At 46.6% G+C, this 70,616-nt stretch overlaps 3 protein-coding genes across 5 annotated transcripts in view; 2 read left to right on the plus strand and 1 right to left on the minus strand.

Moving 5' to 3' along the window:
* Nucleotides 1-8,267: 8,267 nt before the first annotated feature.
* LOC118829311 (40S ribosomal protein S29) lies at nt 8,268-8,623 on the minus strand. Its single transcript, XM_036736326.1, has one exon. The coding sequence runs from the start codon at nt 8,590-8,592 to the stop codon at nt 8,422-8,424; it is 171 nt and encodes a 56-aa protein (XP_036592221.1). The 5' UTR covers nt 8,593-8,623; the 3' UTR covers nt 8,268-8,421.
* A 9,699-nt stretch (nt 8,624-18,322) lies between these two features.
* VPS18 (VPS18 core subunit of CORVET and HOPS complexes) lies at nt 18,323-24,663 on the plus strand. 3 transcript variants are annotated; one of them, XM_036736378.1, is made up of 5 exons: nt 18,323-18,640; nt 20,175-20,316; nt 20,618-20,709; nt 20,948-22,818; nt 23,335-24,663. In XM_036736378.1, exons 1-5 carry the CDS (start codon nt 18,550-18,552, stop codon nt 24,055-24,057), a joined length of 2,919 nt encoding a protein of 972 aa, XP_036592273.1. In that variant the 5' UTR covers nt 18,323-18,549; the 3' UTR covers nt 24,058-24,663. The 3 variants fall into 3 exon arrangements, with proteins under 3 accessions (XP_036592273.1, XP_036592274.1, XP_036592275.1); XM_036736379.1 differs by having other exon boundaries at nt 18,341-19,049; XM_036736380.1 differs by lacking the exon at nt 18,323-18,640 and adding an exon at nt 18,662-18,793.
* Nucleotides 24,664-66,719: 42,056 nt separating this feature from the next.
* The window catches only part of DLL4 (delta like canonical Notch ligand 4), a 9,552-nt gene continuing 5,655 nt past the window's right edge, over nt 66,720-70,616 (plus strand). Inside the window, exons 1-6 of the mRNA XM_036734141.1 lie at nt 66,720-67,073; nt 67,221-67,493; nt 67,879-67,936; nt 68,850-69,113; nt 69,574-69,634; nt 69,740-69,870. Of these exons, the coding sequence (XP_036590036.1) occupies nt 67,008-67,073; nt 67,221-67,493; nt 67,879-67,936; nt 68,850-69,113; nt 69,574-69,634; nt 69,740-69,870 (853 nt within the window). The 5' untranslated portion in view covers nt 66,720-67,007. The remainder of the gene's footprint in view (nt 67,074-67,220; nt 67,494-67,878; nt 67,937-68,849; nt 69,114-69,573; nt 69,635-69,739; nt 69,871-70,616) is intronic.

Genomic DNA, 70,616 nt, shown 5'->3' on the forward strand with positions numbered 1-70,616 from the left:
AGCAAATTCAAATTACCAGATAATTTAGGTTTCCAGGGGTCTCAAGCCACTGTCACTTCTTCATTTGTTGTTCGATCATTTTTCAGTTGTGTCTGACTCTCCATGACCCTATTTGGGATTTTCTTGGCAAAGATACTGGAGTGGTTTGCCATTTCCTTCTCCAATTCATTTTACAGATAAGGAAACTGAGGCAAACAGAGTGAAGTGGCTTGTCCAGGGTCACACAGCTAGTAAGTGTCTGAGGCTAGATTTGAACTCAGAAAGATGAGTCTTCCTGATTCCAGCTTGACATTCTATCTACTGTGCCACCTAGCTGCCATACACACACACACACACACACACACATCCGCATGTGTGTATATATGTATCTATGTGTCTACATGTGTGTATACAGGGATGGGTGTGTGTGTGTGTGTGTGTGTGTGTGTGTATGTAGTATTTTTGCCAAGCAACAACAACCCAGAGAAGTAGGGGCTATTATTGTATACATTTTTTCAATTGAGGAAACCTAGGCAGACAGAGGTTAAGTAATTTGCCCAGTGTCACACAGCTAAGTAAGTGTCTGAGGCCAGATTTGAACTGGCTCCTGACTCCAGGCCCAGTGCTCTATCCACTATGCCACCTAGCTGCCCCTTTTTTCTGATGCATACAATGTTCTCCTGGTTCTGCTCACTTCACTCAGCATCAGTTCATATAAGTCTTTCCAGGTTTTTCTGAAGTTCACCTGCTCATCATTTTGTATAGCACAATAGTATTCCATTATATTCATATACCACGACTTATTCAGCCATTCCCCAAGCATTCCCCAGCATCTCCTCAGTTTCTAATTCTTGACCACCACAAAAAGAGCTGCTATAAATATTTTCATACATGTGGGTCCTTTTACCATTTTTATGATCTCTTTGGGATATAGCCCTAGAAGTGGTATTGCTGGGTCAAAGGTTATGTGCCCAGTTTCATAGCCCTTTGGACATAGCTCCAAATTGCTCTCCAGAATGGTTGGATCAGTTCACATCTCCACCACTTTGTCTACATCTTTGGGGAGGACTTTCAAACAATCTTTCCACCTGGTTTCAACCGGTTTATAGCTGACTACATCACTTCTCAGAGCTCTAAGTCAGAGATGTCTAATGTGATGTCTGCATATGAATACATACTGGGAGCAACCCTTCCCAGCCAGATTAGATGTATTAGAAAATGTTTAACAAAATAAATAAAAAATGCAATAGAACAGAGATTAAGTCAATTTTCAGCTCGCTAAGATCCTTATGGACTGCTTAGTGGATGCCCATATTTATTTGAGTTTAATGCCCCTGTTCTAAGATCTCTAAGACAAACAAATGGCAGAGAACCTGCTTTGGCAAAGGGAATTTTCTCACCTGGGAGTTACCTATACAGGGAAATAACAGGTCCAATCTCTACCTCTATTCTTATGGTGCTATTAAGCTAAGAATCATGGAACGTCAAAATCTCCAAAGAATCAAGATGTCAAATGACTGAACCAGAGAGCAAGGAAGAGATACATGGTGAGCAGAGGTAGGCTGTGACATATTGCCAATGATAACTTCAGTCTAAAAAGTGGCATAAAAGAAATCATACGGGAAATGTGGGATTGGAAAAAGTAGCGAGGCTGGCCAGGTAATGAGAACGAGGGATGACAGATGGGCAGCCTGCAAAGGAAATGGAACCACTCCAGTATCTTTGCCAAGAAAACCCCAAATGGGTCACGAAGAGTTGGACACAACTGAAAAAAGATTGAACGCACACAGCCGGAGCACTACACTAAGACCCATGAAAAGACCAAGAGGAAGGTTTTCCAGCACAATAGTAGATCTTCTATTTCAGGAATTCTTAGCCTTTTTGTGTGTCACGGACCCCTTGGGCAATATGGAGAAGCCTAAGGACCACCTTCTCCAAATCATGTTTGTAAGTGGGTAAAATAAAAGATGTGGGATTACAAAGGAAAGCAATTATATTGAAATAGGGTTATCAAAATATATTTTTAAAAAAACAAGCTCATGGACCCCAGGTTAAGAACCCTTGACTTATGGAGTACAGAGATAGTAAATGCACAAGATGAGAACTGTTAGAAAGAAAAGCCACATCATTAAGATCAATGTCCTTGTGCCAGTCTCCCTCCCGACGTAACAATGGCTAACATTTCTATAGAACTTTAAGGTTTGCACAGTACTTTACAAATATTATCTCATTTGATCCTCACAAGAACCCTGGGAGGTAGGTGTTATTATTATCCACATTTTACAGATGAGGAAACTGAGGCAGGGGTTAAGTGACTTGCCCAGGGTCACACAGCTGGTTTGAAAAGTCAGACTGGATTTGAACTCTGGTCTTCCTGACTCCAGCCCCAGTGCTCTATCCACTTCAACATCTAGTTTTCTCCGGATCAAAAAAAAAAAAAAGATTGGGTCATTTATTGGGTGATCACTTAATTTAACTCACAGCTTCTACCAGAGAGAAATTCACAATCTCAGTTTCTGTCACTCTCTATAATGGTAGCACCAGTTACCTTTAAAAAAAAAAAAAACACAGTCGGCTTCCAGGGTTTCAAACTTAGAACAGGTTTTTCACAATAAAGAACACAGAAAGGATTTGAATATAAGCTCACGAAGAGTAAAATGAAAAAAAACAAACCCCAAAACTTTTCCCTATCTCAAAGTCTCCTCCCTACTCCACCCCCTGTGACTCATAGGGCAAAGAAGGGGGATGGATCAGGTTAAATTTCCAGGTTACTGATCTCCCACCAATACTTCATTTCTTCTTCCGTGCTTCAGTTTCTGGCTGAATTCTTGCTTTTGACTCTTGGGCTGTTGGCACCGCTCCTCTGACTGGATCTCCTTGCAGGGCCAATGACTCCTGCTGGATACCTTTATCCCATGTACTAGCTCTTTTGCTGGCCTTTCTGCAGCTTCCATTCTTGACTTTTTCTTAGGGCTATTGGGCCTTGTCCTCTCCTTAATCCCTGCAGCTTCTCCAAATACTTCCCTCTCCCCCCACTCCCATCCAGCAGAAAAGGAAGCCGGCTATCACCTACATCAGTTTCCATTTATGGAAAAAGCTGGAGTGAATTTTTTGTGGGGGAGGGAGGGCGGCAGGGGATACTCAGTACATTTTCCCAAGGAGCCTTTTGCAGGGCCCTCTCAGGTCCCCAATACTTAGAGTGGGAAGAAGTTTACTCCAACTCCTCCATTTTGCAGCTAAGGAAACTAAAACTTAAATGGTGTAAACGACTCACAAGTCGCAGAGTCAAAGGTAGGATCTGAATCCAAATCTTCCTGGCTCCAAGTCTAGCCCTGATGCTTACATACTATACTACATTAACAGAAATATTTAAGGTGAACTGGAAAGAGAGATGTTACAGTAGGTATATGTAAGAAGTAGGGAGGAATTGTCAAGCACTAGGCATGTTTAAGGAGAATCAGATTGTTTAAAAGCACCTAAAATATTAACAGCTGACATGAATAGGGCACTTTACCGACATTACCCCATTTGGGCTTCCCTACAAAACTGGTATTGTTATCTCTATTTTACAGATGAGAACACTAGTTCTCTGGTTAAGTGACTTGCCCATAGTCATATAGATAATTAAGTATTAGATGTAGGATTTGAACTCAGGTCTTCCGGACTACAAGTCCAAGATTCTATCAACTATAGCCAGCTTCTGGAAAGGGCCCAGTACTGGAAGGGAGGAGAGATTTATGAACAGTAAAGACCAGTAGACAAGTAGTTTAGAGTAGTGGACTAAGTCAGGTTTGACTATGGGCTAGTTAGACTCATCCTCTGAGCCTAGGTCAATTGTTGATCTCCTTTGTGATCTGATATGCAACCTTGGAGCAATTCACTTAATCTGTCTTTAGTTTCTTTGTTTATAAAATGAGGGAGTTAGATTAAAGGACCTCAGTAAAAACCTAGTATAAGGTTGGACTTGAGAAGATTTGGGTTCAAATCTTACATTTTTTAAAATATGTATATTTTATTTTTTCATTAAATATTTCCCAATTACATTTAAAAAATTTAAATATTCATTTTTTTAAATTTTGAGCTCCAAATTCTCTCCTCCCCTCTTATGCCTTCTCACCCCTTGAGAAGAGAAGGAACGTGATATCAATTATACATCTGAAGTAATGCAAAACATATTTCCATATTAACCATGTTAGAAAAGAAAACACACACAAGAAAGCAAGAAAAATAAAGCAAGTAAAATCGTATGCTTTAATCTGCACTCAGAGTTCATTATTTCTCCCTTTGGGAGTAGAGAGCATTTTTTAACATGTCCTTCAGAATCATCTTAAATCATTGTCTTTATCAAAGTAACTAAGTTTTTCACAGTTGATCATCATTACAATATTGCTGTTACTGTGTATAATGTTCTCCTGGTTCTGTTTGCTTCACTTTGCATTAGTTCATATAAGTCTTCCCAGGTTTTTCTGAAACCATTCCCCTTGTCATTTCATTCCATCACAATCATATACCATAACTTGTTCAGTCATTCCCCAATTGATGGGCATCCCCTCAGTTTCCAATTTTTTGCCACCACAAAAAGAGCTGCTATAAATTTTTTTGTACAAATAGGCTCTTTCCCTTTTTCTTTGATGTCCTTGGGACATAGACCTAATAGTGATATCTCTGGGTCAAAGTGTATGCACATTTTATAGCCTTTTGGGCATTTTCCTTTTCTGTCATGTTAGCCAATCTGATAGGTTTGAGATGGTATCTGAGTTGTTTTAATTTGCATTTCTCTAATCAATAGTGATTTGGGGCATTTTTATGTGACTATTGATAACTTTGATTTCTTCTTCTGAAAGCTGCCTGTTCATATCCTTTGACTATCTATCAATTGGGGAATGGTTTATATTTTGATAAATTCAGCTCAGTTCCCTATATGTTTTAGAAATAAAGCCTTTATCAGAGAAACTGGATGTAAAAATTCCCCCTCCCAACATTTCCTGCTTTCTTTCTAATTTTGGCTGCATTAGTTTTGTTTGTGCAAAAGCCTTTTAATTTCATGTAATCAAAATTATCCATTTTATTTCCTGTAGTGTTCTCTATCTCTTGTTTGGTCATAAACTCTTCTTTTATCCATAGATCTGACAGGTACATTTTCCTATGCCGTGTTAATTTGCTTATGATGTCACTCTTTATGTCTAAATCATTTGTCCATTTTGACCTTATCTTGGCATGCAGTGTGAGATGTCCATGCCTAGTTTCTGCCAAACTGCTTTCCAGGTTTCCCAGCAATTTTTGTCAAATGGTGTAAATTTTTGACTCCAAAGCTTGGATCTTTGGTTTTATCAAACTAGATTACTATGGTCATTTACTACTGTAAATTATGCATCTAATCCATTTCACTGATCCACTACTCTATTTTTAGCCAGTACCAGATCATTTTCATGATAACCACTTTGTAACACAGTTTGAAATCTGGTACTGCAAGGCCACCTTGCTTCACATTTTTTGATTGATTTCCTTGATATTCCTAACCTTTTGTTCTCCCAGATGAATTTTGTTGTTTTTTTTCTAGCTCCATAAAATAATTCTTTGATAGTTTGATTGGTATGACACTGAATAAATTAACAGGTAGAATTGTCATATTTTATCATATTGAACAGAACCAGAGAACATATCATACATGTGTACTATATATTATTATATTAGGTGAGTCATTTAACCCTTCTGAGCCTCAGTTTCCTCATTTGTAACATGGAGGAATTAGACCAGTCTCCTTCCCACTCTAAACCTATGCTTTCACGCTATGAGTTCCCAGACCAAGTAAATCATAGGTCTTTGACTTGTTATTTGCCCTTCCTTCTCAACAAGGACCATGACATCAAGGAAGTGATGCCATATCATGCAAGTGAATTGGATTTAAGTGAGGCAGGGCTGCGCAAAGTCACCAGCCTCACTTTCTCCTCTGCAGTCATCTGGGCCAGATATAGATCTGGACAATTGGAGATGGCCCCCAGAAAGGGGAAGAGGATAAAGGAGGGGAGGGGTCTGGTGGAGGAAGGGAAGGGACAGGGTACAGAGACAGGGAGACCCATGGCCCCGGTCCAGACTCTAAGGAATAGAAAATTCTCATCTTTGACTTAAAGAGAACTCAAAGGCCAGTAGAAAGGTTATCCAAAGTTAGATAGAAGGGATAGAAGGACTGTTTATCTTTCCCTGTATACACAGTATTAGAGATGTTAGTCGAAGTCACTTGATTTGGGCTAATAACCTAGTTAAAATGCACATTTCAAAGGAAGTAATTAGGGAGTGATTTAACTTCTCTATGGGCTTTATTCAAAAGTTTCTTACAAATGCTAATGAACATTCCCTTTGGAGATCTAGACCAACTCGATCTGGTTTGTGTCACCTGAAAATTACTCATTCCGAGTTGCTAAATAACTTACTTTGTCTGGATCTACATAAATTCAGCCAGTAACTCCCTTCAGGGCCTCTGAAGCAAGCCACCAGTAGGGTGAAGTAGTTTGTTTAGAAAGGGTTATATATCTTATAGCATCATAGCTTCTCCCAGAGACAACTCCGACCTTTACATGAGAAAAGGAAATAAATCATTTACAGAGTGCCTACTGTGTGCCAGGTACTGTTCCTCACAAATATGATTTCGTTTGATCCTCACAACAACCCTATAAGATAGAACGCTGTGATCATCCCCATTTTATAGTTGAGGAAATTGAGGAAAAGAGAGGTTAAGTGACTTGCCCAGGGTCACACAGCTAATAAGTGTCTGAGTCTGTATTGAATTCAGGGTTTCCTGACTCCAGGCCCAGTGCTCTAAAACCACTTCACCACATAGCTGCTTTTTTGTTTGTTTGGTTGGTTTTTTCGAGGGGAGAAGGGAAGGCAATTTGGGTTGAGTGACAAAGCTAGTAAGTGTGTCAAGTGTCTGAGGCTGGATTTGAACTTGTGTCCTCCTGACTCCAGGGCTGCTGCTCTATACACTGCACCACCTAGCCTCTTTTAAAGAGCTTCCTAGCAGAAAGGCTAGCTGTGGAGCCAGGACCTACTTGGAGCCCCAGCATGAATATCTCCAGTTCTTTGAAATGATACAGATATAGTTTGATCTCCCTTGACAGGAACTTGTCAATATGCTTCCTCTAATGTGGTACTTAGAACTTAACACAATATTGTAGACACAATCAGTTCAGGACAGACTGCACATGGACAGTCACCTGCCTCACTCTGGATTCTCTGCTTCAAATAATGGAATAGAGTTTGGGGGAGGGGCTTCACTCCTTAGTCTCAGATGTGATCTCTGTGGGGATCAGCATTCTCTCCTTGCCTAAAGGGAGGCCTCTGACACCAGAAGTCTACTGCGCTTCTTTTCTTTCTTTCAATTACTGCAATTCCCACTTTATGATAGGGATGTTTACACGCAGATGCCTCCTTCTTTCTCATGAGTGGTTTCTCCTAGCAATGTCTGGCTGAGTAGCAGCACCTGCAGGAAGAATTTGGTATTGTCCCTAAATTCCTGGTTGGATCATTGTAATAGCTTTCTAACTTGTCTCTCTCTTCTCCAGGTCATCCTTTATACCAAAACCAAAATCATCTTCTTAATGTAGAGGTCTCATCCTGTTACTCTCTTACTCAGAAAACTCTAGTGGCTCCCTATTATCTCCTGAATAAAATATATTCTTTTTGCCCTGGCGTATAAGACCCTCTACAGCCTGGCGCCAACCCATCTTTCCTGCACTAGTTCATACTCCTTTCCGAATACCTGTGCCAGTAGAACTTAACTACTTATGTTAAGTTTCATGCTCCCTCTTTCCTCATGTAGATTTCAGAAAAACCTGGAAAGGCTTACATAAACTGATGCCGAGTGTACACAGTAACGGTAACATTGTGTGAGGATCAAATATGATTGACTTAGTTCTCCTCAGCAATGCAATGATCCAAGACAATTCCAAAAGACTCGTGATGGAAAATGCTATGCACATCCAGAAAAAGAAATACGGAGTCTGAATGCAAATCGAAGCATACTGTTTTCACTTTATTTTTTTCATAGTTCATTCCTTTTGTTCTTTCTTCTTATACACCATGACTAATACGGAAATATGTTTTACATGATTGCACATATGTAAATATCAAATTGCTTACTGTCTTAGGGAGAAGGGAGAGAAAAGGGAGAGGGAGAAAAATTCGGAACTCAAAATCTTATATAAACTAACTGGTTTTTCTGCATCCGGCTATCCCATTTTCTTTTTTTTGTTTTTTTTTTTGTTTTTTTTTTTGTTTTTTTTAATAACTGAGGATGACCTTTTTAATCATATATGCAAATGGTAGCATAGAATGTACAACAGAATCATATCTTTAGGAGGGTAGATCAAATAGTCGTCCAGAATCCAGTAAAATGGTATATAGTCACTGATGGTCAGTGTAAGCAAGATCCGTTAATATAACTTAGTCCAACTTGATGAAGCCGATGTCTTTTGCGTACTGCCGGAAGCACTGGCGGCACATGTTCAGGCCATACTTGCGGATCAGGCCATGCCGGTTCGAACAGACGCGGCACGACCGAGACCCCTGGCCGAATTTGCGAGGGTGACTCCAGTAGAGCTGCTGGTGACCCATGGCGCCACTAACAAGGACCGGAGACAAAAGACCGGCTATCCCATTTTCAATTCAACCTCCACAGTTATTCAAAAGCTTCCTATTGCCAGTCTCCTAGAGTATAAAATTCTGCCTCTGACCTTCAGGATTTCCCCAAATCTGGTCCCTACCTACCTATTCAACCTTATCGCATACTATTCACCTTTGTATTTCCTATGTTCTAAACAGATTGGGCTACTCATCATTCCTCCTTCTCAATTTGTCCTCTCAAATCAGTGAACAACAATCATTTACTAAGCTCTTATTATATACAGGTACTGGCAATATAAAAGTGAACGAGTATCTGTCCTCAAGAATTTTACATTTTACCGGCAGGATGAGAGATGTTCACAGACAATTAAATACAAATAATTAGAGACACATGCTTATATTACACACACACATATACAATACAAAGTGTTTAGGGGAGGGAAATTGTCTTTACAGGTAATTGGAAAAAATAAAATACCATTAAAACTAAATCAAATCAAATCAAATCAAATGTAGCTCAGGTTGCTAATGCTCTTTCTCTAAGAACTCTGTGCATATTTGTATTTATTCACTTTATATTAATGCTGTGTATGTTTTTGTATGTACTCATCGTCTCCCACCCTAGAATGGAAGCTCTTTGCAAATAGGGGTTGTTTCCCTCTTTGAAGTTGTATCCCTAGAACCTACCCCAGTCCCTGGCACATAGTAGACGCTTAATAAATACTTATTAATTGGTTGCTGCTGCTCCTCCTCAGTGCCTTATATTCGTACAAGCCAAATCCCAATGCCTGGAGTAGATTCTCTCCACATCTCTGCCTTTTTCTAATTTCTGCAAGCAGAAATGATCCATTTCTCCTTGAATATCTCATGCTTTTGACCTCTCCTATGCATTTAATCATATTTTGCCCTATATTGTATCTATTTATGGACAGATCTCTTCCCTCTACCATATTATAATCTCCTTGAAGGCAGGAAATACATCTTTTTTTTTTTTCATGACAGTATTTCCAGCATCTATCTAACACAGCGAATAATGACCCCAGGACTAACCGATCATACTGGGGAAAGCCGAGAGAGCAACCTTGTTTATGGTGAAACATGACTCCAGCATATCTTTCTGGGACAATTACAAATGACTCAGACACTTGAGGCAAACTGGCCTATTTGTTTTCCCCCCATACATGACATTCTGTCTTCCACCTCTTTGACTTTGCACTTTGAATAACAAGGGGAATCTGTGGTCCCACTCTCTTAGGGCCATATAGGGTTACACAGCTCTGGTATTTTATTTTATTTTATTTTTCCTCTTTATTTATTTATTTAAAATATTTAGTTTTCAGCATTGATTTTCACGAGTTTGAATTATGAATTTTCTCCCCATTTCTACCCTTATCCCCAACTCCAAGATGGTGTATATTCTGGATGCCCTGTTCCCCAGTCAGTCCTCCCTTCTGTCACCCCACTCCCCTCCCATCCCCTTTTCCCTTCCTTTCTTGTAGGGCAAGATAAATTTCTACGCCCCATTGCCTGTGTATCTTATTTTCTAGTTGCATGCAAAAACTTTTTTTTTGGTTTTCAACATCTGTTTTTAAAACTTTGAGTTCCAAATTCTCTCCCCTCTTCCCTTCCCACCCACCCTCCCTAAGAAGTCAAGCAATTCAACATAGGCCACATGTGTATCATTATGTATAACCCTTCCACAATACTCATGTTGTGAAAGACTAACTATATTTTGCTCCTTCCCAACCCGTCCTCCTTTATTGAATTTTCTCCCTTGACCCTGTCCCCTTTTGAAAGTGCTTGTCTTTGATTACCTCCACCCCCATCTGCCCTCCCCTCCATCATCCCCCTGCTTTTTTTTATCTTCTTCCCTCCTCTTTCCTGTGGGGTAAGATACCCAGTTGAGTATGTATGGTATTCCCTCCTCAGGCCAAATCTGATGAGAGCAAGATTCACTCATTCCCCCCTCACCTGCCCTCTCCCCTCCTCCCACAGAACTGCTTCCTCTTGCCACCTTTATGCAAGATAATCCACCCCATTCTATCTCTCCCTGTCTCCCTCTCTCAATATATTCCTCTCTCATCCCTTAATTTAATTTTATTTCTTTTAGATATCTTCCCTTCATCTTCAACTCACCCTGTGCCCGCTCTCTCTCTCTCTATATATATACATACATATATACATACATACGCATTCACTTATATATATATACATAAACATGTATATATATATATATATATGCATATTCCCTTCAGCTACCCTAATACTGAGGTCTCATGAATCACACACATCATCTTTCCATGTAGGGATGTAAACAAAACAGTTCAACTGTAGTAAGTCCCTTGAAATTTCTTTTTCTTTTTCTTTTTCTTGATTACCTTTTCATGCTTCTCTTGATTCTTGTGTTTGAAAGTCAAATTTCTATTCAGCTCTGGTCTTTTCACTGAGAAAGCTTGAAAGTCCTCTATTTTATTGAAAATCTGTATTTTGCCTTGGAGCATGATACTCAGTTTTGCTGGGTAGGTGATTCTTGGTTTTAATCCTAGCTCCATTGACCTCCAGAATATCGCATTCCAAGCCCTTCGATCTCTTAATGTAGAAGCTGCCAGATCTTGGGTTATTCTGATTGGATTTCCACAATACTCAAATTGTTTCTTTCTGGCTGCTTGCAATATTTTCTCCTTGATCTGGGAGCTCTGGAATTTGGCGACAATATTCCTAGATTTCTTTTTGGGATCTATTTGAGGAGGCGATCGATGGATTCTTTCAATTTCTATTTTGCCCTGTGGCTCTAGAATATCAGGGCAGTTCTCCTTGATAATTTCTTGAAAGATGATATCTAGGCTCTTTTTTTGATCATGGCTTTCAGGTAGTCCAATAATTTTTAAATTATCTCTCCTGGATCTATTTTCCAGGTCAGTGGTTTTTCCAATGAGATATTTTACATTGTCTTCCATTTTTTCATTCCTTTGGTTCTGTTTTATAATATCTTGATTTCTCATAAAGTCACTAGCTTCCACCTGCTCCAATCTACTTTTTAAGTTAGTATTTTCTTCAGTGGTCTTTTGGACCTCCTTTTCCATTTGGCTAATTCTGCCTTTCAAGGCATTCTTCTCCTCATTGGCTTTTTGGAGCTCTTTTGCCATTTGAGTTAGTCTATTTTTTAAGGTGTTGTTTTCTTCAGTATATTTTTCAGTATTTTTTGGGGTCTCCTTTAGCAAGTCATTGACTTATTTTTCATGGTTTTCTCGCATCCTTCTCATTTCTCTTCCCAATTTTTCCTCTACTTCTCTAACTTGCTTTTCCAAATCCTTTTTGAGCTCTTCCATGGCCTGGGACCAGTTCATGTTTTTCTTGGAGGCTTTTGTTGTAGGCTCTTTGACTTTGTTAACTTCTTCTGTCTGTATGTTTTGGTCTTCTTTGTCACCAAAGAAAGAATCCAAAGTCTGAGACTGAATCTGGGTGCGTTTTTGCTGCCTGGCCATATTCCCAGCCAACTAACTTGACCCTTGAGTTTTTCAGTGGGGTATGACTGCTTGTAGACTAAAGAGTTCTATGTTCCACGTTTGTGGGGGATGCACCAGCTCTGCCACACCAGCACTGCTCCTTCCCCAACAACCCCCAACCCGGACTGGACTTAGATCTTCAGCAGGCTCTTCACTCCTGCTCTGATTCACCACTTAATTCCTCCCACCAGGTGGGCCTGGGGCCGGAAGCAACTGCAGCTGTACTTCTGTAGCTGCCCCACCTCCGCTGCCCCAGGGGCGGAGGGGCCGAACCTCGAACTCCTTCTACTCCCTCAGCTTTTCCCACTAACCTTCTCCGCTGTCTTTGGTGTTTGTGGGTTGAGAAGTCTGGTAACTGCCGCAGCTCACCGATTCAGGGCACTAGGGCACACTCCGCCTGGCTCCTGGTCTGGTTGGTCCATGCCGTTCACGCTGGGCTCTCCTCCACTCTGTTCCGCTCCCATCTCCCAGCTCCATGCGGGATAGACCTCACCCAGAGACCACCCAGGCTGTCCTGGGCTGGAGCCCTGCTTCCCTCTGCTGTTTTGTGGGTTCTGCAGTTCTAGAATTGGTTCAGAGCCATTTTTGATAGATTTTTGGAGGGACTCGGCAGAGAGCTCACGCTAGTCCCTGCTTTCCAGCTGCCATCTTGGCTCCATTCTGGTATTTTAAAGGTTAAAACAAATCCCGTTCTACCTAGATATGACTTGCTGATGTGGCATAGCTATAATTCTACCTTGCCAGTTGGAATTTTCTAATTGGAAAACCTATAGGGCTTTCCTAGTTAATTTTAGAACCCTCCCTACTGGCCCCACCTTTTACTACTGGTCCATGCTCCTTGACACCACTGCCCCACCATAGATGTGAGTATCAGCTGCCAAGGCAGAACCTTAGAATGAAAACTCTATGTAAACCCTTGCCCTCAAGAGCTCTGGACTTTCAACCTTCAAGAGAATATCCCACTACTCCTAAGTGCTACCACATAGCATATTGTCCCATGTTGGGGGCAAGGGAGGCCATAAGTGACTCTATCCCTGCCAGAACTCTATTCCTGCCTGACCGTACTAATAAACTATTCTCACCTATTCCAGGCTCCTTTCCTTGCCATATACTGGAACTTTATCCTAAACTTGCATGACACCTTTACTGTTCCCCATATCTAGAATGCACTCCCTCTTCACTCCAGGATCTTGAAGGCATGGGGTCCCTTCAAAGATTGACTCAAGTAATACCACCTTCAAGAGGCCTTTTGTAAGTCCCTCAATTATTAGAGTTGCCTTCCCCAAACACTTCGTATCGTGTATGTGTGTGTGTGTGTGTGTAATATAGGAGTGTGTATCTATTTAATTATTTGTGAACATCTCTCATCCTGCCAATAAAATATAAAATTCTTGAGTTCAGATACTGGTTCACTTTTATATTGCCAGTGCCTGGCAATAAGTAAGAGCATAGTAAGTGATTGTTCACTGATTTGAGAGGGCAAATTCAGAAGCAGGAACGATGAGTTGCCCAATTTGTTTAGAACATAGGAAATATGGAGGTGAGTAGGATGAGATAAAGTTGAATAGGTAAGTAGGGACCAGATTTGGGAGAATCCTGAAAGTCAGAGGCAGAATTTTATACTCTAGTAGATTGGCGATAGGAAGCTTTTGAATAAAGGGGTGGAACACAGTAGTACATACATTACTGGGGCAGCAGTGTGGAGGTTGATTTGAAAATGGGATAGCTGGATGCAGAAAAACTAGTTAGAGTTTATGATCACCAGGGTAGTTGGGTTGATAGTGTGGAGGGGAGACTAGATATAGAAATATTGTACTGTAGGGTTAGAAGGGACAGGACTGACTGGATGTGTGAGATGAGATAGAGAGAAGAGGCAAAGTCGACTCCCAGGTAGAAGCCCGGATGACTGGGAGGACTGAAACAGAGAAGGCCTGGGGAGGGCAGGTTTAAGGAGAAAGACGATGAAGTTACTGCCTCAATACTTTTCCATGTAGTTGGTAGAACCATCCACTTTAGCTGTAGAGTTGGCCACCACCACCACAACAACAGACTGTGTGTGCTTAGAAGAGAAGATATCTAGCTTGGCCATCTAACTAGGTAGGTTGGGAATGGAAGTCCCAGCAGTTCACTTCAACACTCATTCAGTAGACAGCTACTGTGTGTAAGGCTTGGTGCTAGGGAGATGCCAGGATACAAAGATCAATAAAAACAGTAATAATCTAGGTCGTCAAGAAGACTTGAGTTCAAATCTGGCCTCAGACACTTATCAGCTGTGTGACCCTGGGCAAGTCACTTAACCTAATCTGCCTCAGTTTCCTCATCTGTAAAATGACCTGGAGAAGGAAATGGCAGACCGCTCCAGTATTTCTGCCAAGAAAATCCCAAATAAGGTCATGAAGAGTCAGACACAACTGAAACTACTGAACAAAGTCTCTCACGGAACTCCCTCTTCCTTCTACAGCTTAGAACGTAAATTCTTTCCAAGGAGGGTTGGTTTTCATTCTTTGCGTTGGTGTTTTCACCATCTGGCATGGTCTCAACACACAGATAGTAGGGGCTTGGTAGACTCTTGTGGACTGGATTGATTTCTTGCTCCTACTAACTCTACTAAAAGAATTTGGAAGACAATGGGGTGGAGTAGATGGACAGAACATTGGACTTGTCATCAATAAGTTCAAATCCCAGCTTCTGCACATTTAGAGTCTAAGTCTCAGTTTTAAATGCGATTAATAATAGTTAGCCTATAAATGGCGCTTTGAGATTTGTAAATCACTTCACATATTACTATCTCACTTAATCCTCAGGTTCCTGTAAGAGATGTGCTCTCATTATCCCTCCTTTTACAGATAAGGAAACAGAGTCTCTAAGACATTAAGTAACTTGCTTAAGGATACACAGCTAGGTCTTGAATCAGGGTCTGTGCCTCCTCACAGGTTTGTTGTGGAGCTCGTGGAATATTATTCGTAAAGCACTCTGCAAACCTTAAACTACTATATAAATATCAGCTATTATTACCTCCCTGAAATCAAAACTTTCCCATCCCCACCCTTGCTTGACTCCAGAGAGACAAGCTCTAGGGCAAGACAGGCTGATAGTTACCGAGATGACCTGAAGCTGACCTGGGTAACCTGTTCTGGGTTTCCTTGGCCCTAGTTTGTGTGGGAGAAGGGACTGCTTGCTAAACTCCTTTTTTAACTGGGCAAAGGAAAGGCACAGTAGGCCCATCCCCTGCCCAGGGGTCAGCCCCAAACCTCTGGCAACTGCAGTCCGGTTTTGGGAAAACAAACCAGCAGTGTTTGAAGCTATAATCCTATGATACTGGGATTAGAAAGGATAAGTGGGAAGTTTTGCCAAGGAAAAAAAGGGCAGGGTGAGGCAGGAATTTTTAGGGGGAGGGGAGAGGCAGAGGAGTAGAAAAAAACGAAGAGGGCTGTTCCAGGGAAGAAGCCAGCAGATGAAAGATACAGGTAAGAGCTGGATCTAGGAGGGGATGGGGGAGTAGAGGGAGCTGCAGAGGTCGAGAGTTCAAAACTGGGCTGGTGCTAGAGACACACAGAAATTGTTTTGGGGGGACTCAGGCCCTATAAGAAAGTGGTTAGATAGTGTGCAGTTGGGGATGAGAAAGACAACATCGCATAGTGATACAAGCAACGGATTGGGGGATTTAGAGGTAGGAAACCTGGAACCCAAATTTACTCTCTGCTACTTCCTACCTGTGTCAGTCAATAAAGATTTATAAAGTACTTCCTCCTATGCTATGTGCCAGGCACTGTGCAAAATGCTGGTGTTACAAAGTGAGGCAAAAGACTCCCACCCCCCGGGGGATCTCACAATCTAATGAGGAAAATAACATGCAAATAATTATGTACAAATTACGTGAATACAAACAGTGCCCTAAGAGCTAAAAATATTAATTGTTGACTTTGTGAAGCCCCTGGTTTATTCTCCAACCTGAAGGTGCCCTAAAGTCTCTTCCCCTTATCTTGAAATACCATAAAACTTCTCCCTTAATCTGGACTATAACATTCCTTGTCTCCCCCCACCCTGGGTCATAAAATTTCCCTTGTCTCCCTTATCTTGTGTCATCCTTCTTCCTCATCCTGTCCCTAAATCTCCAACACCCATTAGAAACCCTAAAAATTATGTCATCATCCTAAGCACTGTAGAGCTTTCTGTCTATGTAAGTCTGGTTCTTTTTCTATATCAGAGCCTTTGTTTAGCTTCTTGCTAAATCTCAGGCTCGCTGCTTTTGCGTCAATAAAGCTCCCAATGGCTACAGAGAAGGTCTAAGTGAATTCTTTCACATCTGAACCAGCTCTCCCAACTGACACCTCAACACAAACAAGGAGCTCTATACAGTAGGACAAACTGGAGATCACCAACAGTGAAGCCACTGGAATTAGGGTGGATTGAGAAAGGCTTCCTTTAGAAGGTAGAACTTTAGCAGATCCTTGAAGGAAGCCAGGGAAAAAACCCTGGGGCAGAGAGGAGGAGAGAGAGAATTGCAGGAATGGAGGCCAGCCAGTGAAAATAGTCAGCAGGAGTGTCTTATTTGAGGAACAGAAGGGAGGTCAGTGTCCCTGGTTCAAAATCGTGTGTGTGTGTGTGTGTGTGTGTGTGTGTGTGTGTGTGTATTCGAGTGTGCGTGTACATAAGATGTAAGAACACTGAAAGGGGAAGGGGAGGTTTTGAAGGGCTTTGAATGCCCAATGGGATTTTATATATGATCCTGAAGGTGAAAGGGGGCCGCTGGACTTTACATAGTTAATACTGATAATAATAATAACTAGCATTTATAAAGCACCTACAACGTACCGGGCAACGTGCTAAGCACTTTACACATATTATTTCTTTGATCCTAACAACAGCGCCGGGAGGTAAAAGCTGTTATTATGCCTCTCTTACAGATGAGAAAACTGAGGCTAATAGCAGTTAAGTAACTTGCCCAAAGTCACACAGCTATGAAGCATCCAAGGCTGGATGTGAACTTGTCTAGGTTGTGAAGTGGATAGAGCACCAGGCTTGGAATCAGGAAGACTCCTCTTCGTAAGTTCAAATCTGGCCTCAGACACTCACAGCTTTGTGATCCTGGGCAATGACCCTGTTTGCCTCGTCTGTAAAATGAGATGGATAAGAAAATGGCAAACTACACCAGTAACTTTGCCAAGAAAATTCCAAATGGGGTCATGGAGAGTCAGACAGGACTGAAACGACTCAACAACAAATCCTCGATTCCAGGACAACCACTGTGTCCCCTGCAGCAGCCAGGGCGACATAAACGACCACTGTGAGGGCTGAGAGGAGGAAGAAGCGGAGTTGGCGGGGAGAGATTTGTGGCTGGAAGACCAATGCCCAAGGTTTTGCAGCTGAGGAGGGTCTGCATGGAGTGGTGGTAGTGTCAGAAAGAAGGTGGCCTATTTCAGAGGTGTTCCAAAGGTAGAATAGAAAAGACTTGGAAACACATTGATTATGGAGTCAAGGCTGTGAGCCTGGGTGACTGGGAGGATGGTGGTATTCTTAACAGAGTAATTATGAAGAAGGGACGCTTTGGGGGGAAAGATAAAGGGTTTAGTTTTGAACCAGTTGTATCACTTAAAAATCTGAATCTTAGCTGTCCTCTAAAAAAATAAAGCTTTGTTTGTTTGTTTTTTTCTTTTAGAAATGAGTTAGGATACACTAATCCTAATAGGACACTAGCTGTGTGATCCTGGATAAATCGCTTGACCTCTCTGTGCTTCAGCTTCATCTGTAAAAGGAGGCATGAGGGAAGGAAGGAGGGGAAGAGGGAAGAAAGGGGAGAGGGAAGAGGAGAGGAGGAAAAAGAGGAGAAGGGAGGGGAGAGAGGGGGGAGGGAAAAAGAGTGAGGGGGAGAGGGAGGAGGGAAGGGAGAAGGGAAGAAAGGGAAGGAGGAAGGTGGGGAGGAGGGAAGGAAAGAAAGGGGAGGGGAGTTGGGGAGAAGGAGGAGAGGAAGAAAGAGGGAGGGGAGGAAGGGAGGAGGGAAGGGAAGGGGGAAGGGGAGAGGAAAGGAAGGAGGAAGTTTCTCAAGGTAGGAGGTAAGGGAGAGGGGGAGGAGGAAGGAGAAGGGAAGTATCCCTCGCCCCACCCCCATCCTCTTGCAGCTATGCACATGCTCGGAAGAACTTTGTCCGGCGCATGCGTAGTGCATACTCCTTGGGCTGAGGAAGTGGCGTCACGGTAGGTGCGCCCTCCCGCCCGCCGCGACATGTCACGTTACGTCACGGGGTCGGAATCAGCTGAGCCGCTTGGGACGGGATCGAGCCGTGGCTGGGCCGCGTGAGGCCGAGAGGCTGGGGAGGGCTTCCCGCCTTTGGGGGAGGGCCCTCGGTTTTTGGGGAGCCGAGGGTTCGGTCCCCCCGGAGGCAAGGAGGGTCTCCGCTTCCGTCGCGGGGCCTCGGCGGGGGAAGCCGAGAGGCCGGCTGCCATGGCGTCCATCCTGGACGAGTACGAAGACTCGCTGTCGCGCTCGGCCGTCCTGCAACCGAGCTGCCCGAGTGTGGGCATCCCCCACTCGGGTAAGCGAGAGCCGTGGCGGCGGGGCTGAGGAGCGGCCGGGGCAGGATCTGCTCTCCGTGCGTTTCTCGGCCTCCGGAGACCCCTCGCGCGTTCCCTGGGAGGAGGCCTGGTGCCTAATTGGAGTCTAAGACGGCTGTAGCAAGAGCTGTCAGGTGACTCGGGCGAGTCCCTTGTTCTCTGGGTCACTTCCCATTTCTCTGGGCTCTCCGCTGGCTTTGTATTCTCAGCTCCCAGCGCGGTACCTTCAATATAGCAACCGCTTCGTAAATGTTTGAACGAATGAGCTGAATCGAGCGTGCCAGTAACTCACGTTTCCATAGCTCTTGAAGTTTGCAGAGCATTTTCCCCCAACAACCCTGTGAAGGGAGGAGGGCAGGCATCGTTAACACCGTTTTACAGACTGGGAAAGTAAGGCTCGTCGAGATTCACTGAGTAGCCACTTGTCACCTAGATACTACACCAAGAGGCTGGATTGTACCAGTGCCATCATTGAGATGCACTGAGGCTGAAGAAGTAGTGGGGTGGGTGGGGGTGGGGGGGAAGAGAAAGCCTTTGTTCAGGGTAAAGATCAGGGTAGGGAATGAAGAATTTCAAAGGAAGGGAGTTGGAGAGTAGTTCTGGATTTTTTGTTGTTTCGGTGGTGTCTGAATTTGTAACCCCATCTTGCCAAAGATCCTGGAGTGGTTTGCCATTTTCCTTCTCCAGATCATTTTACAGATAGGGAGACTGAGGCAAAGAGGTGAAGTAACTTGTCCAGGGCCACACAGCTAATAAGTGTCTGAGGTCGCATTTGAGCTCAGGTCTTCCTGACTCCAGGGTCCGCACTCTCTCTATCCACTTTTGCCACCCAGCTACCGTTATTGTGTAGATCAGGTAAATGAAAAAGAGGGCTCAAGACTTTGAGTTGGAATTTGGAAGTGCCCTGATGTTTAGTGAAAGTTGATGCAGAAAATTGGAGGGAGTGAAAGATTTAAAAGGACTGAAACATTTTGAATGACTGTTGGGGAAGAAGGGATTCTTTTCCCCACCCCACACCCCAGAGGAAACAGTTACAGTTAATTCCAGTATTAGAGCGATTCTTTCAGGACACTCCTCCATTCAGCAAATTTTATCACTACCCTGATAGTTCACTCCAAAACTTGCTGTCTCAGGTGATTAGGAGCTAAGAAAATAGACTCGCTGTAACTGAATTTTGAGTCAGGCATGCTGACCCTTTGAAAATTAAGGGAATCCAAGGTTAATGGCAAAGACATTGATGAGTAAACACAACCCTTCAGGATGGGAGCAGGTGTAACAGGGTCAGAAACAGTCTGGAGGTTCACTGAAAATGTTAAGGATTCCTTTTTCAGATGTATGAGAAGACCCCAAAGGCTGAGTAAGTGCCTATTCAGAGTCCAGCCTAACCAAAGTTTTGGCTGTGAAGTAGAGCAAGAAAATAGAGAGGAGCTAAGCTGTTGTTACATAAGTAGGGAATACCATGCTTCACTTTTTTACTTTGTAGAATTCACTTGCCTTTTTTTTTCTTGGTTACAGGGTTTGTAAATGCCCCACTGGAGAAGGAAGCACCCATCTTTACCAAGCAGCGGATTGACTTTACTCCCTCTGACCGTATCACCAGCCTTGTAGTCTCCTGTAATCAACTCTGCATGAGCCTGGGCAAGGACACCCTACTCCGGTAAGTCAGGGCCCAAATGGCCAGACAGAGGAAGCAGCTTATGGGAGTGGGGAAGAGGTTGGTGGTAATTCTGGAGTTACTTCAAAATACCAAAGCCACTGCTCCATTCTAGAAAGAGGAAGTAATTTAGTTAAAAAAATTTTTTGGAAGACACTTTTAATCCACCTTCATTCTGAGGTATTCCTGACATATTAGTTTGTCAACTACAAGAGAGATTTCAGTGTGGTCACATCTCAGGGTAGGGTACTTCCCGTAGGTTATTATTTCTCTGGGCTGAAGTTGTGGCTCTCCTTCCCCACAGCATTGATCTGGGAAAGGCAAATGAACCCAATCATGTGGAGTTGGGACGCAAAGATGAAGCCAAAGTTCATAAGATGTTTCTGGATCACACTGGTAAGAGGTGGTAATGTACTGAAATACTGAGGGGATCGAGGATGGGGAGGGGGAAAGAAAATTAGTCATAGGGAATCTGGAAGAACTGCTAGGAGTATCATTCTAGAGTTTGTTGCTGCCACCAGAAATGTTAAACATTTTGAGAGTGGTATTTTCAGGAATGGGGTAGAGGGTGGGAGGGGCAGTGCTCTTAGTAGCCAGACTGCATCCTGGCATCTCCTGTCCCCTTTTACTCCAGGCTCACACCTCTTGATTGCCTTGAGCAGTACTGAAGTCCTCTACATAAACCGCAATGGACAGAAGGTTCGGCCACTGGCACGATGGAAGGGGCAGCTGGTGGAGAGTGTGGGCTGGAACAAGGCCCTGGGCACAGAGAGCAGCACTGGACCCATCCTAGTGGGTACAGCCCAGGGCCAGATCTTTGAAGCAGAACTCTCAGCCAGTGAAGGTGGCCTTTTTGGTCCTGCACCTGACCTCTACTTCCGCCCCCTTTATGTACTGATGGAGGAGGGAGGCCCAGCACCCGTGTGCTCCATAGAGACAGAACGTGGCCTTGATGGACGTTGTTTTGTCATTGCCACTACTCGCCAGCGCCTCTTCCAGTTCACGGGCCGTGTGGCAGAGGGGGCTGAGATCCAGGGCTTTTCGGGGCTCTTTGCCACCTATACTGACCACCCACCACCTTTTCGAGAATTCCCCAGCAATCTGGGTTACAGTGAGTTGGCTTTCTATACCCCCAAGCTGCGCTCTGCACCCCGTGCTTTTGCCTGGATGATGGGGGATGGTGTGCTGTATGGAGCATTGGACTGTGGGCGTCCCGATTCTTTGCTGAGTGAAGAAAGAGTGTGGGATTATCCACCTGGTGTAGGCCCTGGAGCCAGCCCTCCCCTGGCTATCGTCTTGACCCAGTTCCACTTCTTGCTGCTCCTAGCAGACCGAGTAGAAGCAGTGTGTACGTTAACAGGGCAGGTGGTGTTACGAGATCACTTTCTAGAAAAATTTGGGCCATTACGACATATGGTGAAAGATTCCTCTACAGGGCACTTATGGGCTCACACTGAACGGGCTGTGTTCCGTTATCATGTGCAGCGTGAGGCCCGAGATGTTTGGCGCACCTATCTGGATATGAACCGTTTTGACCTGGCCAAGGAATATTGCCGTGAGCGGCCTGACTGCCTAGACACAGTTCTGGCCCGTGAGGCTGACTTCTGCTTCCGCCAGCGCCGTTATGTAGAGAGTGCTCGATGCTATGCCCTGACCCAAAGCTACTTTGAAGAGATTGCCCTCAAGTTCTTGGAAGTTCGACAGGAGGAGGCCTTGGCAGAATTCTTGCAGCGGAAATTAGCTGGGCTGAAGCCAACTGAGCGTACCCAGGCCACACTGCTCACTGCGTGGTTGACAGAACTCTACTTGAGCCGGCTAGGAGCACTGCAGGGTGATGCGGATTCTTTGCCACTTTATCGGGAAACACGAGAGAGATTCCGAGACTTCCTCAGTAGCCCACGCAACAAAGAATGGCTCTTTGCCAGCCGAGCCTCAATCCATGAGTTGCTGGCCAGCCATGGGGACACAGAACACATGGTGTATTTTGCTGTGATCATGCAGGACTATGAGCGGGTTGTAGCATATCACTGCCAGCACGAAGCCTATGAGGAGGCTTTGGCTGTGCTCTCCCGGCACCATGATCCCCAGCTCTTTTATAAATTTTCACCCATTCTCATTCGTCATATTCCTCGACAGCTGGTGGATGCTTGGATTGAGCTGGGCAGCCGCCTAGATGCCCGGCAGCTCATCCCAGCCCTGGTGAACTATAGCCAAGGTGGGGAAGCCCAGCAAGTGAGCCAGGCCATCCGCTACATGGAATTCTGTGTGAATGTGCTAGGGGAGACTGAGCAAGCCATTCACAACTACCTGCTTTCATTGTATGCAAGAGGTCAGGCTGCCTCATTGCTGGCCTACCTGGAGCAGGCAGGGACCAGTCCCCACCGTGTGCACTACGACCTCAAATATGCCCTGCGACTCTGCGCGGAGCACGGCCATCACCGGGCCTGCGTTCACGTCTACAAGGTGTTAGAGTTTTATGAAGAGGCCGTTGACTTGGCTCTCCAGGTGAGGAGTGCAGAGCCCTGGTGCTGTGCTGAAAGGGTCTGAGAGAAGATGTCTGGGTGTGTGAGGGTAGTAGATGGATGGGCCAAGATAGATTCTTTGTTATTTGGGGTTGGCTACTGCGAGAGCAGAGAAGAACATATCAGTTTGTGCTTTCTGCATCAGTCCAGGGGAATGGAGTGGGCAGAACAGAGGATTAGTGCTGGGTGAGAAGAGTCCTCACTCTTCCTTTCAGAGCTTTAAGTAAGCCTCTGGGCTTAGACTTTTGGTGTCAGTAGAATATTTGGTGAGCTGGGACAATAAAAGCTAATTGCCTATTGGGACTGTAGTGTGTTTGTTAGAAATAAGGAATAGGGTTTCTTATTCCCATCACTGAAGTTCTTATCCTTCCTGCTGCCTAGAAGAAGTGAGGAGCATGAGCTCTTGGGTTGCTTTGGCTCCATGGTCTGACAGTCTGTGTCCACTCCCTTTCCCAGCCAGGTAGAGTGTGCCATCGGTAACCTTTTTTATTCCTTCCAGGTGGATGTGGATCTGGCTAAACAGTGTGCAGATCTGCCAGAAGAGGATGAGGAACTGCGTAAGAAACTGTGGCTGAAGATCGCCCGGCACGTGGTACAAGAGGAAGAAGACGTGAAGACTGCCATGGCCTGTCTGGCTAGCTGTCCTCTCCTCAAAATAGAGGATGTGCTGCCTTTCTTTCCCGACTTTGTCACCATTGACCACTTCAAGGAGGCCATCTGCAGCTCCCTGCAGGCCTACAACCGGCACATTGATGAGCTCCAGCGGGAGATGGAGGAGGCTACAGCTAGTGCCCAGCGGATTCGGCGAGACCTGCAGGAGCTGCGTGGGCGCTATGGCACCGTGGAGCCTCAGGACAAGTGCTCGGCCTGTGACTTCCCCCTGCTCAATCGTCCTTTCTATGTCTTTCTCTGCGGTCACATGTTCCACGCTGACTGCCTCCTGCAGGCTGTTAGGCCTGGCCTCCCTGCCTATAAGCAAGCCCGTCTGGAGGAGCTGCAGCGAAAGCTAGGGTCTGCTCCACCTCCCACCAAAGGCCCACCCCGCACAAAAGAGGGAGAAGGAGGGACCGCAGGGGCACCCAGCCGGGAACAGCTGAAAGCCGACCTCGATGAACTGGTGGCAGCTGAATGTGTCTACTGTGGGGAGCTGATGATCCGTTCCATTGACCGGCCTTTCATCGACCCCCTGCGATACGAAGAAGAACACCAAAGCTGGCTTTAGGGGGTCACTGCCGCTCACCGCAAGATGGGGAAACACACCATCTGCTAAGTCCCTGTCCCTTCTGTAGACATCTAGTGATTCTCAGTTCCGCTGAGGCGAGGGACAGGCAGGAGTATAAGTGCCCCTGTGGGGCCTATCTCACCTCAGCCCTTTGAGCTGGATCCGCCAGCTTTTCTGCCATCTCTTTGAGATGGTGCCATGTTCTTGGCCCCCCACCCCAGCCGATCTAACCAGGGCTTATTGTCTCAAGAATATTTGTTCTTTAGAAATTTTGCCTTCTCCTTTGCAATATACATGCCTCTGTTTCTTTCCCTGGCTTCCCATTCACTTGCTAGAGTCCTCACTTGATAACCTGTCAGATTCCAGCATACACAACTAAGTCTGCAGAGGGGGACCCTTCTTGTGAGGATCAAGGAGACTGCATACTTTCCTGGACCCTCGTGGGTCCCCTGAGCTGGGGAAAAGACTGCCTGAGGGAGATATTAGCTGGTGGGCTTTGTGTCCCTGTGCCTAGGAAGCCATTAGAAGGTCTTATCTTTGGGAAGGATTGTGAGGAATACCACTCCTCCTGTTTAGAAGACATTAAACTATCTGTGATGCTGTGCCTGGCATTGGTTACTTTGTGACAGTAGAATGCTGCACAGTGAAGCTGAGTGAATCTGGGCTGGAATTCAAGGGGCCTGGGTTCTGAGGTGTGTCTATGAGGGGCATGTTTAGGTTGTTGCAGTGTTTGCATTGGTATCCTCTTTGGGCCTTGCTGCCAGGAAAGTTCTGGCCATCAGTGGACCCCCCCAGGAGATCCCTTCTGTAATCTTGTGCCCATCCCCTACTTCCCTCCCCTGGGGGTGGGAGGGATTGGGAAGGAGGCCAAGGTGAGGGAAGATCTTTGGAACCTTCTCAGCTGGATCCATTGTTGGGTTGGGGAACAAGAGACGTTCATTCTTTCTTTTGTCCAGCAGGTGGAACTGCACCCGGTAGGATGTCTCGTGTTCTTCTTGCTTTTGGCCACCAGGGAACACTGTTTCCTCAGGCAGGCTCTGCGCTGCAGCTTCCCTTCCCCCAACACCAGGTGCCCAAACCACTTGCTGCTGCTAGACTTAACTGTCCATGCATGAGTGATCCTTAAGCGCCCTCTATCTGCCCTTAACTCTTCTGGGGAGAGGAGGTCCTTTAAGTACTCGCTGCTCAATCCTGCCGTAGTTCTCGGCACCTAACCCCGGAGGGTCTGCCCCTGCCCGCTGACTCAGCTAGGCTGGCCCTGGCCCCTTTGCTGCAGCAGGGTGACTCTTTGTTCTCTTGTGCCTGGCTGGGCCCTGCCCATCCATCCCTGGAGTACTCAAAGTGTGCTTCCTTGCCTTTGTTAGGAGGTGAACACCTGGGGAGATGGCCACAGGTGAAGTCCAGCTGCGAGCGGAGAGAGCAGCTTGGGCACAAGCTTGTTGGTGTGGTCCGTCAGGTGGGTCAGAGGAAAACAGAAAGTAAGGAGCAAGTATCCTGAAGCCAGGGTCAGCCAGGCAGTAACTGAAAGGGATTCTCTTCCTCTGCCCCCGCCTCCAGCTGCGGTGAAACAGGATGGGCCATAGTCTGGTGACGGGGTGACTGTGGTGTCCTATTCCATTCTCCTGCCTCACTTGGCCGAAAAGGTGCCTAGTGGCCACACCCAGGGTGTGGTTCCATTCCAGTCCCCCCTTATCTCTCAGTTCTGCGCTCCTTGCCCTGGATGGCCCCTACTTTGCTGAAGTCAGAGACTGAGGCCATGGGCCTTTCTCATAGATCTTTCAAGTTAGATCATTACTGGAACAACACAATCATGAGGCCTGCCAGGCTCTAGACCAGGGGTTACGCCACAGCTCCAAAGACACGTTAGGCACTGACAGATCTCTTTTTAGCCCTTCTCTAAAGCAGTGTGGCATGACATGTACTAGTTCATGGTAGTTAGGCTTCGGTGTGTGTCCACCCTTTGCCATGTATCTACCTCATATCCTTACCAGAGATAGGGGGCCTTAGGACCTTTACATCACCTGTAGAACTTGTAATACCAACTTTACCCTGGGGGTGGGGCAGCGTTGCTGTCTGTTGTTCCCTCCCATCTATAGCCCCCAACCAATACACTCGGCCTCCAAGAACTGCTAAGGTGGGGAAGCCATTGGTGTTATCCACCCCGGGCAGCCAATACCACCTGCGAAGTACATGAGGCTTCTCACTTGCTTCCTGTCCTTAGAAGTTTAGAAGCCTGGCCTTGGTTTGGCCTCAGCGTTGTCTTTCTCACATAAGCAAAGGAGCTCAAATGGATATTTACATTATTTTTACCTATTTTTGCCCATCTCCACATCTCAAAAGGGGCCCAGAGGGCTTGGCTAAGAACTCAGACTTCCCTGGCCCTTCTGTCTTCTGTCTCCCAAGCTGGCCCATCTGGCTCTAGGCAGCTTCCCCCTTCCTGGAAAAAGGCCCCGGGCCTTCCTTGGCAATGATAGAATGGTGTTCCGGTGAGTCAGGGCGACGGGAAACCACAGCTCTTAGATCCCTGGAAACCAGGCAGGGTTGGGAATGGAAGGGAGAAGGCCCTCAGGGCCCTGGCCAAGAGCCTGTTGGGGGGAGGGGAGGATTTGTGCGGGTGTGGGGAGCAGCTGCTCTCGAAAGGGCCAAGATCAATGAACTGCTTCTGGAGCAGTCACTGGAAATAGGAGGGGCTGTGGCCATTGGTGCTGGGATCAGGATGGGGGTGGGAGGCTTGTAAACAAGGAAGCCACCTGGGGGAGGGGGGGGCAGGAGGCTGCCCTGTCATGGGGGAGCAGGTGCTTCCTGAACTGACCCACCCTGGAGCTTCCCTGCCCGAATTGTAGCCACCAGGGGGTGCTCTCCACTGGCTTTTAGAACTAGGCCCTTAGAGAATGAGGCCTCCTCTGTTGGGGGTACCTCTAGATAATGAGAGCACCCTCCTTCCAGGCTGGCTCAGTTGGAACTGCCAGTAGAGGGTGTCTCTGTGCAGCCATACTGCCCCTAGCTGCCCACCCTGTGGACACAAGACCTTGCTTGCTTCACCTCCAGGGAAGGTGAAAACATTTTTTCTTCCATTAATATTCCCCCTCTTCTGAAGGGCAGGCAGAGGGCAGCAATCATTCTTGGGGTAGGGGGACTCAGGGTGGGGGGAAGGTATTGATCCGGAGATTTTGCCGCTGAATACACCAAAGAAAGCACTCCAAGGGGTCAGTGGGTAAGTAGAGCTTCTAGACCCACGACTGACAAGGTCAGTGTGAGGTCATTCCTGAGCCGCATTATTTTTGTTGAAAGGCCTGAGAGCTGGTTCAGACGCTGCCAGTCTCTAGGGCTGCCCTTGGCCTTGCCCCTTGGTGCTGTGGGAACAAAAAGTTAGGGCCCCAAAGGGAATTAGCTCCTGGTGCCACAGGGTCGGAGGAGGTGAGAGATTTGGCCAGTACCAAGAGGCAGTGGAGAAGTTGCTCCTCCTGCCTCCCCTTGTAATTCCCTCCTCCCCATCCCTAGTTTTTGAGATTCTTCGAGACACTTTCACAGGCGGAAATTCCCAGAGGTCAGAGGAGGGAAATGGTTAATTCCTTTTATTCAATGAGTCCCCCCCTAGTTGCCTCCCCCCACTTCCTCCCTCCACTTCCCGCCCCCCCCACTGTGTGAACAGGAAGTGCAGAGGAAAAGGCTCTGACCACAGCAGCTGGGAGCAGGAGGGAGGGAGTGGGCGGCCCTCCAGGCTCTATGCCAACCCCACCCCACACACTCCCTGGCTACAGGGGCAGTGACCCTGCGTGGTGGGGCAGAACCACCTGGGTCAATCTCCCAGTGACTCTAGGGCCTGAGGCCTCTTCTCCTCCCCTGTGGACAAGGAGAGAAACAAGCCTCTTATGAGAAAAAAGCGGGGTCAGAAATGGGAACAAAATTAAGAAGTCTAGGCTCCAAGTTCTGTACATTCTTCCCCTGGGGGAACAGGAAAAGGTCAAAGAGAGATTGGAAGCTTGGTGCTGGAGCATAGGGAAGTATATATGGATTCTGCTCACTGTCTGCCCTGGAGACCACCTCCTCCCCTGCCTTCCCTCTGCAGACCTGGGGCATCACTTAGAGCTGGCTCTGGCCCCTCAGCCCCTTGGCCTTGCCAGCCCTTTGAAGCTCATTCAGGGCTTCCTGTTTGGGTCTGGTGATGCCAGGGCCCCTCCCCCACTATTGTTCTGTGGAGATCATGGGTCCATCTGGTGCCCCATAGTGGGGCCCCCTAGCCAGTGCCACATGGGAACAGCCCCACAAAAGGGCCCTGATGGCAGCTGTCTTTCCATTGGAGGGGAATGGTGGGCATAGCCCAGCAGTGGGTATAGCGTGAGAGATTGTATGAAATAAGATTCAGGCACAATGGAAAAGATGGGCAACGGGATATATGTTTACTCAGTGACTGATAGGTATGATGGCCACAAATAACAATCAGGTGTTTCCTAGGTACTTTTTAAAGATAGTGGTGATGTCAGAAAGCTGCGAAGTTCAGTGCCCTTAGGAGAGGGGTATAGTCTCTCTGCCTGGTTTTCAGGTGGGAAAATTAAGGTGATCGACCCCGGCAACTATAAAAATATGATCTTATGATTCTATAAGCATTAACTGACCTGGGAATAGAACCCAGAAAGCCTAGCACATGAGGTTTGTCTCCTCAGGAAGAGATCAGTACTTGGTCCTGATAAATCTCCAAAACTGGCATGTTTCCCTTTTATCCCCACTGATCTGCTCAAAAGCTACCCTAAGTCTCTTCTTCTTTGGTCTCTTTTTTTTTTTTTTAATTCTAATTAAAAATTTTTTTTGTCATACAAATTACTTTCTCTCCCTCCTACCTCCCTATTGAGAAAGCAAGAAAAAACAAACTTCTGGGCTCTCTTTCCAAAGCTCTAAGAAGTTGGGGGGAGGGGAAGGCAGGGAGAGGGAAAGTCATGGAATCCTGTGAGAGCTGAGTTAGGAATGGGGGAAGGGAACTGGGCAGGGCTGAGGGTGTCCTCAGTACAGTTAGGACTGGCTGCCAGGAGTAGCTGCTGTGTTGTTTTGACTGCCCCTAGAGTTTGTCTCCTGGGAACAAGGCTAGGCTGGCACCACTCAGAATGGGGAGGTGGGTGCCACTCTGAGCTGGGGAGAGGTGGGTGCTGCCTATGGTTCCCAGGCTGCTGTGACCAAAGGTTTGTTTGTGTTTCTCAGGCATGGAGACAGGTGCCATATATCTCTATGGATTCTTCCTCCTACACAGCTCCCACAGTTTTGCCCAGGTGCCTCCATGGCTTCTACTAGCCTTCCCCATCTAGGCATCGAGAAACTCAAACATTCTGTTGAGCTAACCCTACTCTCCTAATCTTTCCTCTCTGCCTTTCTTTGGGACTTGGACTTAGAACCACTCAGGTCATAGACCTCAAACTGTTAGAGCTGGATGAGTTGTTTACTTCTGTGGGTCTCGGTTTCCTTGTTGGACTCCAAACCCCTCATTTGATGAAGAAACTGAGGCCCACAGAGTTGAAGCAGAGTTACCTGAGATCGATAAGGTCCTCTACCTCTAAATCCAAGGCTCTTTACCCTAGCCCTAAGAACCCAGGCATCCAGATTCTCAGTTCAAAGCTCTGTCCACCATGGCATATAATACCTTTTGCTCTTTCCCTTCATGCAAGATGAGTTGGAGATCAGAGAGGCGAAGCAAGGCCGAGTAGCCTGGGAGCTGCCTCTGGTAGGACTATCAAAGACTCTCTTCTGAAGTACCCCAGAAACCTCAATTCCCTATGGATGGAATCCTATTGACATCAGACCATCTCTCTGTCTTTATGTCTCTGCCTCTCCCTCTCTCTTTCCCTCTCTCTTTCCTTCTCCTCTCCAACTATGGGGTACCTGGAGTTGACAGTAGCACAGATTGAAGGAGAATCAATGAAGAAGTTGGGTGAGATTTGCTCTCTAGAAAGAACCAGAGGCTGGTATGATTCACATTATGAATGTGAATCCAAAATGAATGAGAGCAGAATGTTAAGAGTCAGCCTCACCCCACTGGAGTATACATACAGTTTTCTTAATATAGCATATTAGAGTTGGAAGGAACCTTAGAGATCACCTGGATCAGTCTGCTCACTATAGATGAGGATACCAAGCCACAAAGAGGTTAAGTGACTTACATAAGGCCACATAACTAATTAGTGGCAGTCCCACTGCACCCCACAGTGATGCTCAGAAATGCTAAGGGAGCCTGAAAGCAGACTCAAGAATGAGACAGGACTGTGAGCATTATGGAACATGTGTGATCTCCAAGATTAAATAGGAGCCTGACAAAGTAGTATTAGGGATCCCTGTTCTCCTAGTGGGAGGAAGTAAGCAGTTATACAGCTCACTGGGATAGGGGCCACATCAAGATATCCCCTGGACTCTGGAAACCCGAGTCTTGGTTAAGGATGGCTCCTCAGCCAGCTGGCCCCTACCCACCAAGAGCTTGCATAATACCCAGGCTGGCACTCTCTGGGGAGTCAAAGGAAGTCCCCCAGTCTCCCCTCCATCCCTGACCCCTCCAGCAGGCACCAGGCCAGTATTCCAGGAAGTGAAGCGTACTCTCTGCCTCCCCATCTGAGCCCTGAAGCCTCCTTCTCACTTTCTATTTGTTCCTGACTACTTCCCTTTCAGCCCTGGGCCTGGGGCTTCCTAGGTTTCCCACCCCAAAGCCTTCTCCATTCATTTTTTCTTCAGGCTCAGACAGGCTGGAACCCTGCCTAAGGCAGTACTCAGTGTAGGCCCTGGCTTCACAGTCACATGCTAGAAAGAGTACCCCAGGGCCTGGCCCTCTGAGGGATGATGCTACAATGCTTTTTCAGAACAGCCTTCATCTTGGTGCATCTTTGGTTTCTCAGTGTGTGCCCCAGGAGCCAGAGGGCTTCCAGACTTAGCTTCCTGAAGCCCACATCAAGGAACCTCCCCAAACCTAGGCAGTGCCAGGAACAACAGGCCTCTTCACATCCTCCGGCTTTAGTATTGTTTCATATTCATATTTTGCAATCCTAATTTTACATTTCATCCTCAATTATCTTACACTCTGGCACTTGGTTTCACAACCCAATAATTCCCTTTGGTGTACAAATGGAATTTTTGCTTGTGTTTCTTAATGGTTTCTTGGGTTTTTCAGTAATCAATCTAAATTTGTCCTCTGGCATCCCCCATTTCTGCCCTCAGTGGCCTCCTTCTAGTACTCTGATATCTGGCAGCCATATATCCTGCCTAGAAAATCCCCAGCCTCCTATAGTCCCACCCCCACCTATCCCCCTATGTAGCGGGAGAGAACAGCTGTTTTAACTGGGGAAGGGCCCGGGTCCCAGGCTGGGTCTCAGAAGGGAATTTTCTCTGTGGACCTTCCCAACTTGGGCTGTGGAGAGGCCATGTGGTCTAGTGGTTAGAGTTGGGATTCATAGGTTCTGTCCCCAGGCTGACCTTTGACTCACCCTGGGGGCCTGGGCAAGTCCCTTAAGTACCAGGAGGACTCAGTTTCCCCGATTTCTCCATTACTGTTAAGCCGGGGTTGACTACGTTAACCTATTGAAGGTGCCACCCAAGAAAGGGTTTGTTCTGCCACCTGCCTCAGAGTGGTAAGGCAATGGTGAGATGGTTCACTCCCCTTGTAGGGAAGAGAGAAGACCTGTCTTCTACCTGCCTTATCAAATCAGTTTGTTCCTCTCTTGCCCATCCCATACTTCCCTGTCCCAGACCTCTTTCTGTCCACTCTGCTTTGATGGGGCAAGAATAGGCAACAGTGTGGCTGAACAGGACTGAGGGCGGTCCCTGTGCTTAGGTCCCTGTCTCCATGACGACCCCAGCCCCTCCTCTCCTTCCTTCCTCCCTCCCTCCCTTGGAGGGAGCTTTCTGTTTACTGTAAACATCTGCCCCAGATCAACCCTAGCTGTTCTGGTCTGGCCCCTCAACTTTGTGCCCCCTGGACTCTCCTGGTTTTGGCCAGCAAATGTGTGCCTTCGCCCAGCTACAGGTTCCTGGACTTTTACCATGCTTTGTTCTTCGACCTTCAAGCCTGGGAAGGAGAGTAGACGGGGGTATCCTGGCACCAGACTAGGGTCCTAATGACGAGAAAAAAGCTACAAGGTAGCTGGTGATTGGTGAGGCTGGCAGAACACTTGGGTTCTAGTCCTGTCTCTTCACTTTACCACCTGTGAAATGAAAGGCTCTCTAAGGTTCCTTGCGGTTCTAACATTCCACGAATTCTAGGATTGGGATCTGGAACTACAAACTATCAGAATATCCTCTGCTTCCTGTCTCTCGTTTGTTGAGAGACTTTGGCTTCTGGCCTCAGTTTATCTGTCTGTGAGAAATGGTGATAATGAAGACTGCCACCACTTGCCACCCCCACCCTAACATTTCTCCCCCAACACACACACACACACACACACACACAATCCCCAGAAGCCGGGCAAAACCATCGAACGGGGGAAGGGCCAACTCAAAAGGTCAGAGAGATTCTTATCTTATCCTGGATTAGGTGGCAAAGACTGAAAGAAGGCAGACCTCCGGCCAGGCAGAGGCCTATGTAAGCTAAAAGCACACAGATAAACCCCAGATGAGTAGAGTGGCTTCCAGGACTCTGACTATTATACCTTATATCTTCTCAGAGCCAATAGGAACCTGAATACGGATCACTAAGTAATTGCCACTCCTCATCAGGGCCACCTCCCTGGCCTAGTCTCCCTTCCTTCCCACGGCTCCCACCTCAGTTCTACCTTAGCAATTATGTAGTGCTGCTTCCTCTGTAAAACACTCACAACAGCTCTGTAAGCCAGACAGAGCAGGTGTGGTTACCCCCATTTTGCAGATCAGAGAACTGAGACTCAGTTAAATCATTTCTCCAAGGTCACACAGCCAGTTAGATGCAGACCCCAGAATCCTCTTTTTCTGCTACATCCTGTTGGTAAGATTGGTTCTGGACGTGTACCTGTACCTCTGATCCTCCCAATCTATTCTAACAGTCCTAGGTCAGAGTCAGGGTAACCCGGAAGCCACAAAAGGAGGATAAAGTGTGTAGGTGTTTTTTGGGGGAGGGAGGTTTTCTCTTTTTGTAACAGTAGGCAAGCCCTATCAGGATGGATTTCCATCTATGGACCCTCTCCTAGGCCTGGGGTAGGGGACATCATTCATGACCTTTGAGGGGATTCTTTGAGGACGTCCGTCATTCCCAGATGAAGACTCAAAAGTCTCCATCGTTCCCTGAGGTGCTCCCCATTGTGCTGGGTTCATTCTGGGGGCATGGCAGAGAAGGGAAGCTGGAAGTTTGAGGTCCCAACTTGCTCCCCTAACCTCTGCCTTCCAAAAAGCACAGTAATAGCCTGAGAGGACTGGGTATAGCCATTCCTCATCATGAAGGATTCCCCCTCTGCTCCAGGGTGTCTTTCTGCATGAGGAAGCAAAGGAGCCATCTTCCCCGATAACTGAAATCAGTTCCTATTAGCCATATTGGAAATCCCCCACTTCTTACCTTGGCTGCCTGAGGAAACAGCCTCCCGGCACTGTGGCTCCTGTACGGCCAGGGACTTTTCTCCTTGGGGTGATAGAGTCTTTGAAGCCGGGCTGCTGAGAAAGCCTCTTAGGACACTAGCCTTAGCCCCTGCCTTCAATAGAGGATAGGCATGGTTGGTGGGGAGGAGAAAGTAAGGTATCTGAAAGGTATCAGTCATTCACAAGGTTCTCCTCCTCAAGCCTTTCTACCCAAGATCGTATTCAGGGACAGAGAAGAATATTGAATCTAGGAGACATGGTCGCTGTGTTGCTTTTACTTGGCCGAATTTATCTGTTACAAAGGATGGCTTTTTTGGAGGGGGGGAGGGAGTTGAGGGTGGAGAGCATGTTAATGGCTAGTGATAGAGAGGCCCCAAAATTTAAAAGAGAACATCAGTAAAAACATTTGCAAATATGCAGAAAAAGGAAACCAATCCAACAAGGGGCACAAAGCGACCAGTTTTATTACTATTCTATATACTTCTGAAAGATACAGGGGTAGGGATTGGACTTGTAATTTCACTGATACTAATGCAGCCAGGTGCCTTCTCTGTACCTTATGGTCTGAGAGATGCCTGGAGCCCTGGGAGGTTAAATGTACTCAGGGTAACACTGACAATATGCATCTGAAGTGGGACCAGAACCCAGTTCTTTCTGGCTCCGAGGCCAGTTCTTTATCCACTACACCAAAGCTGCCTATTTTTAAATATACACTTTTAATATGAACAAATTGTATGTAACAAGTTCATGGTCTCATACATACTTTTTTGATCATTTTCGTAAACCGAAATGTCACTGTTTGTTAATGATTAAGTGCATCATAATAATAGTAATGATGATGGTGATGACAGCAATAATTAACACTCAGACCCTCCCCAGTGCCTGACTATAGCGGCAGGATTCAGAGAGGGCTTGGTTTTTAGGGCTGGGAAACTGGTGGGGAAGGGGAAAAGGAAAGCAAGCAAGATTCAGAGCTGAGGAGAAACCAGGGTTTGGGGAAGTCTCTAATTTAGAGGATCCCAAGAAGGCCATAACTCCTATTTTGATAATTTCTTAAGGTTTACAATCACGTTTCCCCATCACACTTTCCCATACTACCTCCACCGTGGGTAGTCAAGTATCATTATCCCCGTTATACAGATGAGGAAAATGTGGCTTTAGGAGACTGTCATCTGCACAGGATTGAGTAGCTAAGTGTCCAAGTGACCATTCTTGGCTAATTCCAATACCCCAAACTAGACCAAGCCTCCATTGGTTCATTCTTTTTCTGTTCCTATCCCTCAGCTCCAGGCTTAGGTTGGTAGGGCCAGGAAAGTACGTGACAGTAGAAAGGCCTTGGCTCAGGACGTTGCGCTTATGGCTTCGGTTGTTGTTATTGTTAGGGTTATTTCTAGTCTAGGGTTCATAGATCACCCCAAGAGACACACCCAGACCTTCCCTAGCACCAAGGTGCCCCAGTTTAGAAAGTGAAACTATTCCAAGGAGGAATTCATGAGAGTGACTCGTGCATATGTGTGTGTGTGTGTGTGTGTGTGTGTGTGAGTGAGTGATGTGAGCATATTTGTGGATAAATATTTAAAGTGAGTTAAAAGGAACCAAATGCCCAGCCTTTGTCATCCTTTTTTCCTCTCTTGAGTAAGATTGGGATGGCCCCAATGGGAGCCAAGGTCCCTTGCCTTCCAGACACACACACTACAACCACCACAACTACTGCTACTCTCACTGCTGCTGCTGCTGCTAGCATTACTCTAGTAGAGAAGAAAGGGGCAGTTAGGTGGCTCAGTGGATAGAATGAAAGGCCTGGAGTCAGGAAGACTCATCTTCCTGAGTTCAAATTCACCCTCACACACTTGCTAGCTGTGTGACCCTGGGCAAGTCACTTCACCCTGTTTGACTCAGTTTCCTCATCTGTACAGTAAGCTGGAGAAGGAAGTGGCAAACCACCCCAATATCTTCAGTCAGGAAAACCCCAAAGGGGTCACAAAGAGTCGGACATGGCAAGAAATGACTCAACAACAAAGAGCCTAAAGAGCGCAAGATTTGGAGTCAGAGGAACTGGATTCAAATCTTGTCTGTACCACTTACTATGTATATGACCTTGGGCAAGTCACTGGACTTCAGTTTCCCCAACTGATAAATGAAGAGGTTGTAGTGGAAAATCTTAGTTGCCCCTTTCATGTCTAAATTTAGAATTCTACGCAAGAGAGGAGGGCTGGTAAATGTTTAACAACCAGCTCTCCTCTCCCCCCACCCAAATTATGCTGGACATACTTTTAAGCTTACTCTACATCATTAACATTTTATCCATCTCTTTCTAAAAGTCTAGACAATCAATAAAACAATAAATTGAGCCCTGATTTGTAATGTTTGATGATTTTTGAGGTGTAAATGCTCACACTGAAAATTTAACAATTAGCTCTCCTGGATAGAACTGGCTCCAGTACACCCCTAATTCTACCCCCTCCTACTGCTATTCCTGCTACAATTCCCACTCCTGCTCTGCTTTTGGCATCACAATTACTGCTCCTTTCTGTTGCTGTTCCTCCTCCTTTACCACTTGGATATCTGCATACTTAGATGGCTCCCTGATCTCATCCATGTGGGTGGCACTATCACAATGGGCCGATCACAAACTTTCCATAGCTTCTAATCCTAGGCAGCTCTTGTCCAATTCCTATCACAGATGCTCTATGTAGGCTCCACCCCCGAGATCTCTTTATTGCATGGGGACCCAAAAAAGCACCCAAGCTGTCTATCATTTGTTCCTTCTTCTGGATCTATGACGAGCCTGCCTCTTTTCTGGCTATGCATTTCTATGAAAATGTCTCATGTCACCTCTCCTCATTGGTCATACACAGTTGGCTCACGCCTGGCATGAATGATTCCACATTGGTTTAACTACATGGACTCTAGGGCCCCTTTCAAATCTGAGATTTGGTGATTCTGTCACGTAGTAGTCATAGTGTTGGGTTTTTGGTGTTGAGTCATTTCAGTAATGTCAGACTCTCCATGACCCCATTCGGGGTTTTCTTGGCAAAGGTACTGGAGTGGTTTGCCATTTTCCTTCTCCAGATCATTTTACAGATGAAGAAACTAAGGCAAACAATGTGAAGTGACTTGCCCAGGATCACACAGCTAGCAAGTGTTTGAGGCTGAATTTGAACTAAAGTCTTCCAGACTCCACAGCCCAGTGCTCAATCCACAGGGCCACCCAGCTGCTCCATTGTAGCAGCAGGGTAGGATTAGTCAAGCTAATATAATGAAAATAATAGCAAAATAGAATGAGAACTGGTACCTTCCTTTATTCTTATTATTACTACTTAATCTCCTTGATAATATCTTTTGTATTGATTCATAATTTCACCAACTCCTCCTCACCCCCTCCCCATGCAACTCTCTGTTGTCCTTTGGGTGATCTACAATTTTGATTCCTTGAGATTGGAGTACTCCATGATTTAAAGCCACATAGTATTGATATTGAAAATATGGAATTCTTTTTTCAGGAAGAAACTTGAGATCATTTAAAGTGCTCCATGGTTTCCCAAATGTAGTCCATTCAAGTCTCTTCTAATTTTATCCAATTCTGGGCCAAACCTATCGTCCAGATACCCTGTTTAAGATATCGATATAAATATAGGTATAGATATAAATGGATGGATGGGTGGATGGATGGATGGATGGATGGATGGATAGATTCTATAATCTAGCTGGTTTCATGTCAATCTGGATAATAAGCATTCATTCATTTAGTTTTTCTGGTGTAGATAGTTAGACCAAAGTCTTATGAGTGATTTTGGATTTCATTTAGGAGGCTCTGGCTAGATGTGGTAGCATATACCTATAATCCCTGCTACCAGGGAGGCTGAGGCTTGTGGCTTTCTTGAGTTCAGGAGTTCTGCACTTCAGTGGACTAAGTTGATTGAGTGTCGAGTAATTCCGAAAGAGCAGGAAGGGTGGGGAGGGTGGGGTGTGCACCAGGTTACCTAAGAAAGGGCCCCATTCTCTTTGGCCTCCCCCTTAGAGACCAACTCACCCCTAACTTTGATGAGGAAAAGCAAGGACAGGAAACTTGTCCCCTGGGAGGACAACCTGGTTAAGGAGCAGATGCCTTGGGGGCTGGGAGTGATCACATTACTAGATCATGGCAGGTAATTCAGTATCACCTAGTTACTCTGGGCTGTCAGGGTGTCTCCCTCACTCCAACCTGCCTTCATACTGGAAGGCCAGGGGTGGGGAACCTTCACATGTGGTCCTCTAGGTCCTCTGGTTCGGCCCTTTGACCCAATCCAAACTTCACAGGACAAATCTCCTTAATAAAAGGATTTGTTCTGTAAAACTTGGACTCAGTCAAAAGGCCGCACCCAAGGACCTAGAAGGCCACATGTGGCCTCAAGGCTGAAGGTTCCCCACGCCTAATAGGTTCTTAGAAGGTCCACCACCATGCAATCATATTCAGATTTTCTCAAGGTCCTAGGGGTAACACTGTTACCACTTGCCACTTACACTTAACACTTTAACTCTCTTAGCCTCCACCAATGTACTTCCACTTATACAAAACCTATATGTCATAATAATGACTTTTAGATCTCAAACATAACCATTTATGTGCCAGGGACCGGCACATAATTACAATTATTAGGTTTGATCCTCAACAACCCTTGGGAGGTTGAGTGACTTGCTCAGAATCACACAGCTAGTCTGAGAATAGTTTTGAACTCAGGGCTTCCTCACTCTAGGTCCAGTGCTCTATCCACTGCATTACATAGCTGGCTAAAAATAAGGCAAAAGAAATAATAATAATATCATAGTTACTTATATATTAAAGCAAATATAGGAATAATAAATACGTCACAATCCACACACAAACTTGGGTCACACTTTCTCCAATGTAGTTAATATTTGGGAAGGGAGGGTGAGCAGAGACAGAAATTTGCCAAGGAAGCCCCTGAGGAAAATCAATGTGCTTGGGATAATTCAAAACTTTTAAACTGTAAACTTTGATATCCTCTGTGTGCCTCAAGAATTGTCCATAAAAGTTTCTTGATCAATATAGCTTGAACAGATTAGAAGTATGGCTGAGTGGATTCTTATCATGCTTGACGTAACACCTCACTGAGTACCTTGAGTGATCCCTCTGATTCTCTTCTTCTAAGCTGTTCTAATCAATTGTACTTACTCTTCAACTGCAACTGTAGTTACTGTCTATCACTTCCAGCTTCTAGCTTAGCTGATTTTTTTTTTTAAGATTTCACGAGGAACAGACAGGTCATGCCAAACTATCCTCATTTCCTTTATTTTTTTTCCCTATTTTCTTTTAAAATATATATAATTTATTTATTTTTAGTTTTCAACATTCACTTCCATAAAATTTTGAGTTTTAAATTTTCTCCCCCTCCTTCTCTTCCCCCCTCCCCAAGACAGTGTTCAATATGATATAGGCTCTCCATATACATTCATATTAGATATATTTTCACAGTAGTCGTGATGTAAACAAGAATTAAAACTAATGGGAGGAACCACGAGAAAAAAGAAACAAAACAAAACAAAAGAAGAGCAGAACAAACAGTATGCTTCTATCAAAGTTCTTTCTGTGAATGTGGATAGCATTTTCCATCATGAGGCTTCTGGAGTTGCTGAGAAGAGCTAGGTCTATCAAGGTTAGTCATCGTACAATGTGGCTGTTACTGTGTACAGTGTTCTCCTGGCTCTGCTCATTTCACTGAACATCAATTAATATAAGTCTTTCTGAAGAGGTCTAAGCAAAATGATGATGGTAGGGAACCACGCGTTTCTAGAGGTGCTCCTGAACCCAAAATACCGACACGCCAGGTCCTGCCGAAAGAATTCGACTCAAGCCTTCTCAGCCAAAGAAAAAGACAAAGTTTATTAGGGATTAGCTGTGTTGGCCAGATCCTCAAGAAGCCACACCATAGGCTAGACTCTTAAGGAATCTGCGCCCTTTTTGGAAGCCACATGAGGTTTGTATACAGAAAAGATTCTGGGAGAGACTGAGCGGTGGTCTGGGGTGACTAGAGGAGGGGTTCAGGGAGGGTCTTGAGGGGGGAGTCCAAGGATGAGGAACCAAGAGAATGGGATTAAGGGGGAAGAAGTAGCTGAAGGCATGCATATTGATAATATCAAGGTTGGGAAGTAACTGAAGGCATGCATATATATACATATGTATATGTATGTATCTATATATATATATATATATATATATATATATGTGTGTGTGTGTGTGTGTGTGTGTGTGTGTATATAGAGGACAAGGCTTAGGTAGAGATTTGGGCCTAATGATAACATAAGGTTATAGCCTCAGGCCAAGGCCGGATTAAGCAGAGAAGATTCAAGGAGAATTCAAGGTAGGGGTTTCTTCCAGGGCCTATAGACAAATGGGCCTTTTTGGGTTAGGAAAAAAAGTCTCCGTTTGGGGCCTGTACCCCATCATTTCCAGGTTTTTCTGAAATCCGCCTACTCACCATTTCTTATAGCACAATAGTATTCCCATTATATTTATAGACCACAACTTGTTCAGCCATTCCCCAATTGATGGGCATCCCTTCAATTTCCAATTCTTGGCCACCACAAAAAGAGCTGCTATAAATATTTTTGTACATGTGGGTCCTTTTCCCGTTTTTATGATCTCTTTGGGATACAGCCCCAGACGTGGTATTGCTGGGTCAAAGGGTGATGAAGTTCTGAAGTATGTCCTTTCTCTTCTCCTTTTCATCTGATCTTTCATGTCTATATCTCTCCAGTGTACCGTGCCTTGTCGCATTCAAAATAAGCCACAGCTGTCTCAGAAATCTGTCAGAGAAACTGTTTCTCTTAGAACAATGAGCCAACTTAACTCAGCAACAAACTGCTTTCATATGAAAGGGAAGTACCTTAAAAGGACAGTAGCTTACATCTACAAAATAAATACCAGATAAGCTTTTGAGGGAAGGGAATTAGGAGTTGGGGGAGAGGGGGAAGGGTCATGGTCAGGAAAGGCTTTATTTAGAAGGTAGCACTTGAAAATAATTTTGAAGGAAACAGGGGATTTTAAGAGGTGGAAGTAAGGTGGGAGTGCACTCTAGGCATAGGCAGGGTATACGGTAAATCTTTAACAACTGTCTCTCCAGGGAAAAAAAGTACTAATGACATACTTTTAAGTTTAATCTTATTAAACTTGTTAACATTATTAACACTTTCTTAGTATATAGACAGTCAGCAAAACAATAAATCAAGCCCTGATTCAAAGGTTTGTCAATTGTGTAAAAGATAGCTCTGAAAATTTAACAATTGGCTTTCCGGAGCTGGCTCCAGCACACTCCTGGGCATAAGGGACAGCTAGTGCAAAGTCACAAAGATGGGAGATGTAGTGTTGTGAGGAACCGTAAGAAGGCCAGTTTGACTGGACTATAAATTGTGAGAAAGGCAGTGGTGGATGACAAAGTTGGAAAAGTAGATCAGGTTGTAAAGGGTTTTACAAACTAGATAAAGGAGCTTTTATTTCATCTTAGAGGAAACTGGGAGCCATTGGAAGTTATTGATTAAAGGACAATAATGGTCAGACCTTTACTTTAGGAAAATCACTTGGACAGTCGTGAGGAGAATGGATTGGAGAGGAGAGACACTTGAGTCAGGGAGGCCAGTTAAGAAGCTGTGGGAGTTGTCTAGGCAAGAGGTGATGAGAGCCTGAACTAGGGTGGTAGCTTTGTGAGTAGAGAGAGATGCAAGATATAATGTGGAAGTAGAAACAATTAGACTTGGCGTCTGATCGGATGTGTAAGGTGAAAGGATAACATCAAATTTTCAAACATTGGGTGACTGGAAGGATGGCAGGGCTCTAAACAGAAATGAAGAAATTCACAGGAACCTACTTATTCCTTTCATTAAATTTACCCTCAAAACATGTGTAAAGGATTTTATAAAGATGGAAAAGTAGTCTTATGAGTCAGAAGTTATAGAATCACCTTATCTGAATCAACTTTTGGGGGGTTAAGTAAAGGTGTCTCTATTTTGTCAATTGATATCCTCCCTTCTTTCAGGTATCTCAAGAATTGATTCCTCAATGACCTCAAAAATATATGATCTCCAAAATGGGTCTCCATCATGCATACTTGATCTGGTCCAGCTTCTCTTTTCACCTTTGCTTTCTTTGGTCCTATTTATATTTCATCATATAGAACACCAGGGGCCTTAGTGTTAGAATTCAAATGTGATGTTTCCATTGTGGAGAAAAGAGTTAGGGTTTTTTTTAATAGAAATTTTGACAGATCTTTGCCATTAGGCATCCATTTGTTTCAGTTCCATCCTTAAGATACTTTCATAATGACTTGGCTTAAGGGGTTCTCTTGTATATGTATGAATTTGTTTTTTCCCTTCACTACTTCTTACTGTTTTGTGATACAGTATTACTTACTTCCTCTATTCGATTTTACAAATAAGTTTGTATTCTAAATCAGTCTTGCCCTTGGCTTCTATATTTCCCCCTTGGCAAGGAAATGACTTTTTTATTTAAATTCTTATCTTTTTTCTCAATTACATGTAAACAAAAAATTTGACATCCATTTTTAAAAATTTTGAGTTCCAAATTCTCTTTCTCTTCCTCCTGTCCTCTTTTCTTGAGAAGACAAGCTATTTTGTATAGATTATACATGTGTAGTCATGCAAAGCATTTCCATATTAGCCATGTTGCAAAAGAAAACAGAAAAAAAAATAAAGTAAAAGAGTTTGCTTGAAATGATATGTTTTCTGACTGATGTGTTTTCTAGTCTCATTTGTCTGCTAATTGTGGTAATTGGTTTACATTAATTAAACTTCCTTGGGCAACTAGGTGACTCAGTGGATAGAGTGCAGGGCCTGGAGTCAGGAAGAATCATCTTCCTGAGTTCAAATCCAGCCTCAGATACTTACTAGCCATGTACTTAACACTATTTGCCTCAGTTTCCTCATCTGTAAAATGAGCTGGAGAAAGAAATGGCAAACCACTCCAATATCATTGCCAAGAAAACTCCAAATGGAGTCATAGAGACTCAGACACAACTGAAATGATTCAACAAAAAATTTGCTTAGGAAATAGTGCCAGTCTGTGTCGATATCTGTTCCTTTATCCATTCTCTCATTCATTCTCTCTCTTTCTCTCTCTCTGTATCTATCCATCTCTCTTTCCCTCTCTCCCTCCCTTTGTCCCCCCATATCAGTATCCTGTTTAAATTTTTCATGTTTGATTTGTTGTAAGTACATGCTTCATCTTCCCATTTTTATGCTTTCATCAATTTTGTATGAATTTTATCTTTGCTCTAACAAATTGATGATCTGATTACATAGACCTGATTTGGAAATAACTACCACATCAATAACTAGTAGTTTACTATTAGAATATAGTCAACTTGATTTTTGTGATATTATTTGCTGCTCATGTCCTTATCTAGTATATCTTGACTGTTTTCTTGAAGAAAGCATTTATTAAACACTATGTAGAAGGCCAGTCAAGTGGAGTCAAAAACATTTAATAAGTGTTCATTGTTACAAGGCACTATGTATTTTTGGGAGTACAAATCCAAGTAGAAAGAAAGACAGTCCCTGCCCTCAAGAAGCTGACCATCTAGTGGGGGAAGATAAGCCATAAGAGAGAGCTAAAAGGATGATGGTTGTAGAAAAACTCTGGTGAGTTTCTAGAGAAATGAAAGGCATTATGCTAAGCACTGGGGATGATGCAAAGAAGGCAAAAACACAGTCCATGCTGTCAAGAGGCTTACATTTTAATGAGGAGAGAATCTGTAAATAACTAGATACATGGAAGACGCATGCAGAGTATATGTAAAGCAATTTGAAAAGGAAAGGCAGCTGGGGGAGACTAGAAAAGTTCCCCCCCCCCCCCCCCCCCGCCACACACGCACACACCCCACCCCTGAAGCAGAAGGTGGGATTGGAGCTGAGTATTGAAGGAAGCCAGGGAGGCAGATGTGAGGGTGCAAAGCATCCCAAGTACGGGGGACAGCTAGGGCAGAAGGCAGTACAGAATCAGGAAATGGAGTGGTGTTTGAGGAACTGCAAATAGATCGATGTTGCTGGTTCATAGAGTACATAGGGTTGAAAAAAGCTCAAAAGACTAGAAAGGTAGGAAGGGGCCAGGTTATGAAGAGCTTTAAATGCCAAATAAAGGTGTTTATTTCATCCTAGAGTTAATAAGGAGCCAGTGGAATTTATCAGCTGGGGGTGGGAAGAATGACATGCTTAGTTTTTTGCTTAGAAAAATCACCTTGGCAGCTGAGTGGAAGATGGAGCTGGAGACAGCAAATTTTGTTTTGGAGATGTTGAGTTGAAGATGTCTATGGGACATCCAGCTCAGAATGTCCAAAGGCAGTGGGTGAGGCATTGCTGTAACTTAGGAAAGAGGCTAGGGTTGGATGTTTAGATCTGGAATCCTCTTCATAGAGATGTCATTGAATTCATGATATATCACTATGAGGCTTCTGTGTAGTCCTTGGCATCCTTTTTTCCCCCTTTCTTCTTAATCTCAAACATATTTTTTACCGTATTTTTCCCATTCTACCCTATTCTTACCTTTACATTGAAATTGCTGAGTATTAATGTCAATATAATTTGAGTTATTTGTAGAATTTGTTTACCTTCTCATCTTTTACAACAAGTATCAGCAAATAAGCTGAAATTATCTTCCTGGTGGTTTGTTTGAAAATATTTATCCACACGTCCCATAGAATGATGTTTCTTCTTGCCTTTGGGCAATTGATAAAACCAACTCTTTTACTGGCCTCTCCAAGGAGGACCAGTGAGCCGCCCTTTCATTTAGCTGAAGCATCCTTCTATCTTTTTGTTTCATTTATCGTGAGAATGTTAACATTGATAGGATTCTGTTTCTTTAGTAGGATTTCAACTTGTTGGGCATTGGACAAGGATCTCACATTTAGAGTACCAATACTGCAATTGTTTAGAAATGGTCTAGCTTCTTCTACCCACTTTTTCTACTCTGCTATGACTAGGCCAAGGGCCAGCCTGGGAAGCTAAGCAAAGGAAGCAGGGATGCCAGAGTCTAAGTGGGCTCTGATCAGCCCAGGCTCACTTTCTCCTATTTGCCTGAAATATTGGGCATCACATCCTGTGTCACACATGGGATGAGGCCTCAAGCAGTCTGCTTTTGCCATCTCCTTCATTCAAAAGGAGTAGTCGTATAGCTTGAGGGGTGGGGAAAGGAGGACAGCTCAGCCTGGGATACTCCATCCCCCTCCCCCCCACCAGCAATAGTCGTAATCTGCTTGGGAAAATCTTTTTTTTTCCTCTTTTTTTTTCCACACAGGAAAAAATATTAGTTGTCCCGATAACAAGGAAAACAAAATCCAGTTCAGGGCATCAGAGACTTCCTGAGGTGGAAAACAATGTCCAGAGAGGGAGGCTGAGAAGTCCTCAGCCTGGGAGAGCTGCAGGCAGAGCTCAAAGAGGAGACTCATCCTATCCGGCGGGACTGAGAGAAGTGGGGGAGGGTAGAGGGCTGACAGATCGAGGAACTTGGGGGGGAAAAAGTCCTTCCCCTCCCCCTCAAACCTTGAAGTCTGGCCTGGTTTGTTGACCTACATCCGGGAAATGATTCAGGACTGAAACACATCCCCCTGTCCCTGTGTCCAGCCTTCCTCCTCAGGTGCCTGAAGAACCGATCATCCCTTGGGCCAGGTTGATAGGATGGGACAAAGTCCAATTGTAGAACACTCCAAAGCTCTTAAAATAGCTTGATAAGAATAGCTCCTTGCACCTTTATTTATCCCTTGATATAGGATAACAGGATTTCAAAGGAGAACATAAGCATCTTGAGGTCAAGAGCTATTTCCTTTTTTGTCTTTAACTACCAGAACCTGGAACAGACCCTGACACATAGTAGGAGCTTAATGAAACCTTACTGAATTCCACTGTCAAATTCAGAGCCAGAAGTGACTTTAGAAGTCATTTAGAGGGGGCAGAGCCAAAATGAGGGATGGAAAAAAAAAAGACGGAAAAGAAGTCATTTAGTCTAACCCCCTTCTTTTACAAGGGAACCAGCTGACATCCGAAAAGGTGACGTTCCTTATTCAAACTTACCTGTGTAACAAATGATAGACCCCAGATCTTCTGACTCCAAATCTTATTAAATCTCTATCTTTACCAATGCAACATTTTTTGATGCTTAACAACACTGTGGGGGAAAAAAAAGTCACAGAATCACAGATTTAGAGGTAAAACAAACCATTGAGGTTATCTAGTCTAGTAGCCTGAGCTCAGATCCTTCCTGTGTGACCCTGGGCAAGTGGCTTAGCCTCTCTTTGCCTCAGTTTCCTCATCTGTAAGATGGGGATGATAGTCGCACCTATCTCCCGTGGTGGTTGCGATGATAAAATGAGAAGTTTTTAAAGCACTTAGCACAGTACCTGGCACATAGTCAATGTTAGTTATTATAAATATAACATAGATATGTAAATGTTGGTTATTATTATCATCTCCTTAGTTTACAGTTGAGGAAACTGAGCCCAGGGAGATTAAGTGACTTGTCCAAGGTCATGAGGTGGTAAGTGGCAGAGCCAGGATTTGCATCCAAGTCCTCTGACACCAAAACCAGGGTGATCAGTATTGTTATTCTCATATTACAGAGGAGGAAACTGAGGTATATAGAAGTAAAGCAACTTGCCCCCTCCACTAGGGCATAGAGCCCTTTGAGTCTAATTAATTACCCTAAATAATTTTATTTTTTATCACTTAATAGTATTTATTTTTTCCAATTACATGTGAATATAATTTTCAGCATTCATTTTTTTTTTTAGAGAGGGAGGGCCAGGCATTTGGGGTTAAGTGACTTGCCCAAGGTCACACAGCTAGTATGAGTCAAGTGTCTGAGGCCAGATTTGAACTCAGGTCCTCCTGACTCCAGGGCCGGTGTTCTATTCACTGTGCCACCTAACTGGCCCTCAGCATCTACTTTTATAAGATTTTGAGTTCCAAATTTTTTTCTCCCTTCTTCCCTCCCTTCTCCCTTCCCCAAGACAGCAAACAATCTGATCTAGGCTATACATGTACAATCATATTAAACATATTTCCCCATGCCCTAAATATTTTCTCCTCTAGCATAAGAGAGGGACTCATCACTAAATGACTGGCCCCTAGGTGAGGATTGTTTTGGCCCCAACAGCTCATGAGACTCTAACCCTTAGGTGGGAAGAGGTTGTAATCTGTGGGAATGCCCACATCGATGAAATCACAAATCTTCTGAAAGAATGAAGGCATGAGGAAGAAATTTATAGATGCAAACCATATATAGACAAGGTAAATTACAGGTTCTTGGTCTTCGTGCCAACTTGTCATTTTCTACTCAGCTTTGAGAACCAAGCTGAAGGACAAGGGGAGAAAAATGAGGTAAAGATCCAAGTAGACCGAACATGATAATCACAGAAGCCACAGGGACAGAAATGTGGGATGGCAGATTCCTGGTCACTCCTGGTCAAAGCTTCCAAGATGTCACCATATACCCAACTATATTAGTACTCCCACCTGATACAGAGCTCTTACCTATCCCATTTGGCAGAGGACATCATTCAAATTCCCCCCTGACAAAGGACATTCTATCTTTTAATAGAAGATCTACCTGGCTAAGATCAACTTACCCACAGTTATGTGCTTTGGACCCCTCTTGATATCCTGGACAGATTGTATTCTTCCTGAATGAGACACTATGTATCTATGAAATTATCTTTCCTTTTTAGGTTAAAAAAAGGAACTGGTCTCTACCAATTCCTCCCTGTGTGACCCTGGACAATAATAAAAAATAACAACTCACATTTATCTAAAACTCTAAAGTTTGCAAATTGATGGACCTCACAACAACCCTGTGGGGAGATAGGGGTTAAACCTGTGGTTTCATTGATATAGGGAACTCCCAAATAAAGAAACTCTTTCTCTACTGATTTGGGTTTTCGCTTTTGCTGCATTTTATAATCTTAGAGAATTGACTGGGGTATTAGGAAGCTAAATGACCTGCCCAGTGTTACACAGCCAGTATGCATCAGAAGCATGATTGGAAACCTAGGTCTTCCTGGCTCCAAGGGCAGCTCTCTATGCACCACATCATGTGGCATGAGAAGGAGGGAGTATGATGATAGCCATTTTACAGATAAGGAGACTGAGGCACAAAGAGATGAACTGATGTGCTGAGAATCACAGTTAGTAAGTGTCAGAAGAAGGATTCAAACTTCAATCTTCCTGACAATAAATGCAGCACTTTAACCACTCAGTACTCCATGACTAAGATTAGACCAGGAAAAGATTAAAGAAATTCACCTCCCAGGGCTGAAAAAAATTTTTTTTTTGTTGGTTTGGTTTGGTTTTCAGCCTGATTAAGGAGCAAGGTACTTTTATTTTTGAACCCCTGGTCCACCCCCTTTCAGCTTCAGATCAAAATCGCTCCCTTCAAATCCACCCGAACTCTGAGTCAGCATCCCCTGGATTTTGCCCACAGAAATTCCCTGATTACCCTTTACCCCCGTTCTTCAAGCAAAATGCCCTATCCAGCTCAGTTTCCTCATGTGTAAAATTTTTTCCTGGTAATGGTGGTGGTGGTGGTAGTGGTGCTATATGAATGGGAGTAGATGGGGGAGCAGGGTTGGACTAGGCGGTCTCTGAGATCCTTCTGATCCTGTGATCCTCCCAGCTAAGCTGCCAATCTCGTCTCTTGTGTTGCCCTCAGCACTCTCTCTTCTCTACCTTTCTCAGAGTTACATCTCCAGGTCCTTTTCTTCCTACCCCAAATCCCTTCTTCCTCACCCTTCCAGGATCTTTGATACTGAAAGACACTGTCCACATGTTGGGTTTTTTTTTGTCTCTGTATCCCCAACATTACAGTAAGAGCTTAAGAAATATTTATTGAATTGAATCCAGATGTGTAAAAAACCAAACAAATAAACTAAGCCTTCAGCTTTGTCTTTAATATTACCCTTTGATACTACAAATAAAAATTTTAAAGAAGAATGAATAATAGGAGGAGTATGTATTCGTCAATCCAAAGAAACCCAAAGCATCATAGTTAAAGAAAACCAGGTTCCTACTTGTGTGTGACTCTGGGCAAGTCACTTAATCTCCTCTCCAGCCTTCAGTTTACTCATGCGTAAAATGAAATTGGACTAGATTATCTCTAGGTCCCTGCCAGTTCTAAATCTATGATCCTAATGATTCTATGACCCCATAATCCATATCATCAGCCATATTCTTGATAGTTTCTTTAAGTATGGCTCCATGGGCATAAACCAGGAGTTAGGTATCCAGGCCTGGCAGCCTCCACCACAGGGCTGCACATCTTGCTTTGTTACTGAATTCCAACACTGATCTCTTAAGTGCCCAGCACAGTGCCTGGTACAAAATAGGCACTTAGTATTATTGACTGATGATTAAGTCCGTTATGGCATGCCAGTACCAACAAAACTGTCAAGAAAGGCAGCAGTAACAAAATCGGGCATAGCTAAGAATGTCAAGGGGCTGACTATAGGGAAACCAAGGGAAGGTGAGGTGGGGAATCCTGGGGAGAAGAGAGAAGGGAAGGGAGAGGATGTATTAGGCTGCAAGGAAATAGAGTTAGGAAGAGCACCTGCCAGAATCCATGCTAAATCTCCCCCCTACCCTCCCTAGTGCCAACCATTACCTGCTAGACTTTTTCCAGCAGTTCATTGTTACTTTCCCAGGGCTAGGTCAAAGAGCAAGGCACGATCACCCAATATCCTCCCTCTCCACCCTACCACAAGAAGCACTGGTTTACAGTGAGGAACCAGGACTGGGGCCAAGACCATGAATCTAGGAGGGAAGCCTGGGTCAAAGATTGCTGGGCATCCATAGTCCTCTGAAGGGCTAGTGTGGATCATTCTGAGTCTGAGTTGCTGTGGATGGATGTGTGGAGCTGAAAGGCAACACACACAGATCAGTCTTTTCCTGTCTTGGAGACTCAGTTTCTCTCTCCACAAAATGGAGTCTTCAGAGCTCGGGGCCCATGTTCTCTACTCCTCTGCCCTGAAAACTCTTCCAGGCTACTCCAATCTAGACTTCCTATTCATTGTTCCTTCCCCAATGGCTGGTTTTCCCCTCTGGAGGAGGGGAGGCCTTCACCCAGCTAGAAAGCAAGATCCATGCTAGAAAACCTGCCTGCTTCCCCTTGGACTGAGGTCTAGCTCTGGGGGCATAGAAACCCCAATTCCTAGCTCCTTGGGGCCTCTAGTTACAATTCTGTGATTTCTCCTTCCCAGAGATTGGAGCTAGGATGCCTGCTTCTAGACTGGCTCGGTTCCTGACCCTTGTCCTGGGCAATGGCCCTGCAGCCTTGTAAGCCCTGGGGCCTCTGTGTGAATGTGAGCTGGGAGTGGGGGAAGAGCAAAGGGGGGGGGTACCAATCTTAGCAGCCTGGATGTGGGTACTAATGGGCCACGCCAGGGGCGGCTGTGTGTTGGGGGGAGGGGGTTGGGGGGGACCGCCACCACCTGCTTTTCCTTGTTTTGTTTTCAGGGCACTAATTACTGTGCTGAGCCCCTAGCAGCCTAATGAGGCCGTTTGGATTTCCTGTTGTTCAGGCTTCCAGAGACCCTTAAAGGGCCAGCACCACACTAGGAGCATGGCCTAGGCGGGAAGTTGGGCCCATTGGGGTTATGATGGGGGTGGAAGAAGAATGGGTTGAGTGCTGGGTTAAGAATCAGTTCAGGGGAAAGGAGCTAGATAGTGGGGTGGCTTTTCAAGTCTTAGACGGGGGACTGAATGGGAGTCACTGGTCTGGTAGTTTCCTAACTCACCCCCCTGCAGCCCTGGTGCTCTACGGCCCATCTTGCCACCCTCCCCCCCAATGCCTCATGCTCAGAAGTGCCCAATCCGGAAGCCAAAGTTGCAGAATGTTGCAATATAGCCAGAGCAGCTGGGGGGGTGTCTCTGGGGAAGTGGGGGGGTTGTCTAGGGGCTGGGGAGGAAGGGCTGGTGATGTCATCAGTGCCCGGACTGTGAGAACAACTACAGCTCCAAGCAGGAGGAAACGCCATGACGTCCCCCGGAAAATAAACACTTGTCTGAGTGGACCTAGCACCCCTTCAGATGGAGGTGCAGGGCAGGGCAGTGTGGGCAAAGGGAAAGGTAATGGGGAGCAGAGGCCTTTTCCTCAGCAATGCCCAGACCCCAGGATAGTTCCTCCAGGCTCGATCCTTGTAACCGAAGCCAAGCCGGGTCCTGACCTGAGTCTTGCTCTTCTTGGTCACATTACACAACCCTTCTATGTGTCTGGGAATGTGTCAAGTGTAGACCCTTTCCAGTGTTACAGATGGCTCCAGCCTCAATTTCTCCTTTTTGTAATGAGGAGCCAAGCAACTTACCCTCTCAAAAAGGTGTGCTAGAGAATATTCCTGGATAAAGGAAGGGAGCTGCTTCAGACCTGAGCCACTCACATAAATGCAGCACCGGCGGGCCTAACCTTACATGATTAGTGCAGACCCTAATAAATAAATGGGTTGGGTAGTTGGTCTGACAGAATGATGAGCTGCCAGCTACTCCATGCATTCTAGGGTCGGCTTCCTCTTGCATTTCCTCATCAGATCAGATAGATGCCCCAGTGCTAATCCCCCCCCATTCCCCTACAAGCCTGACACCCCTGTCCTGAACCTGATGCCCCTAAGACAGTCCTCCTAGTTTGGGGGAGACCCTGGGTTAGCGGGAGGCTGAGAATGGAGCGCCCTCCCCCACCCCTTGGCTGGGGGTGACCACATTGTTGTCCTTATGACAGGGCCTTCCTCCTAATGTTCCGGCTCCTGTTAAATGGTGGGAATTGGGCTCGGGCTTGGGCCCCGCCGGACAAAGTGAGAGCCGTTCCCGCAGCCAGCTCAGAATGGACGGAATCCCTATTGTGTGCGGGCGGCCCCACCGTGCCCGGCCCCTCGCCTGCCCGCGCCCGGACATGCCAACAAATAGCTCATTGAGCTGAGGGGAGGGGAGGTAGGGGTAGAACAACAATGCCCCAACCCAGCCGGGCAGCCAGTAGGCCATGAGCTCAGCAGGGAGGAGGGGAGAAGGGAGAGAGAGAGTGAGTTGTCATGGAAGTCAAGAGAACTATGACCTCAGTGTTGGGAGGGGCAGGTGGGGGCAGGCGGAAGAGCTAGGGTGACCTGAACTTGGCCCTTCTGGGTGATGCTGAGGGAGGTACCAAACGATCTCTGGGACATTTCTCTCTCTCTCCGTGCCCCTCCCCTGCACCATTCTTCCCATGCTGAGGTTGTCCCCACCCGGCGACACCTTGTTGGGCTAGATCAGGGTTGGCTGGCAGTGTCTGGACAGAGTCAGAGCTGGCTGGAGCCTGGTGTATGTGGCCAGGGAGGGCAGGGCCTAGGGGGAGACAGCCTTTCTCAAGCCCACGTTTCTCTTCTTCATTCATTCTGTCACAAGATGACGCAGTTGTTTTATTCTTTTAGGAATCAATCTTGTACAGCCCTGGTCCATCATCAGACTCAGGCTGGGGAGGGTAGTCAGGGAGAAGAAGAATTGGAAGTTAGGAGACCTAGATTCTGGTTCTAGTTCTAGTTTGGCCACTAATTAGCTGTGTGACCTTGGGCAAGTCACTGGTCCTCTCTGGACCTCAGTTTCCTCATGGGTAAATGTGGAATTTGGAGGAAATGGCTTTTAAGATCCTTTCTAGCTCTAAATCTGTTATTTCTTCTCTCTGGTGCCCTGTCTATTCATCTATACAAAGGAGGTGACTGCGAATGTAACTGGGAGGAGTATCAAACAAAATGGAACTTTGTACAGGGTGTCCCAAAAGTCTTAATCTGGTTTTCACCTTTAAAGTTACAAGTGCATAAGGCTTTTGAGACCTCCTCTGTATAGTTATAGTGATCAGGCTTGGCCCCAGAAAAGAGCTGAGAAAAATGATCTTCTCTATGGGTGTGGAAGTGTGTGTGTGTGTGTGTGTGTGTGTGTGTGTGTGTGTGTGAGAGAGAGAGAGAGAGAGAGAGAGAGACAGAGAGAGAGAGAGAGAGAGAGAGGAGAAGAAGGGAGGGAAGGGGAATTGTGTGTTTCTCAGGTATAAAATAGGTGTAATAATTAATATTCATTGCACTTACCTTAGGGCAGCTAGGTGGTACAATGGATAGAGCACAGAGCCTGGAGTCAGGAAGACCTAGTTCAAATTCACCTTCAAACACTTACTAGCTGTGTGACCCTGGGCAAGTCATTCTACCCGGTTTGCCTCAGTTTCCTCATCTGTAAAATGAGCTGGAGAAGGAAATGGCAAACCACTCTAGGATCTTTGCCAAGAAAACCCCAAATGGGGTCATGAAGAGTCAGACACAACTGGAATGATTGAAAAATAAAAGCATTTACCTCCCCCAGTTGTGAAGATTAAATGAAATAATGTTTGTCAAATGATTCGAAAACCTTAAAAACAAATCAGATCCCAGATCAGTCTCCTTTGTCAACAGCCCAAGCCCAGGTCTGCCTCCCAGAACTGGACCAGAACTTGGGCAGTGTAAGAATGTGAAGGTGGGGAGGTCACAAAGGATCAGTATGAAGGATTTAGGTACCATCCTGGGCTACTGTTCTTCCGGCCCCCAAGCCGAGGGCTTACTAATTCTCAGGGAGGAGGGGAAAGAAGATACCCCTGAGATACTCCTACTCTTGCTCCAAGCCAGCCTCACAGAGGCCCAGACTGTAGAGTGGAGAGGCCCCGGGGAAGGCCCTCCTGTTATTCTTGAGAATTCAAATGGTCCAAAGAGCCATAGCAAGCTGTCAGGGAAATGGAGGGAGGGGCAGGATGGGGGGGAGGTGACTATAGAGATTCCAGTAGTCCTTGCCCTAGAGGTGATCCTCTGGGAGTTGATATTCACCATATATCATAGTGACAGGATACAGACATGAAGATTACACCCATGAACATAAACAAGTGCCCTCAAAGAATTCTGGCTTCGGAATCAGAGAATCCAAGTTCAAATCTCAGCTCTGTGCCTGTGCGGCTTAGGGCAAATCACTTTATCTCTCTGGCCCTCAGTTTCTTCATCTGTAAAATGAGGCGGTGGGACTAGATGGACCTCCAAGATCTTTTCTAGTGCTAAATGAGATCTTCTGTGACATCACTCCCACTCAAACCCAGAAATATGCCTTCCTGAGTCTAGCCTCTCCATCCTCCGATTCATCTTGCATACCGCTGCTGGCTAGTTTTCCTAAAACAGAAGCAGGGGAGGCAAATATGATCTCAGGCAAGGCAACAATAAAAATAGATATAGTTAAAAGAGATAAGCAAGGAAACTACATTATGCTAAAAAGCACCATAGATAATGAAACAACGGCAGTACTAAATATATATAAATATATATGTGTGTGTGTGCAATGTTTGTATGTATATGTTTGTGTACATACATATGTATACACACACATACACTGAATGGCATAGCAATCAAATTCTTGAAGGAAAAAAAATTGGAAAAGGCTGTTGATTTTATTAGCAACTATCCTATCTTGTCATGCTCTCATTTGGGTCTTTACTCCTGCCCCTCCATCACTTATGCTCCTTCACATCATATTCCCTTTCATCCCTCCCCTACTCAAGAAGCTACAATGGCTCCCTATTGCCCCCTTAACCAAATCCAAACTCCCATGCCTAGTATAAAAGTCCTTCATAATTTGGACCCATTCTGTCTGTCCAACCTTATTTTTCATGATTCATGAGTGTAAATAGCAATTATTTCTGTTCTGGCCAGAAACTCTGAGGGTCTTTCCCTCCCAGATTGATTCTTTTGTGAAGGCAAACTTTTGTGAAGCAAATCTTTTGCTTCAATTCTTATCTAGCCTTTAATCACTGAATGGGTGTTGCCTCTGACCAACTGAGACCTGGGAAAGGCATTAGCTTTAAAGGCCAGGGTCTCCCACTGCATCCATCCGGCGCCATCACCAGTCATCTTGACCTACATCTTGCCATTGGACTCTGATGACCGTGGAAGGACAGAGTGAAGCTGATGACTTTGCACAGCTCTGCCCCATTTAAACAGTCCTGGTCCTCTTCAAGAATGAAGGACGAACAACGAGCAATGATTCCCTACTACACATCCTCTGTTCCAGTTAGGCCTGTTTCTTCATCATCTCAAATACATGCCACATACATCTTTACTTCCTGTCCCTTGCTTATGTCTTCCAACCTCTGACCAGGCATACCCTTCTATCTCCTCTCTACTTATTTCAGCCATACCAGTGCTCCAAGGCCCCAGCTTCAGCCCCGTTTCTTCTAAACCTTCTCTGACAATTCTGAACTACGTAGATCCCTCCCTTGTCAGAAATCCTAGTGCACTTGGCAGTCTTGTAGCATACAGTTAAGTACTTAATTGTTCTCTGACTGCATCGTGTCTTATGTCCCTCACTAGAGTGTAAGCTTATCAAGGGTAGGACCCACAGCCAATTTCTTTTTTATCCCCTTACCATTGCCAGACATATAGAAGGTTTTCAGTTAGTAATTATTGGTTAACTGATTAAAATATTCTGCTTGCCACATTTGTACAAACACATTGCACATGAATGAAACAGAAATTTTTCCAGGACATCTAAAGGTAGTGAGGTGGTGCAGTGGATAGAGCCCTGGGCCTAGAGTCAGGAAATCGTTCTGTTGTTCAGTCATTTCAGTCATGTTGACTCTTCTTACGCCATTTTGGGTTTTCTAGGCAGAGACGCTGGAGGGGTTTGCCATTTCCTTTTCCAGGTTATATTTGTAGATGAGGAACTGAGGCAATCAGGGTTAAAAGACTTGCCTAGAGTTATGCAGTTAGTAAGTGTCTGAGGTCAAATTTGAACTCAGGAAGATGAGTCTTCCTGGCTTCAGGTCCAGCAACTGGATTTCAAATTCAGCTTCAGGCACTTACCAGCTATGTGGCTGGGGGCAAGTTACCACATCTGTAAAATCCCAGGATTATTGTGAGAATTATTTGTAAAACACCTAGTACAGTGCCTGGCACAAGCTTTAACAGATGCATATAATCTTCCTTCCTTCCTTTCCTTCATTCCTTCCTTCTCCCCTCCCTCCCCTCCTCTCTTCCTCTTTCCCTTCCTCCCTTTCTCCTTTCCTTCCTTCCTTTTTTCCTTCTCTCCCTCTCTCCTTTCTTCCCTCCCTCCTTTCCTTCCTTCTTTTCCTTCATTCTTTCCTTCTCTCCTTCCTTCCTCCTTTCCTTCCTTCCTCTTTTCCTTCTCTCCCTCCTTCCTTTCCTCCTTCCCTTCCTCCCTTCCTTCTTTTCTCCCACACTCAATCTACCTTTCTTTCTCATTTACTGAGGTAAACCCTGTGGTAGCTTGAAGAGTGTGGATGGAGCCAGATCAGGGTCTAGAGCTGAAAGAGAAAAGCAACAAGGAAGTATTGCTAAAGCCGCAGCATAACTATGTCCATTCCCCCTCAGTAAACTAGTGGCTCTCTACCAACTCTAGCATCACATACAAATTACTTTGGCATTTTAAGCCCTGCTCAGTCTTGCTCTGACCCATCTTTCCCACCTTATTATCTCCCTTCATGCCTCTACACTCTAGACAAACTGGCCTTCTTTTTCCTTTTCCCATGTGATATCCCATTTCCCATTTCTGCGTCCGCCCATCTCCTGAACACCATCCTGAATGGCCTGAAGTGCCGTCCTCCTTCAGCCCCATCTCTTAGGTTCCCTAGTTTCCTTCAAGTTCCACCTCCTATATGAAGAAGTCTTTCCTGATTCCCTCCCCTTTCCTCTCCTCCCCACAACTGCTAGTGTTGTTGTTTTGAGGCAGTTGGGGTTAAGTGACTTGTCCAGCTAGTAAACATGTGTCAAGTGTCTGAGGTCATATTTGAACTCAGGTCCTCCTGCCTCCAGGGCCGGTGCTCTTACTCACTGCGCCACCTAGCTTCCCCCCAGTATTACTTTCTGTACACTGAAGTTGAGGGTAGAGGGGCAGGGAGTGGTCGGGACTCAGACTCACTAAATCCTCGAACTCTATGACTTCTAGGCCCAGAGGAGCTCATCTCAAGCCCTAGCCCTAGACTCTTCAAGAGGGACAGTAACATAAAGAACACGGCATCTGGAGTCAGAAAATATGGATTCGAATCCTGGCTCTAACTAGTCAGTTAGTAAATGCACTGTGCCTAGTTGTATGAGACCTTGGATAAGTCACTTAACTCTCCAAGTCTACAAACTAGAAATAAAAATACCTTCCTTGTGGACCTCATCAAGTTGTTATAAAGATCAGACAAGATAACATGCAAAGCACTCGATAAACTGGAAAGCACTAGATAAACATTAGCTATTACTGTTATTTCCGAATTCTGAAGTGTCTTACATGAATAGACCCAAGCTCTGTCAATGTTCCCGTTGACTTCTACACTAGGGAGGGAATAGACTACTCTTCCATAACTTTCCTCTATCCTGGAAGGAAGCTCTTTGGTTCCTGGAGCCCTTTACTGGGTTTTGCAGCCACATATCAAATGGCAAATGAGCTGGTTTGCAAGGGAGAAACTTGCAATCCCTATCACCCAATGGAGTTCAATTCAGATTAACACGTATGTTACTTGGGATAGACACATTCTATTACAGGAAGTTCTTTCTCATGTCTAACCTAAATCCTTCCTGCCCTCGTTGAAGTCCATTTCCTTCTATTCTGACTTAGGTAGGCAACATCTGGTCGCCATCCTCTCCTTATGATAACCCTTCACATATTTGAATACTGTTTTTAAACGGTCTCTTGTTCTCCAGGCAGGCAGGGAACCATCCCCCATCCTTTCAGCTTTCTACCTAGGTTCTATTTTCTAACACCTTCATCATTCCTGTTGCTTTCCTCTCCTCATTGTAGGAAGGAATTAAATGCCTAGAACTTTCTAGCTTAGAGTGGATACTCCGAGGGAGGCTGGGCTGAGACAGACCAGGTTGGAGTAGGCTGAATCATCCCTCCACTGGGGAAGGCACTGGTTATACCAGCGAGGGAGGCAGGGAGTAAGGGAGGTCCCCATTCTTCACTTCTTGCTTGTTTCAAGCCTGACAGCACCTGAGATCAGATGTTGGGTGTCAGGAGGATTAGGAAAAGTTAGGGTCTTTCCCTGAGGTCAGGCTCAGGGGTAGGACATTAAAGAACAGAAAAACCAAAGGTAGCAGCAGTTTGGGAAGCCTCCCAGATTTGGACAAGAGGATGGAGTGATGGCTAGAACGACGGATGGAGGGACTTCAAGCCTAGGCCTGCAGGAAAGGTGGAAAATAAGAACTATGATTCAAGTCAGAAGAGCCATGAATGGCAGAACATAGAGGAGAGACTAAAGTGAAGGATTCCAGAGAAAGGCCATTAGGAAAATCTGGGGCCCAGTAGAATGTCAGAGAGGGAGGACCCAGAGCCTGAAGATTAAATTTAAGGACATGGTGCACAATCTTGAAAAATGGCCTCGGGGCAGCTAGGTGGTGCAGTGAATAGAACCCTAAAGTCAGGAGTACCTGAGTTCAAATGTGCCCTTGGACACTGACTAGCTGTGTGACCCTGGGAAAGTCACTTAACTCCAATTGCTGAAAGGAAGGAAGGAAAAAAAGAAAGAAGGAAGGAAGGAAAAAAGAAAGAAGGAAAGGAAGGAAGAAAAAAAGAAAGAGAGAGAGGAAAATGGCTTCCTTCCAATGTGGGACTTTGTTTGGCTTGATTAAACCTATCTGTTATAAGAGTTTTGTTTTTCTTTTTTTAAGTGGGGGGAGGGGGCAGTGGAAGGGAAAAAAAGTAAATGCTTGTTAGATGGAAAAAAAATAATTTAATAAAATAAGAGAAAAGTGGCTTCCTTGAGAGGCAGTATAGCAAAGTAGAAAGAGTACTGGCCTCCAGTCAGGAAACCTGGGCTCTGGTCTTATCTCTGGTACAGACTAGCCATGAGCCCTTGGGTAAATCACTTCACTCTTGGGGCTTCAGTTTCTTCACTTGTAAAATGACCCAGTTGGCCTAGATGAACTCCAACGTGCCTTCCAAATCTAAAATTCTATGCCTTGAGCCCACTGATTCTCGCAAATGCTTTTGCCATAAACCCAGGGGATCCCTTTCTGGGACTACAGAATTTTAGGGATCACTTGGGTAGTGGAGAGAGTTAGGAGGATATTGGGGGTGGTGGGGTTTTCCAATCCTTGCAGAAAAAGTAAGGCCTGCACTAGGGGCAGGCAAGACAGGTAGTCAGCTAGGGTAGAATACACACAAAGGGGTGTAAGGGGCATTTTTTAGTATGACTATATATAAATATATGTATCTTAATGCCAGGAAATTCTTCTTTCACGGCATAAGAATATTTATTTTGTGAATAATCAAGTCGCCCTCAATTACTCATGAAGGCTTAAAGCATCCTGAAGACAGGGCTCAATTTTCAAACTTTACCTAGGACGATGAAGGCCTTGTCTGGACTGACTTCAAATCCTGGGAGACAAGAAAGTGATTAGGGTAAGGCAATACAGATCAGCATGGTCCCGCTTGGGCCTTAGGGCAAGACATCTGACTGTAGGGTACCCACACAGAACCCTCCCTCCTTGGTGCAATTTGCCAGTTTGCCAGCCAACACTCTGTTGAGCCTGGGTGTGGACAGGAAGGAGCTAGGGAAGGGGAAGCCAGGAGCCCAGAGAAGGCTGCTCTGGAGGGGGCCCCCAACCCTTGGCCTCCTCAGTGGCTGGCAATGCCACTGTGTGGCTTCTAGGGAGGCTGCTACTGCTTGGCACCAGCTAATTGTGCTAGGGCCCCTAGCTGCCAGGGTTACAGCAGAGGTCTCTACCATGTTTTGAGCCTTCAACCCTCAGCCCCTCCCCTCTCCTCCCTCAATCTTAACACCATCCTTTCTTTTCCCTTTGCAAATTTTCATTTCTACTCTTCCTGATCAGCATACATTTCTATGAAGGAGGAGACCTGGGAGAGTGGAGGTCTCTGTCCAAATGCCCAAAGTGTGCCCATTGAAGGCTTCTCTTTCAATATATCTAGGACCCCCTACCCCTCCACTACTGCTCCTCCTGAAGGAGTATTTGAAGGGCAGAGTCTCCTAATGCAAGCCAACCTCTTTTCCAGCTGGGGTTTGATACCAGATAGCCCCCATGCAATGGAAGTTCTTCAAAGTTATTTTTGTCTTTGTATTCCCAGCATCTTGCACATAATTAGCATTTTGTAAATGTCTGCTGAATTGTTAAATCTCCATGAGTTAACCTGGATAAGGTATTGAACTGTAGCAAGGATTTGTTTTTAACCTTGGGCAAAAAAAATCTGGGGGTAGGGAGGAGCAAGCATTGTGTGGGTGTCAGGAGCACAGTCCTGCCATAGGCACGGTAGAGGTTAGTAGAAAGGGTGTCCCATACCCCAGAGAGCTGGTAGCAGAGGATGGAGAGGGAAGGCTCAGGATGGTGGTCACGGGAAGAAAGCATGCTTCTCTCGGATGTTGATGCCCTGGGACAAAAACTTGCTTGCCCTGTGATACTCATTTTGATCAGGAGGTAGTCCACATGGCTAGCTGTTCCCTGCCCACTCCATTTACCAAGACTGCTCCTAGAAAAGGGCTGCAGAGATGGTTAGCTAACTAGCATTTATTAAGCACTTATTATGTATCAGTCACTATACTAAATTCTGGACAGGTCCACATCTCAGGAAGCTAGGAAAGAAATGAGGTGACTGGGTTGGGGTGGCCGGAGGTCTGCAAGGAGCCAGGGCTGGGAGCTTTTTTGTACACATGCACACACACATACCATGTTCCCTCTCATCCTGGCTTCCTTTCTGGTCAGAGCAGTTTGACTCTCACAACCAAGAGTTACCTATAGCTATGTTCTGTGTCTATCTGAGGGAAGACTAGGCAGTGTCTAATAATAACAACTGTAACATTTAGATAGCACCTTGAGGTTTGTGAAACACATACCTATAGCATACATAGGTGAGGTATGTACGTATGTATCTATCTATCTATAAAATTCCTAAGCACCCTCACCCCCCAGTGTGACAATGACCAGAACACTCCAGAATAAACCTTGTTTTCTTTCCTGGTTCTACATCCAGCTGGTTTCCCGGCAGATATGGAAGGATCATAGAATGAGAGAGGGAAGGAACCTCACAGACTATCTAGCCCAGCCTTTTCATTTTATAGTTGAGGAAACTGAGGCCCACAGAAGTTGAAGTGACTTGTCCAAGGTCACAAAGGTAGTGAGGGTCAGAAAACCTCTGAATCCAAATGCAGCACTCTGAACTGAACCACACTGCCTCCCAATGACAAGTCATTTTAGTGCTACTTGGCCATGGTTGGATGGGTTTACCCAGAAGCCCTGCTACAAAAGGTGGTTCTTCCAAATGCTTCAACAAAACCTCCTGCTCTCTGACTTCTTCTAAAAAAGATTCCATAAGAGGAAATTCTTTTCTTCTCTTCCATTCTTCCTTCTACTTAATTCTCCATTGTTTCATCTTGTTCCTTAACCTGTTTTAGTCTGTTTCTTCAGGGATAGTAATACCTACTGGAAGAGATACTGTGAATATCAGCTGTTAAGATCATTCATAGAACTATAGATTTAGAGATTGAAGGAAGAAAATGATCTATTCTAGGAGTTACTAATCTCTTTTTTGTGTCATGGATCCCTTTGGGAGTCTGATGCATCCATTCTCAGAATTTTTCATTTTAAATCATAACTGAAGGAAATGCAAAAGTTCAGTTAGAGGTTGCTGAAAATAAAGATGTGATTTTATTTCTCTCATCTAGGTTCACACACTCCTGAAATCTATCTAAGGACACCGTGGAGGTCCATGGACCCTTGATTAAAAATCACTGACCAACCTTATCATTTTACAGATGAGGTAAAACCAAATCCAGAGAGCTGGAGACTTGCTTGAAGTCACAGAATTAGTAAGTGAAATTGAACAGGTTCTCTGGCTCCCAATTCAGCAGCTTTTCCACTTTACCCCATGGCCCACCTAATTAGTCTTCTTCTCACTGGTCTCCAAGGAGGGCCTTCTGCTTCCCAGGCTAAGAGCCTTCTCCCATCGATAGCTTATTTGTCATGCATGGGATGTCACAGGACTCTTCTCAGCATCCAAGCACACTTGGGGCAGTCCCTCAAAAATCCCTCACTTCTTCCTTTTGCTTTAACATTCTGGTCAAATTTCTCTTTTTTCTACCCTAATATTTGGAGTGCACAACCACCTGATGCTGTCCAGTTTGGTTTTAATGACACAGATTCCACTGGGCCACTGGTCACTTTTCCCTGGTTAGCTCTGAAAGCTTCTCCTCCATCTTATTTTTAGCCTTCCTCACCTGCCCCTTTCCACTGTTCTAACTCTGTCTCTGCCATCTCCGTAGTCTCTGACCACACTGCTTCAGCCTTTTCTCATTTCCTTCACTCCTGTCCTCATCTCTTATCTGTGGATATCCCCAGGGATGTTTTCAGCTCTCTGTCAACTCCTTCAGGATCTTCATTGGTTTTCATGAGTCTCTCCCATTAGAAAATAAATTTATTTCCCATAGGGATGGTTTCATTAGCTGTATTTGTGTCCCCAGAACCCGGTATATGGTAGGCTCTTAATAAACACTTGTTGATTGATTGAGCAGTCCAGTTCCCATAGTCTTCCTGCCCTAACCTCCTGCGCTCCCCCCCCCCCCCCGGATCTATGCCCACTACATTTTCAGCTCAACATGGGGAGGAGAAGCTCTCAAACCCACCCCCTGTCTCTTGTCTTCGATGTTCACACAGCCCGATCTTCTCCCACATCTCACAGCACCATTTTATTCTTTCTCCTTTTCGGATCACATAACCTAATCCATCCCTCAGGCCCTTGGAAACTCTAAACTGCTTTCCTGCTTCCAGATTAACATACCTTAGGCCCGAACCCTCTTTAACAGTCTTAGGGCCTTCTTTCGGGAGCTCCAATCTTTCCACTCTGAAAGGCCCCAAGCATGTGGCTCAGAAACTAGAGAGTGCCCTGAGGGCAGCTTCAGGAACGCAGGAAGATGGGGAGCAAAGAGACCCTTTTCTCTTCAAAGGATCACCCTCCCAGAAAGAGGTGAACTAGACCGAGCTGAAGGAGACTAGGAGTCAATGGAGGAGTCCACGGGCTGGGGTGGAGGAAGCCCCCTGGGGTGGAGGAGGGGACAGAGGTAGCGCTGCAGCGGCATCTGTCCCGGGCGGGAAGCTGCTGCATTAAATTGTAAAATCGATTTATTGACCGGCAGGTGCGAGCAGCGGCAGATGGGGAGCAGCGCGGCCGGGGCACATCTGCGGGGAGCGGCGGCATCGATCCGGGAGCGGGGAGCAAGGAGCCGCTGGGGGAGGGGGGTGCTACCCCAGCCACAACCCTCTGGGTCCAGGGGCTTTGCCTCTTTTCGCTCAACCTCAGGGCCAAGGACCGGGTAACTTCAGGCGGCATCTCGACCCCTGCTCCAACCCCACTCCAGTTCCTGCTCCCCCCTCCACCCCGAGCCTCCGGGTCTGTGGGGCTCTGGCACGCTGGGGCTGCGCCCCCACTTAGTTGGCAGCCCTCGGCGGCCCCGCTGCCCCAGTTGGCACACGGCGTGCCGGGCTGGCGCGTGGCAGCGCCCTGCGGCAGATGAGGCACGCGCCGGCCTCATTACAATGTGAATGGGCAGAAGGGAGCAGCCATGTGGCAGCAACAGTTTGCAAATCTCCCCGCCTTCTGTGCAGCTCGCTGGCCGCCTCCCGCGCACTCCCCCCCTCTCTGCCGCGACCGCAGCAGCGCCCCTCAAGGCTTAAGGGTGGCGGCCCCAACTCCAACTCCCGCCCCACCCACCGTCCCGCTGCCTCCTGACCCCTCCCCAGCCCAGCAGGCTTACAGGCACCTACGGCCGCAGCCGAACTTCTGTCAGGTTGCAGGTGGACAGTGTTACAGAACTGCTTGCTGATCCCCAAGGCCCCTGACACCCAGAGAATCCAATAAGAGTCCCTACCCCTTGTGGGGCAAAGAGGCGAGGAAGTTCTCCTCCTGATGACTCTACATGGATGGGGAAGGAAGGGGGAATTGGGTGCGGAAAGTTAACTCCAAGGGTTCCATGAATTTAGGCGAGCCTGGACTTGGGCAGTCCAAGCTTGCAATCCAAGAGCCATTTAACGTTCAGTTCTCCCCGCGGTTTGTGATTAGATACTCTGTATCATTAAAACCTGCGGGCTAGTTTGGTCACTTGTGGAGCGAGTAGGAGAATGAATCCCTAAACTCAATGCATCAGGCTGGGCTGGGCTGGGCAGGGCTGGGCCCAGCCTCTAGCCCCATTTACAGGAAGGAACCCGAACCAGGGCCTAATATCTAAAAGTTAGTCCTTGGCCCTGCCGCACTAGGGTCCTGGCCCAACCAAGTCTTTTCACGGATTCGGATGAACAACTGTGAGGCTAGAACACCTTCCCATCCCCATTCCCGGTGGGGTAGGATGAGAGAGTGGAGGCGAGGGAAATTCTTCCACTCTTGCCTTCCGCAGGAGTCTAGGCGGGTAGGACGGCCTCAGAACCAGCCCACCCCGGGCAAGATTGCAATTGGACTAGATCCTCGAAGGGACTCTGTCACTAACTGCCTTCCGAGCTCCCTAGCGTTTGGCTTTCCAGGTCGCAAACCCTGAGTGGGAGTGATGGAAAAAAAGGATAGAAACACTGTGCGAGTGGAAATCCTGACTTCATCGTTGTTAGATTTTTCTTCGGGCCTTTGGTCCACCACCCCCTTTCCCCTCTCCACTCCCCCCTCCCATGGAGGCTTTTCCCTACCAAATGTAGACAAAGCCCAAGGGGCAAGGCATTGGAGCAGAGGGAGTTCGAGAGGGGACCCAGAACGCGATAATGAGCTCCTGCTATAGCGCCATGTGCAGAGAGACGCCTCCTAAATGTTTTTTGATGATGAGCATTTATTTAACCTTTTCCTCTCCACAAACAGGGCCTGTCTCCTCTGAGGCCTCTTGGATTTCCCCTCGCTCTGGGACGCATATCTTAGGCTATTTCTGGATAGCGGCCTGGAGGAGCAGACAGAGGAACATTTTGGGGAAGGCAGCAGCGAGAAGACATAAGTTTGGAGAGGAGCCCAAACCTTGAGAGAAACCAGGGCCCACATCCAGTTGAGGATGGACGAAATTGGTGTGAGAACTGGATTCTTGGGGTCTATTCCCAACCCTGCAGCATTCTCCTGCGGTTGTCAGTGGTTCCATTTCTGCCTTGGATATTACCCAAATGTCCACCTTACAGTCTGGAAACCTGAGAAAAAAGGATTGGAAAAGAATGAGAAAGATCTTGGGAAAAATTACTGAAAAGGCCAGTACTTTGGGCTAGAGCTTTGAGGACCAGGACATTTCTCCTTTCAAAGTGGTGATGGGGAAGTCAAGTCGCCGGAAGAGAAGGACAGAGGGGCAGCCCTTGGCATTCTCGGTTGGTTTTGAAAAAAAATGTGGGATGATAACGGGGATTTAGGAACCTCTTTGCCTAGAGAGCCGGGAGGCAAGCCCGGGGCTCCCTCTTCCCTCAGGCCTGGGTTCTCCGCCTGCCTGTAACCTACATTAGCTAGAGAGAGCAGCCTGGGCCCATCTGCCGGCCCCCGCCCCACTCCAGCCCGGCTCCCCCACGCCAACCCGCTCGTGCCAGATGGTAGTGGGGGCTGGGAGGGGTGGCCGTGCGTGGGGGACCCCCCCAGGTCCCTCTCATCACCTCCCCCCTTCCCCAACACACAGTCCAATCTCCCTGGCTCTCTTTGCCTCTCACCACCTCCCTCTTTCCGCACCGCCCCCCCCCCAGTCAAAAATCAGACCACGCTCACCGCGCAAGCAGCTGTTCAGCCCCGCGCGCCGCTTCCCTCCCCCCTTTCCCCTCCTCCCCCGGGTCCCCGCACCGCGTCCCCGCTCCCCCCGCGCCGATCTTATCGCCCAGCCAAAGCCATCACCACGCGGGTGGAGCTGACAGCTGAAGCCACCCGGCCTTCTGCAGCTCTGGGCATTGCCGAGAGCACCCCGGCACTCCGGAGACCAAGGAACACCAGTCCTACAACCTCCCCAGGCTGCGCAGGATTCCGTGAAAGCAGTTGAGTAGGAGAGATTCAGAAGAGTGAGGATGGGCGGCCTACAGGAGCTGGGTGCGTCTAGGGTGCAGGGCGTGGGAAGGTCTCTGCTCCCCTGAGCCCCAGACCAGGCCTGGTGCCAGGTCTCAGTTTCCCGCCTTTGACCCGAGGGAAAGGAGAGTCGGGTCCGTCCCTCTTTGCCCATCACCCTTCTCGTCGCTAGAATGGTTTGTGGCCACCTTGTCTCTCCCGCTGAGCGCCCCAGGGATCCAGACCACAGGGCTGAGTCTTCGCATCTCTCTTGGAGCCCAGAGGCTGGAGCTGGGCCCAGGTGAGAGCTGCTGGGGGCAGGGGCAGGACCCACCTCTCATTAACATACAGCTGAGGACGCGCCCCCTTTCCTCCCTCTCTCACCCTATAGCCCCTCCCCCACCTTGGGGACCACGCGCCCCAGAGGCTGGCACGCGCCCGCCGAGAGCTGGCAGGGGGTAAGGGGCACGCGCAGAACGTCCCCCCTCCCCCACCTAGTCTGGATTAGTAATCAAAAGGTTAACTCGCCTGAGGTCCATGTCACATATGGAGATGGGGGAAGCTGGAAGCCTCTTCCTCTCCCACCCCAGTTTCTAAGATTCCATTCCAAACCTCTGGAAAAGAGGTGGGGGTTGGGGTCTGACCTAGCTAAATCACTAGTTTGGCTTTCTCGAAGTTTGCACTTCCTACCTGTATAAGGGATGCAGGTGACCCAGGACTGGGCTGGGACGCACCGCCCACGGGGACTCCCCAGTCTCCCAGCCCCGTGGTCATCCGGGAACTCCCCTTCCCTCCCCTCTCTCCCTCTTCATCCTTCCCCCTCCCCAACCTATTTTATTGCTTTCTCTTCTTCTCCAGCAAAAGATAAAATTGGAAGCCTCCAGCCCCCAGCCCTACCGATCCCTGACTGCCAGGCCACCTGGGCTTGGGGTGGGGGTGGGGGGCAGGAGGGCGGGGGCTACGGCGGCAGTGGCGGCAGGGGCGGGGGCTCGCTCCTGGAGGAGCTGGGCTCCGCTGAGAAGAGAGGCCGAGAGGGGAGGGGAGAGTGACCAACTGAGTCTGAGTGACAGGCCAGCGAGGATAAGCGCCAAGTATATATAAGGAGGGCTCTGGGGCGCGCAGGTTCCAGTCCCAGCGCTGCGCACAGACTAGGGAGCAGCTGGAGTAGGCGCTGCCTGTCCTCCTCCGACAGACTCCGAGGAGTTAATACGGGGCGCCCGCCCTCCCCAGGATTACACCCCCTCAAGAAGAACGCTTTCTTGTCCTCCCGCACCTGGATTACCTGACGCCCCTCTACCCCCGCCATCGCTGCGGTTTAGGTTATAAGTGAGGAGCCGGGAGAACCAGAAAGGGCGCACCCCTGAGCAGTCGAGTCTCGCCAGATATCAGATCACCGGTTGTCCGAAGGCAAGCAGACAGGCAGGAGAGCGGAGCCCCGCGGGATGGCGGCCGCCTCCGGGAAGCTCTCCCACTGGGCGTTGCTGCTGCTGGTGGTGTTTTGGCAGCAGGTAAAGTCCCCCACCGGCCGGCCCCTCTCCGCCCGTCCTGGCCCCAGAGCTCCTGGACTCGCTGCTGACTGACCGTGCCTCTCTTTTCTCCTCCTCTCCTTTCCTGTCCCTTCCCTTCCCTTCCCTTCCCGTCCGGTCCCTCTGTAGCAGCGGGCAGCCGGCTCGGGCGTCTTTCAGCTTCAGCTTCGTGAATTTGCCAACGAGCGAGGAGTGCTGGCCAGCGGCCTGCCCTGCGAGCCCCATTGCCGGACCTTCTTCCGCATCTGCCTCAAGCACTTCCAGGCAGTTCTGTCGCCTGGGCCCTGCACCTTTGGCAGCGTCTCCACGCCCGTGCTGGGCATCAACTCCTTCGAAGTCGGAGAGGAGAGCCGCGGGGGTGGCCGAAACCCGCTCCAGCTGCCGTTTAACTTTACCTGGCCGGTGAGCGCCCGCCCCCGGAGGCGTCTTTGCAAACCTTGGGGGAGGCGTACGCTCTTTCTATTCCTAGATTTTTAAATCCCCGAACTCCCTGAGGGAGCGGGGAGGAGGAAAGAAATGCATTTGCGCGTGAAGCTTGGAGAAGAGGCCGCCTCTCTCCGCCCGCTCGCGTACTCGAGCAAACCCGTTATGTTGACCCGGGGCGCTGTAATTGTATCCCGCAATTAAGTTAATTAAACCGGCTGCCGCGCGGCAGCCTCCCCCTCCTACCCTCCTTCTTTGCCTCTCTCTCCTCGTCCCCCCTCCCCTTTCTCGTAGGCTGCCCCGCTCCTCCCCTTCTCCAGGGCTCACTCTTAGCTCTCTCTCCTTTCCCCCACCATCTCCCCAGGGCACCTTCTCGCTCATCATCGAGGCCTGGCACGCGCCGGGGGACAACCTGCCACCAGGTAAGAAGCAGGTTTTGGGGCCACTGGGGGGCGATATCGCGCAGCACATAGCCGGGGCCTGAAGGGTTAACCTGGGAATGGGGAGGGGGGAACTAGTGGGATTTTTTTTTTTAGTTGGGGAGAGGGGGGCATCAAGGAGAAGGTCGTAGATGGTGTGATCTATGCCTGGGTTACTTCGTTTGGAGTTGGAAGCTGCGCCCCTCTCTGGCCGCTGTGATTCCGCCCGCTCCCTAATCTCTAGCACAATTGAGTTTCCTGCGAGTTATTTTTGGCGTGGGAACGTGGGGAGCATGGCGGTGAGAAAGGCCAGTGGTTGCCAGCGGTACTGACGGGCCCCTTCCTGTATTTTACACCTTTTGCGAATTCCGCTCTTTTGGAAAGGGAATAATGGCTTTGGGATGTTGTTCTGACACAGAGGAAAAGGATATTTCAGCAGCACAACAATTCTCACTTTGAAAAGGGGATTAAAAAAAAAACCACCCAACACCCTACTTTCTCCCCGCCTCTCCTATACAGAGCCAAGGGATGGGGCACCCATGGGAGCTTGCTGTGCCCTGCCCAGGAAGTATGGAAAACGATTTGCTTCTTTGATTTGAGCAGGTCTTTCCCCTGTTGTGCTATCATCCCTCCTCCTTCCCTATGAAGATAGCATCGTTTTATTTTTACTGGTCTTATTGGGGATCCCTGGTAGCAGTAGCCTTGTCCGTCTGTTGGAATAAGTAGCGATTTACGCTCTTCACTTCCTGCTTCTCATTCATAGCTTCACCCTGACCTGCCTACAGGAGGACTGTTGTCTACCAGCCCAGTCACGGGCAAATGAGGGAAAGGGGCTCTTGGGGCCTATGGGTACAATGGAAATCTCCTAGAATGCTCGTCTCACTGATCACTATTTTTTTTTTTTTTTGCCTTTCAGAGCCTCTTTCTTCAGACACACTTATCAGCAAGATGGCCATCCAAAGACCATTGGCTGTGGGTGAGAACTGGTCCTTGGATGAGCAGCGTGGGCCCCTCACAAGACTCCAATACTCCTACCGAGTCATATGCAGTGACAACTACTATGGGGATAGCTGCTCTCGGCTCTGCAGAAGCAGAGATGACCACTTTGGACACTATGTGTGCCAGGCTGATGGCAGCCTCTCCTGTCTGCCAGGATGGACTGGGGAATACTGTGGCCAGCGTAAGTATGGAGGTCCCCTTCGTACTGTAGATTTCAGTGTCTTGCTGAGGACAAAAGAGATATTATGGGCTCTGGCCCCTGATTTTCCTTTACAGGCCTCTTGGGAAAGTCCCTTGGGCCTGGCCCTGTAGCCTACAGTAAATATAACACAATCTCAGGCACTTATCTTAATCTCATATGCCTTTGGGTTGACTCTGGCTGGAACTTCCTAGCTTTGACAACCCTTAGGACACTAAACAAGTAATCTACCTAGCATAAGTAACAGTATTCTGCCATCCCCCATCCAGTCCTGTTTCTTTGAGCCTCAGATGACTTTCCTGACCCCTTGTGATACTTGCCTTTTGAGGATCTTCCTGCATTAGCTGCTGGGGTCCTCAAGGTCAGGCATAGGAGAGCTTGGATTTTGATGCCTACTTGTTGCCAAGACGCATAATCACGTAGCCCCATCTTCTTTCCTCAGCCATCTGTCTGTCGGGCTGCACTGAGCAGAATGGTTATTGCAACAAACCTGGGGAATGTCTGTAAGTAATTTCAAAAGAAGTTGTTGGGGGGCGGTGGGCGGAATCCATGGTTACTGTTCCACCATAGCTTCAGCGTGCCTCACGAGTCTCATTCACATTCCACAGTTGCCGACCAGGCTGGCAGGGCCGCCTATGTGATAAGTGTATCCCCCATAATGGATGTCGACATGGTACCTGTAGTGTCCCTTGGCAGTGTACCTGTGATGAAGGCTGGGGTGGCCTCTTCTGTGATCAAGGTGGGTTCAAGAGAAGAGAAAGGGGTTTCTTAGAAAGAAGGAGTGCCAGGTTGGGGACAGGGAAAAGAAGCATGTGGCAAGCTCATTTGCCCTGGCTTATTCCCATTCTGTGTGGTGTCCAAACCTATTTGACTATCTTGGTCCCTCGAGCCTCTCCAGCATAGCAAAAGATGCCTGAATTTTCACCATCATAGTGAATATATGTAGTGGGCCTATGTGCTTGCAATTGGGTGTATCAGGCTTCTTTTTTAGGTCTTCTGGGGTCTTGGTGGCTAGAGAAAGTGTGAAGCCAAGTGGTTGTTCCTTTTTGGGGAGATAGGGATTGTAAATACCAAGTCAAGGCTCAGTAGGGAGGGGAGTAGGGGATCACAGTTCCTTTTTCCACCTGGGGTAGTTATCTATTAACCCCCTAGGGTGTTTGTTCACCTTGCCTCTGCTGTTTGTGTAATTCTCCCCTTAACAGCTGTCTAGTAGGTGTGTACCCAAGACCCAGAAGCTGGCTAACTGTAGGTGCCTCTTGGACTGAGCAGTGTACAAACACACTTTACTCACAAAAAATATACAATCTTCTGTCCTCCGTCTCTGTTCTCATTATACACTGAACTTCATTTTCTCCTGAACCTATGTCTTTAATGGTCATTCAGAAGACCAGTAAAGGAGGCCTCTTCACTCCTTCAGACCCTTAAGGGACTTTAGTGCACAAGATGCCTACATTTATAGAGACTAAATGTATGTTCACAGCAGGA

This window comes from Trichosurus vulpecula, chromosome 8 (genome assembly GCF_011100635.1).
Source record: "Trichosurus vulpecula isolate mTriVul1 chromosome 8, mTriVul1.pri, whole genome shotgun sequence".
In the NCBI taxonomy this organism is placed as follows: Eukaryota; Metazoa; Chordata; class Mammalia; order Diprotodontia; family Phalangeridae; genus Trichosurus; species Trichosurus vulpecula.

Excerpts from the sequence above, each read along its gene's own strand:
- LOC118829311 (XM_036736326.1), bottom strand. The coding sequence starts at position 8,592 with ATGGGTCACCAGCAGCTCTACTGGAGTCACCCTCGCAAATTCGGCCAG.
- VPS18 (XM_036736378.1), top strand. The coding sequence starts at position 18,550 with ATGGCGTCCATCCTGGACGAGTACGAAGACTCGCTGTCGCGCTCGGCC. Across the intron at positions 18,641-20,174 it reads TGTGGGCATCCCCCACTCGG|GGTTTGTAAATGCCCCACTG; the intron begins GTAAGCGAGAGC and ends TCTTGGTTACAG. Across the intron at positions 20,710-20,947 it reads GATGTTTCTGGATCACACTG|GCTCACACCTCTTGATTGCC; the intron begins GTAAGAGGTGGT and ends CTTTTACTCCAG.